The 72,089-nt window shown below is 35.1% G+C and overlaps 3 protein-coding genes, 2 long non-coding RNA genes and 1 other non-coding gene across 12 annotated transcripts in view; 4 read left to right on the forward strand and 2 right to left on the reverse strand.

The window, feature by feature from the left end:
* Nucleotides 1-3,833: 3,833 nt before the first annotated feature.
* Nucleotides 3,834-22,669, reverse strand: LOC132605295 (uncharacterized). The gene is made up of 3 exons (XR_009569133.1): nucleotides 22,363-22,669; nucleotides 22,127-22,275; nucleotides 3,834-4,090 (listed from the first exon to the last, which is right to left on the reverse strand). It is a non-coding gene; the product is annotated as an uncharacterized LOC132605295 (long non-coding RNA).
* A 5,672-nt stretch (nucleotides 22,670-28,341) lies between these two features.
* On the forward strand, nucleotides 28,342-33,163 carry LOC132605296 (probable protein phosphatase 2C 65). The gene is made up of 5 exons (XM_060318492.1): nucleotides 28,342-29,529; nucleotides 30,352-30,654; nucleotides 30,758-30,875; nucleotides 31,253-31,476; nucleotides 32,284-33,163. Exons 1-5 carry the CDS (start codon nucleotides 29,290-29,292, stop codon nucleotides 32,689-32,691), a joined length of 1,293 nt encoding a protein of 430 aa, XP_060174475.1. The 5' UTR covers nucleotides 28,342-29,289; the 3' UTR covers nucleotides 32,692-33,163.
* Nucleotides 33,164-33,849: 686 nt separating this feature from the next.
* Nucleotides 33,850-33,921, forward strand: TRNAD-GUC (transfer RNA aspartic acid (anticodon GUC)). The gene has a single exon. It is a non-coding gene; the product is annotated as a tRNA-Asp (tRNA).
* A 2,977-nt stretch (nucleotides 33,922-36,898) lies between these two features.
* LOC132605297 (uncharacterized) lies at nucleotides 36,899-38,332 on the forward strand. Its single transcript, XR_009569134.1, has 2 exons — nucleotides 36,899-37,081; nucleotides 38,026-38,332. It is a non-coding gene; the product is annotated as an uncharacterized LOC132605297 (long non-coding RNA).
* Nucleotides 38,333-38,684: 352 nt separating this feature from the next.
* LOC132608141 (uncharacterized) lies at nucleotides 38,685-40,171 on the reverse strand. Its single transcript, XM_060322221.1, has 2 exons — nucleotides 39,151-40,171; nucleotides 38,685-38,698 (listed from the first exon to the last, which is right to left on the reverse strand). Exons 1-2 carry the CDS (start codon nucleotides 40,169-40,171, stop codon nucleotides 38,685-38,687), a joined length of 1,035 nt encoding a protein of 344 aa, XP_060178204.1.
* Nucleotides 40,172-66,528: 26,357 nt separating this feature from the next.
* Nucleotides 66,529-72,089, forward strand: part of LOC132606762 (uncharacterized) — a 19,990-nt gene continuing 14,429 nt past the window's right edge. The window contains exon 1 of one of the 7 annotated variants that reach the window (XM_060320389.1): nucleotides 66,529-66,760. In XM_060320389.1, coding sequence (XP_060176372.1) covers nucleotides 66,750-66,760 — 11 coding nt within the window. In that variant the 5' untranslated portion in view covers nucleotides 66,529-66,749. Of the gene's footprint in view, nucleotides 66,761-67,000; nucleotides 67,263-67,342; nucleotides 67,762-72,089 lie in introns of those variants that run through there. The other 6 variants (XM_060320390.1, XM_060320394.1, XM_060320388.1 and 3 more) reach the window with 6 other exon arrangements.

Here is a 72,089-nt window from a genome sequence, read left to right on the forward strand (position 1 = left end):
TAGTACATCTGAACAGGAGCAAAGCCGTCACATATAGAGAGACCAGAAAGAGACATAATATATATATATATATATATATATATATATATATATATATATATATATATATATATATATATATATATATATAAAACACAGTCACAACACGGAACATTAGCTAAAAGGGCTACTAATTGGGTTGGATATTTTATTTTTGGGATTGAGATTTGGGCCTCTTTAGTTTATTATTTATGGGCAGAAGCCCAATATATATATATATATATATATATATATATATATATATATATATATATATATATATATATATATATATATAATATATGTTTCAAGAAAAAAGTGGCTTGTTAAAATTCGATTTTTCTGTTTAACCGAATTAAATTTTGCATAAATCGAAAACCGAACCAAATTGTTGAAATCTTATAAATTTAAACCGAATCGAATCGAATAAACCGAAAAATCGAAACCGAAATTAACTTCGGTTCGGTCGGTTTTTCGGTTTGAACCGAAATATGCCCAGCCCTACTTATCATCCTATGAAAAGTGAGCGTAATTTGGAAAGTTTGAAAATATTGACAATCATCATAATTGCAACACGAGTTTTTTAGAATTTGTTATTGTTTCGACAAATTAATGATTAATATATGTTATTGTGATATTTGAAACTTTCGAATTTGAGCTAATTTGAAGTATGTTTAGGTATTGAATTGGTGCAATCCGAATAATAAATTGTTATTTCTAGTAAAACTTTATTCACTTAAACATCAGGCATAAAGCCTAAACTTCTTCACTAATATGTGGCAAAGGTTCAAGTAAAAATGACTAAAATTCTGTCATGTGGCTCAGCTCAGACATTTTGTATGTCTGAAGTTATTTTGAAGTTGATAGACTAGCAAAACTTTATAAACTTTCTGCATTGTTTGAGCAATGACCTCAAAATAGGTTACTGGTGCCTCGTTCCTACGGGGTCTAGCAAATGGGGAGTCTGAGTTGTATTTGGGCGGGTTTAAGTAAATCAATAAAAGTGTCCATTACATAATCTTATCTAAAAGTTATTTGGGTTAAGATGAACTAAGTCACAATGGGTTAAATAATGGGTCATAGCCAAACCTGTTCAACTCTTACCAAATTTTAATTATTTATTTATTTTTCTTATAATTTATTTAATTACTAAATAAAGCTAATAAAAATATTATTTTTAATGTAACTATATATAACTATTTTAACAAGATTTCTTATTGGCCAATTTGGACTATGTACTTAGCTCAAATCAACCTAATTTTTAGATGGACTAAATTTAAGCAGGTTAAGATGGAGTGAGTTAATAACTGACCGGTTATTAACCACCCAAACTTCAGCAAAGTAGGCAAGTTATATTTATAAAATTAGGTATATGACCATATTTTGAGTTGACAATCAAAATTTATCGACAGTTTTGAAAGGTAGCCATTTCTTAATGCGAAAATAAAATATGGACAGAGAATACCTCTAACTCGAAACAACTTCAACACATGGTGCTAGAGTTTGAAAAGTTGTTGGAGTTTCAAACTCGGCAAATGATTGATGACATCAAACTTTTATTAAGTTCAAACTCCATGAACCAACTTTAAAGGTTCAAACTCTAAGAATTTCATGAAGTTTTAATATGAGTGAAATAATGATAAATATATCAATTTTAACAGATATCTTGTGTGAAATAGGTACGTGAACTAATGCGAAAATGATCAATTTACTCATGATAACTCTTTTCGACTCAATGACAATATCCTAGAGTTCGAACCAGCCTTGCTATAGATTAGTTCAAACTCAAGGAACGATTAATGAAGTTTTTTTTTTTTTTAAAACAAAAAAATAAATAAAACCCCAAGGGGTTGTTTTGTATTAATAAAAACTAAAGAGGTTCAAATAGCAAAGGTCCAAATAAACAAAAATAGAAAGCATAACATAAGAAATGGGAAAGTAAAGCTTGCTGAAATCCCTAGAATTTTTGTTAAGTCTCTGCAATGTCGATTCCCCTTCTTCTTCGATTCCTCCCATTGAGTTGGGTTCCGACTATCTCTAGTCTTTCTTAAGCTGCTTGATATCTCTGCTCATCTATTTCCCCACATTTGCAACTGTATGTGGTTGTATTTTCTTCTTCTTTTTAACTGGGCATTTCTCAGGTGACCCTCTCTTCTTCTCTCATGTTTTGTTTTTCTTTTCCTCGGCATATCACCTGATATTTGTTTTCTTCCATTTACATGAAACGATCGAGCTCGAACTAGCTCCGACTCTTCCAGATCTATGTTGTACCTTCGCATTTGACCAGTGTCTACTCTTCCCTCTAATGGGATTACTCCAAAAGAACTGAGCAAACATCTTGTGCATTTGTTTATGATAAATTCGGGAGGATTTACTGTAGATAACATGTGAATAGGCATACTCTGCAATACATGCTTCATCAAGGCAACCCTTCCTCCAAAAGATAGCATCTTATCCTTCCAAGATTGTAACCTGTTCATGATCTTCATAAGAACTGGATTATAAAAATACTTCTTTCTTCTGCTATAGAAAATTGGACACCCTAAATAGGTAAAGGGGAAATCCTTTCTGCCTATACCAGTTACAATTTCCACAATGATACTGATATCTCCTGGTATATTATGATGCATGAATACTGAACTCCTTTCCTTATTGATTTTTTGCCCTGAAGTCTTCTCATAATTCCTCCATTATCAACTATAGTGAAAATAAGTATGCTGAGGAAAAAATGATCATATCATCTGCATAAGCCAAGTGATTGATCTTTAGACTCCACTTAGACATCCCATATTCTTTGAATTATGGAATTTGATGTAAGCACTCAGATTTCTGGATAATACCTCAGCTGTTAAGATGCACAAAGTTGGGGATAGAAGGTCCCTTTTGCTTTAACCCCTTGATGATTTAAAGAAGCCTTGTTGCTGCCCATTGATTAGAATAGAATACTAGTTATTGCTGATAATTCTAAAAACCATATCAATTAATCTTTCTGAAAAGCTCAGTTGCCTCAACACCTTAGTCAAAAATAGCCAAGAAACCCTGTCATATACCTTTGTCATATCAAATTTCATCACCACATTAGCAGGCTTTGTTCTTAGTCTTATATCTTATATAATTTCCTGAGTCAATAAAACATTTTCAACAATACTTCTTCCCTTTACAAACCCAGCTTGATTTAAAGTGATGATATCAGACAAACTATTAACCAATATTTCATGAATCAACCCTGAAAAAATCTTATTCACAAAATTACTCAAACTTGTTGGTCTCTAATGAAGATCCAACCATCTCCATCTCAAGTTTGAAATGATGCCTCCATGGTTACGGATGAAACAATCAAACGAAGAAGAAGAATGGAAAAGAAAGTTTAAAAGGAAAGAGAATAGTTTTCAGACAAAAGTAGAAAACTTTTCAGACAAAAGCATAAAGTAGAAAAGTTTTCAAAAGTATGTTTCCCACTTAATATGTTCTGTGTTGACCAAGGCATTGGATGCCAAACACATGGAACATATCTCTATTTTCAAACACATGGAACAGATATCTATTTTCACAAATTCAATCCCAGCCGTTGTAAATCTGCCAGCTGGATAAAATAGGAATTTACTAGGAACCTTCCTTCACGTGCTAGTCATGTGAAGGAATATTTTTCTGTTCAAGTGTATAGTTTTTTTTTTAGTATTTTCTTAGCTTCTTTTATTTACAATAACGTGTATATATAGGAATGAACAGACTAATGAATACGAGGGGAAATCAGCAAAATCAGTGTCTTCTTTTATGGTATCAGAGCAGGTTTGAGCTCGATCCAAAACCTTCATCAAAATCACCTTCAATCTCTCAATAAACCAAAATGGCTGATGCAACACCAAATGTACAGCCAAGCAATGTAGACAAAACCATCACTTACGATAACAGTCATCCTTACCATCTGAATAACTCTGATTCACCCGGAATGACCTTAATTAACAATGTGTTTGATGGCAAAGGATATCCAGGTTGGAGGAGATCTATTCTCCTAGCCTTATCAGCCAAGAGAAAACTTGGATTCATCAATGGAGCTTGTAAGGCTCCAGATCTGAAATCAGAAGAATATGAACAATGGAGTTGTGTTAATGATATGATTATTTGTTGGATCTCAAATGCACTAACAAAGGAAATTGCAGATAGTGTAATGAGTTCTAAAACAGCAAAGGAACTTTGGGACAGCCTTGAGCAAAGGTTTGGCAAGTCAAATGGAGCCAAACTCTATCATTTGCAAAAGGAATTATCGGGACTTGTTCAAGGAAATAATGACATTGCTGGGTATTTTACCAAACTGAAAAGAATATGGGATGAGCTAGATGCACTTGATGTTGTCATATGTTGTTCATGTGTATGTGTGTGTCAAGGAAAAGCCAAACTAATGAAGTCTTTAGAGGACCAAAGATTGATACAATTTTTGATGGGGTTAAATGATATATACACACAGGCAAGAGGAAATATCCTCATGATGAACCCATTACCCAGTATGGATCTGGCATACTCTTTGCTTTTACAAGATGAAAAACAAAGAGAAGCATATGCAAATGATAACCACACTACTGAATCTGCATCATTCATGGTGACTTCACAAGGCAGAAATTATCAGAGAAATGGGAATCAGAATTTTAAAGCATCAAATCAACCACAGCAAAGGTTTGGCAACTACACACCAAGGAACAACAAAAAAAATTCAAAATATAAACCTAGGAAAAACAAATACAACCCAAATGTGAGCTGCACATACTGTGGGAGGACAGGTCATACAGAGGATGATTGTCACAGGCTTCATGGTTTTCCTGAGGATTTTGAATTCACAAAGGTTAAGCCCTATCAGGCAAAGGCCAATGGAATAGTTACTGAGGAGGACATGGTATTTGCTAAAGGGGAGGCATCCAACAACCATCACAATAATCCTATTCCACACATGAGTAAGGACAACAATCCTATTACATATATGAGCAGGGATCAATATGCAGATCTGGTTCAGCAAGTGATTAAAGAAGTAAAGATGGGACAAACAGGAAGTTCAAACAGTTCAAATGTTGGGTTCAATGCAGGAGCAATTGCTGGTACAATTCTAAAGTATTCAGGCACTTGCTTATCTGTTTTTAACACTTCCACCTGGATTATTGATTCAGGAGCATCAGAACACATGTGTTTTGATTCTAAATCCTTTATTTCTTTGTCTATCCTTCCTGTTCCCATTAGTATTGTTGACACCCAATTTTGTCCCACTTTTTTTTCTCTATTTCTTTGCGCTTCTTAGTTAATAATAATATAATATTTTACCTATTATTATATTTATTATTACTATTCTATTGATAGTACTATTATTATTGCTTATTAATATTAAAAAATTAGTGTTATTACCATAGATACACTACTCATAACTCTTACTGTATATAATTTCTATTTAGTGATGTTAGTACTATTATTGTCATTTTACTAGTTGCTGCAGTTATCCTTTATGTTAATATTATTATTACTCCACTAGTATTTTGTTTTATAGCTAGTAATATTTATATTTGGTACTCCATTAATATTTTATTTTATGGTTGATATTTTAATTTGTCTATATGATGTGAGATGATTATTATGTCATGCTTAAAGTATTGAAATAAAGAAGCCTCAAAGCAAATTAAATAGAAGAAGAAAATTCCCAACAAATGTGGCCCAATTTAATGTCACAGTAGCCCATTTCTTCCTCCCCACTGGCCCATTTAATACATCTGGAACACCCAATAAACTAGTCCAATTCAATACCTTAAACCTAATCTCATTCTAGCCAAAACAGCCACCCATTCTCTTTCCTACCCATTTGGAAAACATTTGACCTTCATTTCTCTATTGCAGAAAAGGGGTTTTTCACCATTTTTTTAATGCAAATTTTGTCCACTCTCTCTCATATTTTTTGAATTCTCTCACCCAAAAGCCAAAATTTTCGCCATTATATTGACCAAGTTCCCGCAATTTTGGGAAAAAAAGGACGATTTGGATAATCTTCTTTTCTGTCACATTTTGTATTAATCCAAATTGAGCCGTTTCGAATTCAAACTGGTGTTTCAAATCCCGCCCAAAATGTGAGAATTAAAACCCTAGTTCCTCAACTATAAATACCACCTTTAAGAACTGAGGAAGGGGGGGAGAATCGATCGAAGACTTTTACCTTTCTGTTTCATTTTGCTTGTAATTTTCTCAACTATACTACTATTTTTTTTTTCTCTCTTTGTTCGACAAACCTTAATAAAAAAGGGAAGTAGATCTGAAGCCTCGAGCTCCATATTCACTGCACCGTGGAAAGGTAATATCTTCACCTTTTCTTTTCCTTCTTATTTTTACCTTTTTTTTGTTGTTGTATAAAGACATGCAAAAATTATGAGTTTTAGGCGTTCTTGAAATCTAATGGTGTTATTTTAATGGCTGGAATCTATTGGGACACTTGAAGGTGATGTGTAAGCATGTTAAAATTTTGTCCGTAGGCCTCCTGTTGAAATATATAGCCTTCTTTTCTTCTGTGAGGGTTAAAGATCAAAGCTTAACCATTAGTTTGTGTACAACATGATATTATTAAATTTAGTTTTCAATATATGTTCTTCATCTTATACGTATGATCTTCACCTCATGGCTACTGGGTCAAAAAAAAAAAAAATGTCTGAAGTGGTGCTAAGTAAACCTATGTGTTTCAACTTTCCATTGCTTTTGTTATTAGATTCAAGACTAGTGACATCTAATAATTAGAAAAAGAATATATTTCTTTAATGTTGATTTTATAAAGGTAGTTATAATTTAATATTAAGACATTTGAATTCACTGATGGTTTTTTATTTATCAACCTTTATTACTACGTGCATCTCTTTTAATGGAGTAGTATTTATTTTCATTTTTTTTTTATTCCTTAAACTAAAATTATATATATAAAAAAAACATATTTTGGTGCTTGATGAAATATGTTTTGATAGAAAAACACACATATTAATTTCCAGATTTCTAATTCATGCGTATATGTGCCAAAAGATATTTTATTTGAGATTATAAAACGAATCCCGTTACGCCTTTTTGTTGTTCTATTTGGCTGCATACGTTGATATATTGTGATGATGAGTTTCTCCGCTAATTGTGTGCATTTCTTTCTTGTATATTCATATATATATATATATATATATATATATATATATATATATATTGTCAAATACTAACATTATGGCTCTTTAAAAGTAGTATGTGTTAAATGTTTAAATGCTTTAAGATTTGCTTTAACTCACATTTGTAGCTACCGTTATGTTAAAAGTATGTACGTGGTAATTGAAATTTTTCTAGTTCAGATTTGCCTTAAGTTTACAGTTTTCTCGCTGGTTAACAATTTAATTATTTTCCTAATCCTTATTTTCTTTTTTTATCTTTCTTTACATGTACACGTTTGGAGCAACATGGAGTCTTGATACAAGACTCCTCATACCAACATAGAGTCATCACATCTCATCTTCTTTAATCATATTCGACGGCAAGAAACGAGCGGATTAGCTTGGGAGCGCCTATGGCGTCTTTCTTCATTTTCTCTACCATTTATTTTGTTTAACCCTTCATGTCTAATTATCGAGGGATGTTATTTGGGGTTCATTCCAATTTTTGGGATTATTAGTTGAGACTCACACTTAACATAGAATTAGTATTTTTTTTTTTAAATCGTTTTGAGTCTTTCCTCTATCTTTACAGTAGGAGTATTTTTTTTAAATCGCGTCAAAGAGAGTACTTTCGGTGATTTAAGAAATCAGTTTCAGACTTAATTAAGTTTCACTAACTAAGAGCTTTCTTCCTTGAAATACCTTCCTTAAAATACCCTTTTTTTCTTTTTTTTTTAATCTAAATCGTTCTTTGGTCCGCGTACTGATCTTCTTACCACATCGGATGCGGTCCCAACTTGTTTCATAAACTTAGATCTATTTATTTTACTTTACAAAATTTGTTTTATCACTTGTAAGTTTTGAATTTAGCTAAGTGTCTAACTTTCTTTAAAACTAATCACAGCTGACCTTTTGATTAATTAACCTAAGTTTGGTTGGATAACCGTAAGTTAACGGATTCTAAAGGATGCCTAACCCCTTCCCTTTAGGATAATATAGAGCCCTTACTTAGAATCACACTGGTTAAGCAGACTATTAACGGAGGTTTAGTTTTAACTTTACCTTAGTTAACATTTAGGTGTCTTAATTCACTGTTAAATTAATTAGGTGGCGACTCCTTAAATAAAATAAACAGGAATCACCAATACGTCATACTCCTAAAACCCATCCGGTTAAAATGGAGTGTGACAGCTTGGCGACTCCGCTGGGGAATTTAGGCTCTAACCATAACAACTTAGGTTAATTAATAATTTGTGAGATATTTTGTTTGTTTTATTTTATTTTGCCTATATTGTAGTTTTATATGATTTCAAGTATTATTGTTCCATTCCTTATATGCATTTTTTTGTTCTATGTAATATGTATATTACTGCTTTCTTTAAATTGGCATTCCGTTCATATTTCCTCCACTCCTGGAAAATTCACACATATTCACACACTTAAAGCGGCTTCGCAGTTTGCGCCCGTGCACTACTAAATTACCCCTTTAGTTGGATTGGTCTTGTGGATTTAGTCGATCGGCGGTGCAGTCGACGGCCACAGACTTTCCACTTCCAAGTTGTCTGCTTGGGGGAGCCTTGTGTCATAGGAAAACCATTCTTAGTCTACCTAGGTAGAGCGAAAACCAAAACCTTGTAAGGACATGCATCATTTTAAACCTAGGAGGCTTAATACCCTTGGAGTATTAAGTTCATTAGTCAACCTTACCAAATGTCCAAATGAGTCTATGACTCTAAGTGACACTATTCACTATTTATGTGCATTATTTGAAGGACAAATATGTGGATTATGTGGACCTAATAATCCATAGATAAATATTTCAAGGAAACTAACCTTTTGTTGCAGGTTGTTGTGGAGCATCCAAAATTAATGCCGGAGGTTTGAAGACAGCCAAAGGAAATTAGTGGAGTTGAAGTATTAGATATCTTAGATTAACTTTGAATTGTATTATTGACTGGCATGTAATAAATTTTTATTATTCTTGTAAATTAGTTTAGAAAGAGTTATGGAATGACACATAAAAAACATGTTTGTCCTTCAAATGTTCGTTAGGCCTACCTCTGGCATAAAGAGGTCCCTTGCATTATAGAACGCGATGTATTATGTGCAATAATGTGTTTATATGCAATAATATGTCCTTTCCGTATACTGACTCATTTTCTTCTTCTTTCATTGTTTTATCTTTTTTCTTTTAAACTTATTTTCAAAATAAAAAAGGTTGACTTGTGCTAAAGGGGAACTGGCGGAGCATCCATATTTCACACGGTCTAGAGCCAAGAAATCAGACTCTGACTCATCACTAATCATCTGGTTAACTAAAAAGACTCGTTCTAAAATGGAGCAAAGTTTGATCAATGCAACCACTTCATCTGAGCCATCTCTTAATTTACCGATCACGAGTGATCCCACATCCTCCAAAGAATCAGAAACACATTTGGAGATCATTGCTCGTTTGGAGCGACGAGTTGCTGAATTAAGTCACATGGTACTTCACAACCGGTCATTTTCTCAAATGCCACCACATATGACTCCATCTCATGGGGTTCGTCAGACCTTGCCTATGCCACCTCCATTCCCAAATTTGGACGAATTTAACCAAGCAAATTATTTTACCACCTTTCAGCCGGTTCGTGCCGAACCCCTCACTCAAAATGCTCCCCTTTTATTTACAGCCACCTCTTCAAAAACTCAGTTCATACCGCCGGCACATGATGTTACCAATACACATCAAGTTCCGCCAGTATATACTTATACCACAGCTCCACCCATGACACAAATCCAGGGACAATGTCGCACAGATGTTGATCATTATGTCGAAGTTGAAAATGAGGCACAGTCAATTAATGATGAAATGATAAATAGAAAGCTCAAAAGTTTGGAGGATGCCATGAGAAGTTTGCGTGGACTTGGTAGTAACCAAAGCGTGAGATATGAAGAATTATGTGCATTTCCTGAGGTAGAATTGCCACCAGGTTACAAGATTCCAAAATTTGAGAAGTTTGATGGGTCGGGGAACCCTTTCTTCCATTTGAAGGTCTATTGTGAAAAGTTGATTGGTGTGGGGAAGAATGAAGGGATAAGAGTCAAACTATTCAATCAGAGTTTGAGTGGAAAAGCCTTGGAGTGGTATTCTAAGCAAGATACAACCAAATGGCGTACTTGGGATGATTTGGCAAATGCTTTTGTGGATCACTACAAGTTTCATGTTGAGATCGCTCCTGACAGAATCTCAATTACAAAGTTGAAGAAGAAGTTCACCGAATCATTTCGAGAATATGCTATACGGTGGAGGGAAGAAGCATCTAGAGTACACCCACCCATGGAGGAGACAGAAATGGTTACTTTCTTCATTCAAGCACTAGAATCGGAATACTATGAACGTTTGGTGACAATGGGCGGAAAAACTTTTGCAGAGGTGATCAAAGCCGGGGACATGATCGAAGATGGCATTAAGACAGGGAGAATAACAAGTCTTGCGGCTTTACAGTCTACTAGTAGGGCCATACAAACTGGTACTCTCGGAAACGGAAAGAAAAAAAAAAGCAGCATCGGTAATGGCTTTGGGAAACACATCATACCACCATCAACGACCCCCGCGATACCAGCCTAACGCTCACCACTCACAATATTTCCAATATTCTCCACATCCCTACGACCAAGCTTTGTCATCTTACCAACCTCAATCACCACAAATATCCTACCCTGTTTACAACACACAACCAGCATATCGAGCTCCACGACCACCAACATATCCAACTCCACCATCACAAACTCATCATCCAAACAATGCATCCGCACCTCGCCCAAATAAACCGTTTCGCAATTTCACACCATTAGGAGAGCCACTAAGCGTTGTTTTTGAAAGGCTGCAAGCTTCAGGCTTAGTATATCCTGTGGAAGGTAGAATTCCAGATCCATTACCCAGAAGCTTTGATCCCACTAAAACATGTGCATATCATTCGGGGGTAAAAGGCCATTCCACTGATCGTTGTTACGCATTGAAGCATAAGGTTGAGGATCTTATTGAAGCAAAACAGATCACGGTCAAACCACCAACACCAAATGTGGTTAACAATCCACTCCCGACCCATGATGGGGCCACGATAAATATGATTGGAATAGATGAAAATGTTGACGACCCAGCCGAATTTATAGTGCCTGTGGATCGTGTGGAGGATCATGATTTTGTAGCCGTTGCTTCTCCGGCTGTAGTGATAAGGGGTTGTGTGCCTGTCGAGATATTAGGAGCTTCATCAATACCTGTGGAAGTAGTTCAAGCACCAAATCAGTTGCCAGTGCTCGATACAAAAGCCGTACCATGGAATTATCAACAAACTGTGATGGAGTGTCGAGGAAAGGACACGATCACTGACAAGGTTAAGACGTCAGGAATGACAAGGTCTGGGAGGTGCTATTCTCCAGAAGAACTAGTTAGATTGGGGCAACTTAAGGAAACCAACGTACCTCCCAAAAGGGTCGTGACTGAATTCGAAGCAGAAGAATTTCTGAGGAAAATTAAAGCTAGTGAGTACTCAGTTGTGGATCAGTTGAAAAAGACCAATGCCCAAATTCCTATTCTCTCTTTGCTTTTGAGTTCGGATGTGCACAGAAATGCACTCTTGAAGATTTTGAATGAAGCATATGTTCCAAGTGAAACAACTAGTGAGGCGTTAGCTGGGATGATCGAGCGCGTGCTTGACAGTCATCGAATCAGTTTCGATAATGAAGAACTGCCGCCAGAAGGATGCATGCATAACAAAGCGCTCTATATAACTGTCAAGTGTCGTAACATGTTTGTGGCTAAAGTGTTGATTGATGGGGGTTCTGGACTTAACATCTGTCCATTAACAAGTCTGAAGAAGATCGGATATAATGTTAGTGAGCTCAAGACAAGTGATGTGAATATTCGAGCATTTGATGGGGCTCAAAGGCGCCCTATTGGAGAAATAGAGTTGAAAGTGTTGATTGGTCCTGTTGAATTCATTATGGATTTTCAAGTACTGGATATTTCCACGACATACAACATGCTGTTAGGAAGACCGTGGATACATCTGGCTGGGGCTGTACCATCTACTTTGCACCAAACTGTCAAATTCGAGTGGGATCAGCAACAAATATGTATACATGGAGAAGGGGATACGTCTTTCTATCGAGAGCAATCCATCCCATTCATTGAGGCAGAAGGAGGGTTCGACGGAGCAGCTTACCACGCTTGGGAGGTTGTGAATGTCACTAAAGTGGGTGAAGTCTGTCAAACTCAAGAGTTTAAAAGGTCATGCGCCGCGATTATGGTTGCAAAAGAAATGCTGAGAAATGGGTACCAACCTGGATTTGGGCTAGGGAAGACATTAAATGGGCGGGTTGAGCCAGTCGTTCTCCCTACGCAACAGTTTACATTCGGTTTGGGATATGAGCCAACTGAGGAAGAAGTGAAGAAAGCACGAAAGAATAAAAAGAAAGAGGTTCCATTGCCAAAACCTATTCCTACCATTGATCAAACTTTCTCAAAACCTTCAGATCTAATTATTGAGGTTGCCTATGATGATATCGTGGAGGGAATCAAGAACCTGTTCGTGGAAGATGAAGATGATCATGCTGTGATAATCAAAGACTTTGCTGAAATATTGACTTTATAGGCTGTTGAGCCACAACCTGAGTTGCAGAATTGAACTTCTATCTTAGCCCCAGCCCGCCGGGAGTTTCAGTAATTTAAGTTTAAATTTCCTTTGTAATAGGCCGGAGGCATCAACTAGAACATTTAGTTCCTTTTGTCATGCTGCCTCTATGTTTTGTTACGGCCTTTTTGAATTCAGAGTTTGTCATTTTTGTTTTGTAACGAACTACGTTTGGCCTGACTTCCTGTTGGATACGTAGGCAGCCCACATCGGGTTCGGCCACTCTTTTCAAATCATTTCAGTATCTTCGTTTGTGGTTGGAACTACGTTTGGCCTGACTTCCCGTTGGATACGTAGGCAGCCCACATCGGGTTCGGCCACTTTTTCAAAATATTTCAGTGTTTTGTTGTATGAGTCGAACTACGTGTGGCCTGATTTCCTTTTGGATACGTAGGCAACCCATATCGGGTTCGGCCCTCACTTTTATTAAAAACAAAAACTGAAAAGTTCTTATTTTGCTCACGAACTACATCTGGCCTGATTCCTTTGGGATACGTAGGCAACCCGAGGTGGGTTCGGCCCTTCTATTTTGAAATTTTTAATATTTTCGGTTTGTCCAACCATTTTGGTTCCTATAAAATACATAAGGATTTTTATATAAGATTTTGGCCTTCCTACTTTTTAAATTCATATGTCCTAGTATCTTGAAACTGGGACAAATTTTTGAAATCGGTCAAATCACTTTCAAAAAATTTCATTACAACTTTCTCACTTTTCGATTGTTTAGAACCAAGTGCCTCCAGGACTTGAAACTGGGACAAAATTTTGAAATCGGTCAAATCGCTTCCAAAAACTTTCATTATAAGTTCTCACTTTTCAATTGTTTAGAGCCAAGTGTCTTCAGGACTGAAAACTGGGACAAATTTTTAGAAGTAGCATAAAAGTGGTCTTAAATGTTTAACAATTTTAAATAAAAGTCCATCCATATATTTCTAAAATGCGGATAAATTCAAAAATAGAGTCTTCCTAATCATTTTACCTATTAGAGCCACTAAGTATTTCCCTTCGAAATCATCCAAATCTCGTTATTCTTATTTTTGCAAAATACACTTTTATGACTGAAACTCCCCAGGCAAGGCAAAATATGGAATGAGGTATCGAAGAACGTGAACGCGACCGAAACAAGGATCAATTCAAAGGCCAAGTTCCCCGACCTGCACAAGTCAACCAATTTTCTTTTAAACTCACAATTTTTCTTTGATGAGACAGGTTCAATTAACGTGAAGGTTGTGCATATTCGACTCATCTTAAAACTTTAATTATGGGCGTGATCGAAAAGTTAGCTTTCTTCAAAAGGGCAAACATTCTTCAACGTGGATGCAAAGGTAGCTTATGCCGAACGGCGGGCGTCGTTCCACTCATCACGAAATTTCGATTGCAACAGTGGACACAAATTCATCTTCTCAACCAAGGGCTGTAAGTATAATTCTTTCAGACCCAGCTATTTATTCTTATCACTAACAGTTGTTTTAGCTCGTGACATTCCTCGATGAATCGAATACATATAATCATGGACACTGACCTTGATCACCTGTTATTGGTTAGAATTCCTCAATTTCATCATCACTTCATACATGTTCAAATCATTATCAAATTCTTTTAGAATGAGGTATTTTAATAAGATGACAAGATCGAAATATTGCATCATATATCAAGTTGTGAGGTTAATTGTAGATGTAACTTCCGTCACAACGGGACATGGATTAAGATGTGGATATCTTTCCACAATACTATTTCAAAAGTGGACGTGGATTTACATTTACATTGTGGATGCGAGCATGGAAGTGGGAGTAGAATTATATTACAAAAAATATACATATAATTGTAGAAAGTGGATACAGATTTATATTTGCGAAAGTAAAAGTGGATTTATTTTTTGCGCCGTATAATACGGACGTGAAAGTAGATGTAGATTTATTTTATATCGTATAATACGGACATGAAAGTCAATGTGGATTTACATTTTTGTACCGTGAAATGCGAACGTGGATTTATATTTTGAACTGTGAAAGTGGACTTAAATTTATTTTTTCTGCACTCTGGAAATGGATATGGATTTACATTTTTGCATCGTGGGAAGTGGACGTGATTTAGGCACCCACCTTAGAATGCGGGTATTTCAATTTTTAATTTAGGCGCCCACCTTAGAATGCGGGTATTTCAATTTTTAATTTAGGCGCCCACCTTAGAATGCGGGTATTTCAATTTTTAATTTAGGCACCCACCTTAAAATGCGGGTATTTCAAAATTTAATTTAGGCACCCACCTCCGAATGCGGGTATTTTATATTCAAGTCCAGGCACCCACCTCCGAATGCGGGTATGTTATATTTTATCTCAGGCACCCACCTCCGAATGCGGGTATCTTATATTTCATTTCAGGCACCCACCTCCGAATGCGGGTATCTTATATTTTATTTCAGGCACCCACCTCCGAATGCGGGTATTTTATATTCAAGTCCAGGCACCCACCTCCGAATGCGGGTATCTTATGTTTTATTTCAGGCACCCACCTCCGAATGCGGGTATTTTATATTCAAGTCCAGGCACCCACCTCCGAATGCGGGTATCTTATATTTATTTCAGGCGCCCACCTCCGAATGCGGGTATTTTATATTCAAGTCCAGGCACCCACCTCCGAATGCGGGTATCTTATATTTATTTCAGGCACCCACCTCCGAATACGGGTATTTTATATTCAAGTCTAGGCACCCACCTCCGAATGCGGGTATCTTATATTTATTTCAGGCACCCACCTCCGAATGCGGGTATTTTTTATATTTCAGTTCAGGCACCCACCTCCGAATACGGGTATCTTATATTTCAGTTCAGGCACCCACCTCCGAATGCGGGTATTTTATATTTCAGTTCAGGCACCCACCTCCGAATGCGGGTATGTTGTGGATTCAACTTTCGAAACAGGGGTTACAAGTGTAAACTTCTCCAACCCTGTCCTATTTACACATATATTTCTTTGTTGCTAACAATTATTTTTAGCTAGTGGCTTTTGACAATATCGAAGTTGGCATCACACATCAACTCGTGGAACTATTTCTTCGGCAGTGAACTGGGGCAATTGTTGAAAGTTGAGTTAAGCTCGTCAGCAAGAGGTCAAAGATCTACTTCCTCACTACATTTCTACAAATCCGTGGATATGTCGGTATTTCAAATTCTCAAGTTCAGTCATGTCCTTTTCTCTGAAATCTTCATTGCCTAACCCAGTCTCTCCATATTCGACACTGGGACAATTTTTGAAATCGATATCGCCTTATCTGTCTGATTCTTGTAGAACCCGAAAATGTAGGCAACTTGAAAAGAAATTTTGACCGTAACTTTTTCGGCTTCCCTTTATACCCTGTAATCCTTTTCAAGACCTTTACCATAAATCCTTTCGAGACAACACATTTTGGTCGGGACAAAATTGGCTACTACGTCAACTTCTTTGCCCGAAAACTCTTTCATCATTTCCGGTCAAAGAGGGACAAGTTGTTGACACCCAATTTTGTCCCACTTTTTTTTCTCTATTTCTTTGCGCTTCTTAGTTAATAATAATATAATATTTTACCTATTATTATATTTATTATTACTATTCTATTGATAGTACTATTATTATTGCTTATTAATATTAAAAAATTAGTGTTATTACCATAGATACACTACTCATAACTCTTACTGTATATAATTTCTATTTAGTGATGTTAGTACTATTATTGTCATTTTACTAGTTGCTGCAGTTATCCTTTATGTTAATATTATTATTACTCCACTAGTATTTTGTTTTATAGCTAGTAATATTTATATTTGGTACTCCATTAATATTTTATTTTATGGTTGATATTTTAATTTGTCTATATGATGTGAGATGATTATTATGTCATGCTTAAAGTATTGAAATAAAGAAGCCTCAAAGCAAATTAAATAGAAGAAGAAAATTCCCAACAAATGTGGCCCAATTTAATGTCACAGTAGCCCATTTCTTCCTCCCCACTGGCCCATTTAATACATCTGGAACACCCAATAAACTAGTTCAATTCAATACCTTAAACCTAATCTCATTCTAGCCAAAACAGCCACCCATTCTCTTTCCTACCCATTTGGAAAACATTTGACCTTCATTTCTCTATTGCAGAAAAGGGGTTTTTCACCATTTTTTTAATGCAAATTTTGTCCACTCTCTCATATTTTTTGAATTCTCTCACCCAAAAGCCGAAATTTTCGCCATTATATTGACCAAGTTCCCGCAATTTTGGGAAAAAAAGGACGATTTGGATAATCTTCTTTTCTGTCACATTTTGTATTAATCCAAATTGAGCCGTTTCGAATTCAAACTGGTGTTTCAAATCCCGCCCAAAATGTGAGAATTAAAACCCTAGTTCCTCAACTATAAATACCACCTTTAAGAACTGAGGAAGGGGGGGAGAATCGATCGAAGACTTTTACCTTTCTGTTTCATTTTGCTTGTAATTTTCTCAACTATACTACTATTTTTTTTTTCTCTCTTTGTTCGACAAACCTTAATAAAAAAGGGAAGTAGATCTGAAGCCTCGAGCTCCATATTCACTGCACCGTGGAAAGGTAATATCTTCACCTTTTCTTTTCCTTCTTATTTTTACCTTTTTTTTGTTGTTGTATAAAGACATGCAAAAATTATGAGTTTTAGGCGTTCTTGAAATCTAATGGTGTTATTTTAATGGCTGGAATCTATTGGGACACTTGAAGGTGATGTGTAAGCATGTTAAAATTTTGTCCGTAGGCCTCCTGTTGAAATATATAGCCTTCTTTTCTTCTGTGAGGGTTAAAGATCAAAGCTTAACCATTAGTTTGTGTACAACATGATATTATTAAATTTAGTTTTCAATATATGTTCTTCATCTTATACGTATGATCTTCACCTCATGGCTACTGGGTCAAAAAAAAAAAATGTCTGAAGTGGTGCTAAGTAAACCTATGTGTTTCAACTTTCCATTGCTTTTGTTATTAGATTCAAGACTAGTGACATCTAATAATTAGAAAAAGAATATATTTCTTTAATGTTGATTTTATAAAGGTAGTTATAATTTAATATTAAGACATTTGAATTCACTGATGGTTTTTTATTTATCAACCTTTATTACTACGTGCATCTCTTTTAATGGAGTAGTATTTATTTTCATTTTTTTTTTATTCCTTAAACTAAAATTATATATATAAAAAAAACATATTTTGGTGCTTGATGAAATATGTTTTGATAGAAAAACACACATATTAATTTCCAGATTTCTAATTCATGCGTATATGTGCCAAAAGATATTTTATTTGAGATTATAAAACGAATCCCGTTACGCCTTTTTGTTGTTCTATTTGGCTGCATACGTTGATATATTGTGATGATGAGTTTCTCCGCTAATTGTGTGCATTTCTTTCTTGTATATTCATATATATATATATATATATATATATATATATATATATATATATATATATATATATATATATATATGTTGTCAAATACTAACATTATGGCTCTTTAAAAGTAGTATGTGTTAAATGTTTAAATGCTTTAAGATTTGCTTTAACTCACATTTGTAGCTACCGTTATGTTAAAAGTATGTACGTGGTAATTGAAATTTTTCTAGTTCAGATTTGCCTTAAGTTTACAGTTTTCTCGCTGGTTAACAATTTAATTATTTTCCTAATCCTTATTTTCTTTTTTTATCTTTCTTTACATGTACACGTTTGGAGCAACATGGAGTCTTGATACAAGACTCCTCATACCAACATAGAGTCATCACATCTCATCTTCTTTAATCATATTCGACGGCAAGAAACGAGCGGATTAGCTTGGGAGCGCCTATGGCGTCTTTCTTCATTTTCTCTACCATTTATTTTGTTTAACCCTTCATGTCTAATTATCGAGGGATGTTATTTGGGGTTCATTCCAATTTTTGGGATTATTAGTTGAGACTCACACTTAACATAGAATTAGTATTTTTTTTTTTAAATCGATTTGAGTCTTTCCTCTATCTTTACAGTAGGAGTATTTTTTTTAAATCGCGTCAAAGAGAGTACTTTCGGTGATTTAAGAAATCAGTTTCAGACTTAATTAAGTTTCACTAACTAAGAGCTTTCTTCCTTGAAATACCTTCCTTAAAATACCCTTTTTTTTCTTTTTTTTTTAATCTAAATCGTTCTTTGGTCCGCGTACTGATCTTCTTACCACATCGGATGCGGTCCCAACTTGTTTCATAAACTTAGATCTATTTATTTTACTTTACAAAATTTGTTTTATCACTTGTAAGTTTTGAATTTAGCTAAGTGTCTAACTTTCTTTAAAACTAATCACAGCTGACCTTTTGATTAATTAACCTAAGTTTGGTTGGATAACCGTAAGTTAACGGATTCTAAAGGATGCCTAACCCCTTCCCTTTAGGATAATATAGAGCCCTTACCTAGAATCACACTGGTTAAGCAGACTATTAACGGAGGTTTAGTTTTAACTTTACCTTAGTTAACATTTAGGTGTCCTAATTCACCGTTAAATTAATTAGGTGGCGACTCCTTAAATAAAATAAACAGGAATCACCAATACGTCATACTCCTAAAACCCATCCGGTTAAAATGGAGTGTGACAAGTATCACTTTACCTAATTCTTTTAGGATCATTGTGACTCATGCAGGAAGTGTCTCTATTCTTCCTAAAATTACCTTAAAAAATGTCCTCCATGTCCCAGATTTCAAATATAACTTAATATCAGTCCATAAGTTATGCAATCAGTTTAGATGTGATGTGTTATTTACTCTTAGTGGTTGCATATTACAGGACCCTTTAATGAGGAACACTCAAGCTTTTGGTGAGGCAAAAGAAGGACTCTACTTGTTGCAGCCTAGTCCTAAGTCTAAGTCTATTTCATGTGACAGTGTAGTCTCATATCAAGAAGGAAGCAATTCCATTCCTCAGTCTAAGTCATTTTCTCTTCCAGTTTCAGCAAATATAGTTCCTAGTGTAAGTCTATGGCATGTAAGATTGGGACATGTCCCTTATTCAGTAATGAGAAAGTTTTCTTTTATCAATTTTCCTTCAAATTTCCAACATATTTGTGATGTGTGTCCTAAAGCCAGGCAGACTAGGCTGCCCTTTCCCCTAAGTCAAATTCAGTCTAAAAGAAACTTTGATCTAATTCATATTGACACATGGGGACCATATAAAACATGTACTCACAATGGATACAAATACTTTCTTACTATAGTAGATGATTTCAGTAGGGGAACTTGGACTTTCTTATTGAGTTCTAAGTGTAATGCTTTTCCTATTTTAAAGGATTTTCTGATCATGGTTGAAAGGCAATTCAATGCTAAGGTAAAGGTTATAAGGTCTACTAATGCTCTAGAATTGGGTAAAGGAACACAGGAAGCCCTTTTTCTCAAATCTCAAGGGATAATACACCAAACGTCATGTGTAGGGACTCCACAGCAGAATCGAGTAGTTGAAAGAAAACATAGACACCTCCTGGAAATTGCCAGGGGTCTGATGTTTCAGTCTCACTTACCTAGTACCTTTTGGGAAGAGTGTATATTGACTGCAACACATCTTATCAATAGGTTTCCTTCTAGGGTGTTGAAAGGAAGGACACCATATGAGGTTTTGTTTGGAATTAGACCACAGTATGATAACTTGAGGTGTTTTGGTTGTTTGTGCTATGCCTCAACCTTAGCACAACACAGAACAAAGTTCGATCCTAGGGCAATAACTTGTGTTTTCTTGGGGTATCCACAAGGCCAAAAAGGGTACAAAGTAATGGATTTATCTACCAAGAGGGTCTTTGTCTCCAGAGATGTTAAATTCTTTGAGCATCAATTCCCTTTTGCTTCTAATTTGAATTCTCCAGCTACCATTTTTCCTATACCACAACCCACTCCATCAAATTCAGACTCACATCAACCTAGTTCATTCCCTTGTCCTACTTTACCTACTGGTGATCATTCCACTACTCTACCACACACTCCACCATCATGTTCTATTGATCAGCACTCCCATTCCACTAATGACACAGCTACCAATTCCATTCCACTTTCCAACACTCCTACTTCTATTCCTACTCCCACTGTGTCTAACAACCCACAACATGAAGTCATCACTAGAACATCAGGGAGAGTTAGTCAAAGACCAGCATATCTTGATGACTATGTTTGCAATCATGTCATTTTGACTGATCTAACTACTGCCTGTTTCATTCACCCCAATCCTCCTACTGCTTTTTTCTTTGGGTCTCTATCACTACATAACCAACAAGTTTTCCTTTCTATATCCACTATTACTGAACCAAACTCTTTTGCACAAGCCTCTCAACATGTAGGATGGAACAAAGCTATGCAAAAAGAGCTGGATGCTCTCAAGGTCAATCATACCTGGGAGATTGTTGAATTGCCCCCAGGCAAGAAACCACTACCCTGTAAGTGGGTTTACAAGGTCAAACATAGATCAGATGGAACACTTGAAAGGTTAAAGGCAAGGTTAGTAGTGAGGGGGGATATCAAGCAGGAAGGTGTGGATTATACTGAGACATTTTCCCCAGTAGTCAAAATGACCACAATCAGATGTCTCTTAACTGTTGCTGTGAAAAAAGGATGGCAAGTACACCAACTTGATGTAAGTAATGCTTTTCTACATGGGGACCTGCAGGAAGAGGTTTACATGAAGTTTCCTGCAGGTATGGACTGTCCTAATCCTAAATTGGTTTGTTTATTGAAGAAGTCATTGTATGGTTTAAAACAAGCATCCAGACAATGGTATGCTAAGCTGGCTGGTGATTTAGCTTTTAAAGGGTATTCTGGCTCTCTTAATGATTACTCACTATTTTTCAAGCAAAATGCCAATCTTACCTCCATCATAGCAGTCTATGTGGATGACATCTTGATTACAGGTAATGATCTTGTTGAAATACAGCACATCACTGATTTTTTACACACAGCTTTCAAGGTTAAACATTTGGGTGATATTCATTATTTCCTGGGTATGGAAATTTTAAGGGAAAAACAGGGGTTCATCATAAATCAGAGAAAGTTCACTCTGGACCTTTTACAAGAATTTGATTGTTCAGGTGCTACAGTTTCTTCTCCTCTTGACCCCTATTCCAAACTAAATGCACATGATGGTCCTTTGATATCCAATCCCACTTTATACAGACACCTAGTGGGAAAACTCAACTATCTGACCCATACTAGACTTGACCTAAGTTTTGCAGTTCTGAGTCTTAGTCAATACATGCAACAGCCACGAGAATCACATTTATTAACTGCTACTAGAGTTTTGAAGTACCTGAAAAATGATCCAGGTCAAGGGATCCTCCTCTCCTCTGATTCATCTTTCGAATTACTTGCTTTCTGCGATGCTGATTGGGCATCTTGTACTGACTCTCGACGGTCAGTCAGTGGTTTTTTCATCACCCTTGGTGGAGCACCCGTTTCCTGGAAATCAAAGAAACAAATCTCAGTATCATTGTCGTCTGCGGAAGCTGAATACCGTTCAATGCGTAGAGTGACAGCAGAAATTACCTGGTTAGTAAGGCTTCTATCAGATCTTGCCGCTCCTCTTAGCTTGCCGGTGACTCTTCACTCCGATAGCCAAGCGGCTATCCATATTGCAAAAAACCCGGTCTTCCACGAAAGGACGAAACATGTTGAACTGGATTGTCATTTTGTAAGACAACAGTTCGTCTCCGGTCTCATTACTTTGTCCTTCGTCCCTTCAAAGCAGTAGATTGCAGATCTATTCACAAAACCCCTATCTGGGGCATCTCACCGATTTTTGCTAGACAAATTGGGGGTTGTTTCACTACCCTCCAATTTGAGGGGGGATAATGAAGATCCAACCATCTCCATCTCAAGTTTGAAATGATGCCTCCATGGTTACGGATGAAACAATCAAACGAAGAAGAAGAAGAAGAATGGAAAAGAAAGTTTAAAAGGAAAGAGAATAGTTTTCAGACAAAAGTAGAAAACTTTTCAGACAAAAGCATAAAGTAGAAAAGTTTTCAAAAGTATGTTTCCCACTTAATATGTTCTGTGTTGACCAAGGCATTGGATGCCAAACACATGGAACAGATCTCTATTTTCAAACACATGGAACAGATATCTATTTTCACAAATTCAATCCCAGCCGTTGTAAATCTGCCAGCTGGATAAAATAGGAATTTACTAGGAACCTTCCTTCACGTGCTAGTCATGTGAAGGAATATTTTTCTGTTCAAGTGTATAGTTTTTTTTTTAGTATTTTCTTAGCCTCTTTTATTTACAATAACGTGTATATATAGGAATGAACAGATTAATGAATACGAGGGGAAATCAGCAAAATCAGTGTCTTCTTTTAGTCTCATATTAGAAAAGGTATTTATGAAATCTTTTTGGTAATAAGACCAAATTGGTATGAGTGATGAATTTTAAAAGTTCTGCTCCACAGAAAAAAGCCTTAACCATATTGGTGATGTCTTCCCCAATAGTTTTTCAACATGTTTGAAAAAATATCCCTGTAAATCGATCCAGTCCACTAGCGCTTTCACCATTAAGACTGAAAACTACATGCTTAACTGCTTCAGGAGTTGGTATCTCTGTAATGCTTGTATTTTGTTCATCTGAGATCAGTCTGGGAACATGATCCAATATTTCAAATTTGGTGGAGTCATTCTCCACAGTGAATTGTTGTTTGAAAAATCTAATTGTCCCTGCATCATAAGTTTGAAATAGGTATCACGAATGAAATATGTTTTATGAGTGAAATAATGATAAACTAATATATATATATATATCTTGTTGACACCCAATTTTGCCCCTCGTTTATTCCAATTTATTTCCTTGGGTTTCTGAATTTATTAACAATCTAAATATTTTATTTTCACTACTATTTTTATTTTACTACTATTAATATCATTACTTTCATTTTCACTATTCTACTATCAACATTACTAATATCACTTTATCACAAATTTTAAATGGTTCGTCATCGTTTCATTTTAGGATTTGTACTCATTAAATTAATTTTACTTTATTAAATCCTTTACTTTCTACATACTAATTATTATTTATCTTCACATAATATATATTGTACTAGTTGTTAAATTAGAAGCCCAAAAAATAATTTAAATAAAGAAAGAAAAACCCATATTTTCGGACCGATATTTTGAGCCCAACAATTAAATCACCATTCTTTATACCGTCAAGCCCAACTCCCTACCAGCCCATACCCGTTCCATACCCGACCCGCCGGCCCACTTATCTTATTCACCTAAAACCCAAAGAAAACTAACCTAGCCGCACAGTCTTCATCGCCCTTCTCTCTCCTCCTCTCTCATCTCCCTTATCTTTTTCCTCTTTGAGCAAGGATCAGCTTTCCTTTCACCGTGAACAGCCTTGTCCCGCCATTTCCATACAAAAAACCTCCCTTTCTGTTTCATCTGGGCCTCCTGTCGTAGCTTTGGCAGAGAAGTCCATTTTCCGTTCAAAAACACAACGAATCTTTACAAAGAACAGAAAACCGAACCATTTTCGGTAACCCCGAATCAATCACGTGAACATTGCTCATATTATCAACGGTCGAAAAGGTTTGGGTTTTGTTTTCTTTGACCGTCCTCTGTTCGAATCTGATTTTACTTTAATGGTTTTGTCCATTTATGAAGGAAAAAATCTTTCTTTATCAGACTCTTTGATTTTCTGGAGTACAAGTTTTAAATGGGTTTGTCCATTTCTCTGGTTCGGATGGAGTAAGTAAAAGGACACAAAAATCCGAACGTTGCACAAAAAACCCGGCCCAAAATCCGAACCATAGAAGAACCCTAGGGATTCTACTATAAATATTGGCTTCGGGTTATTTTTAAGGGGGAAGATGGAGAGGGGACACAAGTTTTCTGTCATCGAGCCCTGAGTTTCTTTTTATTCTGGTTTGATTTTCTTTTAAATCAGAAAACACTTCTGTTGAAAATATAGGATTTGGGATTGAAAATTATCATCGAAAAGATAGCCTCATTCTAAAAAAAAAAACAGCCACATATTACTCTATTTTCACTTTCCAATTTGAAACTTTAGCTACTTTAATCGTGTTCGGGTTCTTTCGAGTTCGAGTATAGATTTGAGACCCGACGCCCCATTTCACTGTACACAAAACAGGTCAATAACTCCCCTTCTCCTTTTGCTTCTGTTCTGTTCGTTGCGTTTGATTTGTTAGTTTGTTTTATGTAGATTCCAGAATGTTGGTTAAGGTTTAATTGTATAATTTCAATAGGAATATGAGTTAGTCGTAGTTTCGTTTCGATTTTATGTGAATGCATATATCTTGTATGCCTTTATTGAGTTTATTTCTCTTTTCATCGAACTTGCGAAGTATGAACCTTTACAGCTTTGTTACCCTTTATCTGTTAAAAAAAAATGAAACAGTTTAAAAGGACTAACTCAAAGTATAGACTAAGTTCTACGTTAACCATTTGCTTATAGTTAGTGAATTCAAATTCTGCTTAGTGAGCATATTGTTAAAATCTGCCTGCATACTTTGTTATAGGGATTTGTCTTCTTAAATAACTCTGATGTACCTGTTTAACTGAGGTTGTTTATGCTATGTATAACTGAACTCGCTCGGTATATCGCCCCTGTCCTAAACTGTTTGGTATTGTCTTTCCTTTCCTGCATGTGTTGCTGTCGTATTTAACTGCGAATTCTGAAATATGCATGATCTCCTGCGCTGTCGAGACTACAGAATACTTCTGTGAATCTCATTCTTTATAATTAATCAGAGGGACCCAAATTTGAAAGACAAATAAAGGTGGAAAGAGATATTAACTAGTTGGTCTTGCTAAATAGAATCCTGTTTGCTGTGCTATTTCTAATCACACTCACGCTAGCATTTTCTTATAAAAAAAATGAACCGAAGTAAGACCAGTGAAGAAAAGGCAGTGATAGCAACAACAGTGATAGCAATAACCGGTCCGTAACTTTAAATTTCTTCCCCTGTTTATTGTGTTTCGGTGTTAACAAATGTTCGTTTATTTGAATATGTGAGTTATAGTTTATTTGGTTTCCAGGTAGAAAACATGATTTAAAGTTTGTTGTATACAAAATCATGAAGGAATTGTGTATTCTGTTTTGTATGTGTTGGTCGAGCCAAAGATAGAGGTTGATTGTATTTCTTATGTGAATAGATTTTCTGATGATCATGACATTAGTTGTTATTTCTATGGTTTTCGGTTTTAGATACCATGATTTCAGTTCCCTATTGCCAGACATTCCACTTAGAATGTAGAACACTTCCTTTGAAATAATACAGTAGCATATTCTGAGAAATAAATTTCTTTCGCCGTTATCAAGCCCTTTTGAAGCGTTAATATATTTTCTTATGCTCGCCTCAACATATAGAGACACGCATAGAAAATGTCTCTGCATGTTTATCTAAGAAACATGTCTATTGGAGTTTATCAATTACACATGTTTGAATATGGGTTTAGCTAAGTATCTATAATTTTTTGTAAGCTCGAACTCTAGGAGGTAAATCTTTAAATAGAATTTTTCAAAGTTAATACTCTGGTGTTGATTAAGGGGCTTGCTCCAAACAAATATTGTCTGGTTTATGTTCATGTCTGAAAATCATACTTCTGGGAACACACTTGCCTATGCGAACTAATTAGAAATTTGATTAATTTGATGACTATGTGGTAGCATCTCTCTTTAGACGAGAACATTTATCTTAGTATGCTTTCTGTTAAGATTTGAAAGTTGCTTGCTAATTGTATCTTTATTTCTCCTTTTACATGTACACTTCGGGAGCGAAATGGAGTCTTCATAAAGACTCACCATCCTAACGATCTCATTTTAAGACTATGCGGCATTTGGACCTTGCATGCGCATTCCTATTCAAAGCTCTCCTTCTTCGACACTCCTCTGAATAGACAACAAAGAGAGTGGCTAGCCAAGCGGCGAATCACCGGAAACTTCGTCCTCTTATGGGAGCCAAATACGGCCCTAATCATCTCCTTTACGTTCTTTGATGTTTGTTTGTTTGTTGTGTGATTGATATTTTAGTTTAATAATTGGCTGCTACCAGCCTTGTCTTACGTGACTATTCAGATTCATTCCTTAGCCTTATAGCAAGAATCATTTATTTATTAGAGAGCATATTTTAGGATTTGGGAAATCAGTTTAGTCTAACCAGGAATTCCCACTAAAGCTAGCTAATTACATAGGTCTTTTGGTCACTGATTAACGATTGAAAAGGATAGTTAAAATTAGTAAAACAATTTGCCAACCAAACATCTCAACTCTAGAATGATTTATAGTGTGAGTCTAACTTTTAGCTCAAACTTGTTCTCCTAAATTTAAAAGATATTTCAAAAGTTCACACAATACTGTTTCAAAATTCCTACTCTTCTTAGTTTTAATCAATTACCTTATAGGTTAATACATAATTTTTATAACTCACACTTAGCCTAATTAATTTTAAGTATGGTCGGATTAACCATTATTAATGGAACTTAGAGGATGCCTAATACCTTCCCTCTAGGTTAGTTGAACCTTTACCTAGAATCTTTCGGTTTCGTAGACTTTAAAATAGAGTCAACTTTAGATAACTACTTTAATAAACTTTAGGTGCTCTAATTCACCGTAAATAATTAGGTGGCGACTCTTAACTTTAAATAACCCGGAATTATCGGAATGTTATAAACTATTTTGATCCCGATTAAAATGGGGTATAACATATCTGTGTGTGTGTGTGTGTGTATTCAGAAGAGGTATCATGAATGGAATATGTTCAAAAGAGGTATAATGAAGTTTGAAATAGGTATCTCGAATGAAATATATTTTATGAGTGAAATAATGATAAATTAATATATATTAACTAACATTGTTTCCACGATATTATCCTTATATTCAAAAGAGGTATCATGAATGGAATATGTTCAAAAGAGGTATAATAAAGTTTGAAATAGATATCACGACTGAAATATGTTTTATGAGTGATACCTATTTCGAACTTCATTATACCTCTTTTGAACATATTACATTCGTGATACCTCTTTTGAATACAAGGACAATATCGTGGAAACAATGTTAGTTCTTATTTTGAGAACATTTTCTAGAAGTCCCTATATTTCAAATTACGTCGAGGTTGTCGAATTTGTAAAGATTTCTTATTTTAGTCCACGAGTATGATCGTGCAAATAATGTTTTCTCATTACAAGTGGTTAAAGTTTAGTTAGTTCTAAAACACTGGTAATTTAATAAATGATTTAAAAAATAGATATTTACTCATTAGTCATTTCTTCTGTTATATTTTTATGGGCTAATTTTATCGCCCCTAATTCTTATTATGTAAGCTGAGAGAGTGACATCAGCTGCATAATAGATTTGGAAACGTGCTTCATGTACTTGATTCTAACGTGACAAAAAAAGGGAAGAGATTTTCCGTCATAGTCTAAAATTTTTTATTTATTTAGTTTCATAATTTAAAAGTGGAGGAAATAATCTTTCACGATCCGTTACAATTCTAATAGAAGAAAATGACACTATATACATCTCATGTGTTTTATTTACCAATTTCCTATTTTACTTTTTACGAATTCCATCCGAAATGGCTTATACTAACTAAAGTTATATTTGTGACCCACAAAATCCAATCTCCCTTTTAATTGAGGAGTCTTTGCGTTGTACAAACGTAACAAGAATCGTCTGATTATCAATTCCATTAGTTTTTATGTTATTTTATTTCTCAGCTTGCATTTTCTCAAACATTTGGAACTACAAATATGTAAAAAGGGCAAAAGTTGGTTGACTTGAATAATGTCAAGGTCTAATTTTTCTGGAATTACAAATATGTAACGAAGATAAATTAGGATACCAAGTCATAAAAATTAAGACAAGGAAACATCAGGCCGTAAAGACTAAGAGGAAATAATTAGTGAAATTGAGAACTAAATCAATGTCTTCAAAAGGACAGTCCAACGACCAAGAAATCAAATTGAAATCGTAGTAGTACAACCAAATTGGTTTTAACTATGTGGGGAAAAAAAGGACAAAAGATAATCAAGGGTTGAAATGGTATGGTGTGAATAAGAGTCAAATTGACTGGTCATATTGTGTAACAAAAAAAGAGTTATGACCTTAGCATGGGTTAAGATGAGGTCTATTTTCTCTAATAATTATATTCTCTCTATACTACATGTTCCATTTTTTCCCCACAAATCATGAATGTTATCTCATGAGACATCATTCATGATTTGCTCATCACCTTCTTCCTCTTCTTTTTTTTCTGATTTTCCTGTAAGGAATCAGACATACTCCATATCCAAATTCTGTCAGAATTATTAGAAGAGGAACATAATTAACTACTAATTAAACCAGGTTTTTTACATAATTAATCTTGATTAATTACATGTAATAATGGCTTTGATGTCCCAAGACAAGATCTAATTGCAAGGGGGCTGAATATATAATTAAGGCAGAGAGATGGGTGCATGTTGTACCTGTCAAAGGGGGCAAAAATTGGAAGGCAAGAATCATCATCACCATAGTTATTTTGAGGAGAATAACGGGGAGCAAAAAGAGGCTGAAGATGATTATCAAAGCATGGTAGGAAGAGGAGATTTTGGTGCCAATGTAAGGTTGTGTGGATTTTCTAAATTTGTATCAATGTATAGTCAACAAGGTAAAAAGGGGATCAATCAAGATGCCATGACTGTTTGGGAGGTATGCTTCTTTTCATTTTTCCAGATTATAATTAAGGTGAAAAGTTCATTTATTTTTCTCTATCATCATATATTCCATTAAAAAATAATACCTTAGGACAGCCCGGTGCAAGAAGCATCCCGTGTTCATGGAGGGTCCGGGGAAGGGCGGCGCCTAAGGGGTTAAAATCTCTTTTATTCCCTCTTTCTCCATCATCCTATATTCCATCCAATAATGTTATCCTAATAGATGCAAATTTTCTGAACTATCTTGGTTTTGCCCTTCTAAAACATTTTTATGATAAAAATTAGTCATATCCTACAATTCAAAGCATAGTATGATGCATACTGTCATTAATATTAGTATGTGCTGATCAATTAATAGTCAAGGTAGCTGCTAATGATCCCTAAATTTATTCAAATAGATATTCATTTTTTGGTACTAATGTTCGCGTAGATGTTCTTGCATAGTTGCATTTTAGTGGCGGAGATACGTTGGCCCAAGGGTGGTCGATTGAATCCCTTTATCAGAAAATTTCACTATGCATGTGTCATGAAATTATCTGTATACATTGATAGTTGATTGCAATTAATACAAGTCAAGTTTTTATTATAGTGGCAAAGGGGATTCAAAAACTACATTAGGTCATGGGCTCGTCTCTAAGCTCTGACATTTTAGTAGTTTTTGAATCCTCTTGCCCCCGGTCCAGCCTCCACCTAGTTGATTTCATCTTGAAATCCTCATTATGCTGAACTTCCATAGACGCAATGGTGTTTTGGAAAATGATATTTTCTATGTAGAGCAAAATTATGATAAAATTATAACACAATATATCTTGTACAGAATTTTGGTGGACAGAAAGGTATGTTCTTTTGTGGTGTCTTTGATGGACATGGACCATCCGGACACAAGGTGGCACGCTATGTTAGAGATTCGTTACCTTCCAAAATTTCATCGTCCAATGTTATCAATACAAACAATATTAGATGGGATGTCGAAAAAGATGATGAAACGGACAACCCAATCTTTGCTGCATGGAAAGATAAATTTCTTGAGTCCTTTAAAGAAATGGATGAAGAACTTGAAGGTGATGGTTCTATTGAAAGCTATTGCAGTGGTACAACTGCAGTGACTTTAGTTAAACAGGTAAAAAACATACATGAAATAGCATAAATATGTTAAACGTGATGATGGTTTCTTTTATCTTCTTCTTTATATTCTAAGGTGACGATAATTGTGGAAATTTCAGGGAGAACATTTGATAGTTGGGAATTTAGGAGATTCTCGTGCTATTATTTGCACCAGGGATGAAAAAAATGAGCTTGTTGCTCAACAACTCACGGTCGACTTGAAGCCGAACCTACCAGGTAGGTGCTTTTTTACGCTATCAGTTTATTGTAATCGGTTATAGCAGGTTGCTTACCAAATTATGCTATAACTGGTTAGCTATAGAGGCAGATCCAGGATTCGGACTTTATAGGTTCTGGATTTGGACAACAACCTTAAGTGTTAGTAATTGAGTTCTTAATTTAATTTTTGTACATATTTAGGAAATTTCTTAATACATATATAGGATTTGAACCAAAACTACTGAGTTGTAGTGAGCCTAAGCTATTATTACTAGTCATCTTAACTTGATGGTGTAAAAAATCTTTACGTTGTCAAAATGTTTACATAAGTTGCTTTAATTAGATTGGCTTCATTTTTATTTTTTTTGATATATTGTGCAATCATTTTCATTCAGCTGAATATGAAAGAATCAAAAGTTGTGAAGGAAGAGTTATGGCAATGGAAGAAGAACCAAATATATACAGAGTGTGGATGCCTGACCAAGATTGTCCAGGCCTTGCCATGGCTAGAGCTTTCGGAGATTTTTGCTTGAAAGACTTTGGTCTCATCTCAGTTCCTGAAGTATATTACAGAAAGCTCTCTGAAAAAGATGAATTCATTGTCTTAGCAACAGATGGGGTAAGCTATATCAGAATTCAAACTTCTTAAATATTCCCCTAATCCTAGTTTTTTTGGCTAAATCTTGCAGAAAAAACACTGCAACTCTTGCATTGTGTCTATATTTGTGAGGATGAGTACATGTCTTTGTGTAGTGTTGTTAATCAAATCATTACAACATTGTTTGTCTAAGATGAGCTTAAATGGACTGTCATTATCAGTGAGAGAATTTATATAGCTGTTCTCAATTTGTTTGGAATTGAGACATAGTTGTTGTTGTACATACTACATTGTTCATGTGTAGCATACCTGAATCTAACTGGGGTTCGCATTGGTGGAGGAACTGGATCGGAAAAGAGATCTTCTAGTTGTAAGATATCTAATGAAACCATCTTTGGTGAGATCCTAGAAAGATCTCTATATCTAGAATTTCTTTTTTGTGTATTATATGAATGATCCGATCTGCAAGGACCATGATTGAGAATTGTTTGATTGTCTCTCTCTAAGGAAGAATCAAAATAGAATCAACTTGAATTCAAGACCGCTATTCGAAATCCCAGTGAAATACAGCATCCAAAATTGGAATTTGACTTCAAATTCTCGCGAGGAAGCTCCTCATAACACATTTTGGCCAGCAGTACAGTAGGAATAGAGGCGGATTCATAATTTAAAGTCAGCGATTCACAATAACATTTCAAACCATTTTTGCACAATATATACATAATTTGAGTGAAAAATAGTTGATTGAGCTCGCCACTATATAAGACCTTAAGCGACTATAGACTAAATAAGGCAGCTAATGCACTTTTTTTTTTTTTTGGTGTACAGTTGTGGGATGTTTTGAGCAACGATGAAGTGATTCGGATAGTAGCTACAGCGAGGAAGCGATCTATTGCAGCAAGACTGGTGGTGCATCATGCAGTTAGAGCCTGGAAATACAAGTACCCGTGTGCCAAGATCGATGATTGTGCTGTAGTATGCTTGTTCTTGAAACGACAGAAGCCTCTGCTAACGAAATCATTGTCAGAAGTGACCGAACTGAGCTTAAATTACACAGAAATAGCAAGCTACACCCCCAACTCTAAGATAGATGATGGTCTTGATACACTGCTAAATTATCAACTCAAGGAAGAAAAAGATCCACATGTTGCAACTGGACTCAATGATGACCATAAAAAGAGTTCTTCGAGGCACGCTCGTTACCTTAGCAGAAGAAAATCTGCAATGAATTTTTGAGTCCATTATAATCAGCAGTAATGTGTGAAACTAAAAAAAAATGTAAGCTATAAAATTAAATGAAATACTTGTATGTATTTTGATTTGTATAGTAGTCAAATAGCCTAAGGCAAAAGAGAATGGTTGGGTAGATGATGGTATATATATCTGGCAAAAGAATGATGACAAAATCAGGATTGACACTTCGGAGATTTGAAAATGTTGTTGGTAGATAACCTAGCTGCCATTATCATGAATCATGATACAACTCGGGTCGAGGACCGGGGAAGTTTAAAAGAGGATGAAACCTAGCAGCTTCCGGTCGGGGTGCACTACACCAAAAAAGGCTTTTAGTGGCAATATATTTTTCTTTTAGCAGCAATAGTTATTGCCACAAAAACATTACCAGCAATTAGTTAATGTCATTAGATCTAAGGTCGCTAAAGCCTTTAGAGACATTTATTGTTAGGGCGAAAGTTTGGTATTGCAGGTAATTATTGATTTTAAAATATAATTAGCGGCAATTAAATTATTGCCGCAAATTAATTGCCGCTAAAAGCATATTTTGTTGTAGTGGTGGGGATAAGTTTTTGCTTCTTCACAAACTTATAATCCCTACAAATCCGACCTTGAGAGGCTAGTGCTCAGCGTTCGTTTTATTCCATGTTCCATTCCAGACAAGCCGCAAATATTAAAATAATATAAGTGAAATAGTTATTGTCAGACCACATATTTGCCTTCTCCCCCCATTTTGTCTCGTCCTAAATAAAATTAGTGCCTTTGTTAGGCTGCGTCCAGGCCTTCATCTGCTTTTCTTCGCATTCGCAACCAATAAGCTTACATGTGTTGGAGTTACACGTGTAAGAATTTCAAACTTTAACTTACTGTACTGGAATTTCTCCGTATTTTAATTAGGAGAAAGTTATCCAATTTCTCAGATCTGGTTCCGGCTTCCTCAAAATCTTATCTAGCCTGTGGCAGACTCAAAATTAATTTAGATAATGTATTGATGTGAGTTTTAGATTTAAAAATTTGTTAATTTCTGCTATGTATGTTGATATACAAAAAAAATCGAGTAGGAAATCTCGGGTTCTTTAGAATCCGCAGCCATACAGCTATTTAGTTAACATCTTGTGCTATTTAGATAAGTTTACAGTTCGGTGAAGTCTCCAATACCAAGTCGTTGTAGTATAGTGGTAAGTATTCCCGCCTGTCACGCGGGTGACCCGGGTTCGATCCCCGGCAACGGCGTTATTCTTTTTTCAAATCTTTTGGGAGTCAGTTCTAAATTTTATTTCTGCATTAAAAAGCGTCTAAATGATCAAATGATTTCGAAACGATGGTTATAAAGGTTAATCAGCGATTCCAAAAGTGGCTAATTGCCGATTTCTTCTTTTCATCCTTCTAAAAGAAGCTCGCCCATTCAGCTATACCAAAGTTTTGTTTTTATATATTGGGGTGTGCTCCCTACGAAGAAAATTATTTTTCATGAAAAATGTTTTTCTAGAAAATAAGTGAGTTTCTTATTTTTTTTTTTGCGCTCGGTACGTACACAAAAAATATTATCTAAATGCATTTGAATATAATCTAGATAAAATACTATGGGAGGTGGGGCTAGAGGGTAGGGGTGTGGCGTGGTGGGGATGGGGGCTATGGGGATGAGGGTGAAGATGAGTTGTGTTGAAGGGTGTGGATTGTGGATGATACAATCAATGTGGAATTTGTTTTCTCTACTTCCACTAGGATAATCATTTTCCTTGTTTTTAAGAAACTTGTTTTCTTAGAGAAAATATTTTTTAAAATTTTTAACCAACCGAACATGAGAAAATTGAAAAATATTTTCCTCCGTACCGACACACCCTTAGTTCTCTCTCATTTTTTGATGGTATCTGAAAGCACAATAAATTTAAACTGTCAATTTTGACATATTAACAATAAAGAAAGAAAATATTGATGTAATAGTTGAAAACTTAATTTTTTTGAATAAGAAAATTACATTATATTATATTCAATAAAGTTCTAAACTCGATTTAATTCGTTCTGTAGAAATAGTTTATTGGCCTGAGATTCTCTTTTGAGTGGTTCATACTGTTCTATTATTTCTTTCCGTCATATTTTTATTAGCAAATTGGTTGCAAACCTACAATTGAAATTGAAAAAGAACATCTGGTTGGAAATGCTTGAAAAATAATGAATCTTGTCTGAATTAGGATCTAAAGGGCCTTTGGCATAGATTCTTGGCTTGGATCGAGCATTTAGAAAATTGTATATGTTCCCATTTTTGCAAAATAAGAGAATAGAAACAAAAAAAAATCAATTTTTGAAGAAAACGTTGAATGAAATATTATAAACGAATTTGAACTTTTGACAGTTGTTAAAGGGTGTTAAATAATTTACGATGTTTAAATGTTACACCCCGTAAGAGTCTGTGCTATTTTAATTAAGACAAGAAAGAATGAGTTAAGAAAGTTCAAGGAAAGTTAATCGAGTTAGTAAGAATATCGTTATATATATGCCTTAAGTATCCCGAGGTGACATCGTAACCTAAAGGATTTGAAATCGCGTTATGAGCGTATATGAGGTAATGTGAGTGCCCTTTTAAAGTATTTGAGATTATTAGTAATGATATAGAAGATGGATAAAAGATATGAATATATTTTTGCGATTGGAGTTTCGTCGAAGCTTCGTAAGTTCTCCAGTTACGTTTAAGGTTATTGTGATTCTCCGGACCCTTCGAGATGTGTATGGATTGTTATGTATGTATATGAGTATGTATATGTATGTATAAGAGGTTACACGAGGGTCGGAAGAGGATTAGAAGTTAAACGAATCTGAACGAAATGAATCCGAACAACTTCAGAAAAATCTCGGACCAGATTTTTAGCCCATATTGTTGGAGGCATATCTCCTAGTATATGAGGAGTTTTAAGGTGTTTCAAAATCCTAAAATTAAGTTCATCGAGTCTAGTTTCCAACGCAACAAACCTCTAGTCAAAATGATATTTGGATAAGGAAATATGGCCGATGCAATTTGGGTTGGCAGGGCAGCAAGTTTGGACCCGACCCAAACACTAATGTTTCGGCCCATGAGGCCCATTAACGTTAATATATATAGCAAATTCACTTGAGGGCTGATCATTTTCAGCTAAGATCCTCCAAAAACATTAGAGAGAGAGAGAGAGAGAGCTCCTAGGCTAAGGAAGCCATTTTGATCAAAATCCGAGCTCCGAATCCCGAAGCTCATGAAGAGAAAAACGTTGTACGTTGCGTTGCCTTCAATTTGAGATAAATATTGGTCTTGGGGGATGAAATTTTCGTGGTGGAGCTTCTGATAAGGTATTTATAAAATTCCTTTTATGTTATTAAAGTGTTTATTTAGAGTTTTAACGAATTAGAACGGAGAAAACAGCATTATAAACTCGTTTGTTGTTTTGTTGAAATTTATGGGCGAGGGGCTGTTTTAATTGAAATTGATGGACTGATTTGAATTAATATTTTGGTTGTTGTAATCATGGATATGTGAGGAGAGTGAAGGAATTTAATGGTTAGAGTTGGAGTTAAATTGTTGTGGGTTGTTGTAAGGATTATAGAGATAATAATGTGGTTTTATTGCACATGAGTAGATGATGTGGTGTCGAGTGGCTGCTGTTGTATTTTCCTGAAATTTTCTGAAAATATTGCATGAAATAAGGTATAAGAAGTGCATATGGGCTGCTTGGTATATTGTAAGTGTTCGTTAGAATTTCGGGCATCGTTATGTTATAGTTGGGGGCTGTTTTGATATGTTGTTGTTCTTGTTGAAATTGTGTGGGCTGATTTGAGACTTATTGTGCGTTTGATGTAATTCGTATATTTGTGAAAATGATATCGTTATATGGTGGATTATTGATACGAATCATGAATTGAAATTGCGAAATGTGGATGGGGGCTGCTCTCGGTTTCTAAGGGTTGTTTTCGGCCACATTGGAGCCAATTATTGGATTGTTGGAAAAATTATGTAAACTGTTTAGAATGTTCTTGAATGTTGTTAGTATGGGTTTAGGTTAGTATTTGAATGTATAAGCGTTGATGTTGGCTTGAAGGTAAGCCATTGATTTGGATATTTGGAAAGTTGTGAATGATGAAAAAGAGAGTTACTATTGCTATATTGTCTTTCGAATTGGTTATCGATGTTGCTAGGTTGGTTATTGTTGTTGTTGTTGTTGATTTTTGACGAGTTAAATTCTCGGGTTGGCCTATTTACAGGGGAAATGCTGCCGAATTTTCTGTAGAATTTAATGTTAGTTTGGAATGAATGGCTTAAGTGTCTATGTTTAATATTGAATATTCGTTGGCATATTTGTAGACCTTGGGGAGCCCGAGGCGTAGATTGGGATTTACTTTAGATTGGCTATCTTGGAGTGCGTACGAGGTATGTAAAGCGCAACCCTTCTTTCTTTTGGCATGCCTTAGTTTTCAATAGGCTACATTACGAGCCTCGAGGAAATTCTAAATTCGAAATCCGAGTATGTTATGATCCTTATATATATTCCTTGGCACTCTTATGTATGATTTGATGAAATATGAACCATTATGTCTTTGAAATAATCGCTTTCCGAACTTTGCATAAAAAAAAGTTTCACTTTAAAGAATTTCGTAATTTGTGAACGCCATATCTTTCACCGAAAGGCTCAGATTGCTTCAATATTTTTGTAGAAGTTTATATGGCATATAATGAGTATATTTTCCATAGGCGGGCCCGATTCGGGTCAATACCCGTCCGTGGGTCCCGCGACTTTCCTTTATGTAATTCGGACGACTTTTGAAAGAATTTGGTATGATTATCATTTCGAATTTCAAGTATGGTCATTTACTTATATTTGAGTCTATGATAATGATTTTATGCATATGGTTACTCATGACTCTGCTCGTGCGTTCTGTTATATCTTTCGCCGGTTCCCGGGCCGGTTTTGTTATCGTGCGCACTTTGATATACTCCGGTGTTATGCTGTGTTTATGGTTCTCCGAGCTACTCGCTAATGAGGGTCGGGTTCCACTTATATTTGGTGTTATGATGTGTATGGCGTTATGCTATGTTGTGATATGTGACGGGGATACGGAGATTTGAAACTTTCTGGTGTTATGCTGTGTTATGGCGCCATCGACGGGTGGGCGACCATATTCTTCTGTACCCTATGCATTACTTACATATTTTTGAAAGTAAGCAAATTTTGATTATGTTGGATTTGCACTTATGTTTGGTACTTCCATTTCGTTTATGTCTCAGATTTGCTTTCTGTATATTCTGCTTTGCATACTCAGTACATATTTCGTACTGACCCCCTTTCTTCGGGGGGCTGCGTTTCATGCCCGCAGGTACAGACGCACAGTTTGGTGATCTACCCATTTAGGACACCCTCTTCTGCTGTTTGGAGTGCTCTTCTCATTTCAGAGCACACATTTTGGTATATATTCGTTCGCTATGTATATATGTATTTGTTCAGGGGCACGGCGGGGCCCTGTCCCGCCATATGATTCGGTTTGTCTGTTTAGAGGTCTGTAGACGTATTTGTGGGTGTGTGTGCCTACTTCTGTATGGATGTGTTTGCATGACTCTATTCGTTATGGCAGCCTCGTCGGCGTGCATTTTGTATATGTTTGTGGCAGCCTTGTCGGCGTGCAATTGTATATGCGTTTTGGGCCGTTGTGCCATTTGACAGCCTTGTCGGCTTTTGACATATTTGATAGCCTTGCCGGCTTTTCGTTATATATATATATATATGTCCGCACACCGTTGCGTTGAAATGTGTTTCAAACAGTTTGATATAGTTTGAGACGGCATATAGTATTTGTGGCTGTATATGCTATCTGTATGTATTCGATTTGGATAAGTGTGTTACGATTTGGTATGTTTGTCTGTCTGGGTGTCCAAGTAGGGCACCAGTCGCGGCCCACGGGGCTGGGTCGTGACAAAATAAAAAGAGTGTCATATAAATAAGAGGGTATTTGCATATAGAGAGAAACTTTATCCCATGCTAATGTGCATTCCCTGTGATTTCCAAATCAATTAATCAAAAAGAATATTTCTCATTCTATGTGCATTAGTTCTCTCTCTCCTATAGTTTACAATAATATAGCTAACAAACTTACCGTTCTTTTGTTAAAAAGAATATTTCTCATTCTATGTGCATTAGTTCTGTCTCTCCTATAGTTTACAATAATATAGCTAACAAACTTACCGTTCTTTTCTTGGTTTTCAAGATTATTTTTTTTAGTTGCCAACAACAAAAGCTAGAAACAAGAGAAGCATGCCTGAACATGCCACCAAAAAAAAAAAAAGAGACTTCAAAAGGAAAAATAAACTTAAAAGACTTAATTTTTCATCCGGTGGAGCGATAGAAAATGTATGCATTGCCGCCTCAATATCCGTCGGAGTGTAGCCAGTATGGGGCTGAGCTACAGAGGTTGCGTAGGCCTGTTGAGGTTTGGGCCCAAGAATACCGGGCTGCATTGCTGGATGTTGTTGTTGCATTGGAGCAGTCGGATAGGGGCATGGTGGGGCAGCCCATTGTTGCGGCCACTGTCCATACGGGGTATGGGACGAGGACGTGACGCCGCTGCCACTGGCTGTTACCGCCAGTCTGCCACTGGTTGGTGCCGCGGCCACTGTTCTGGCCACCCCCACCGCGGCCAGTGTTGCGGTTTTGCCCATTGTTCTTCCTATAATTATTTTCTTCTTATTCTTGGTGTTATTATTTCTGCCATGATTAGAATTTGAAGAATAATTATGCTGATGATTGGAGTTAACATGGTCCATGTTACCTGGTTGGGCACCACCAGTAGAGGCAATAAAAGTAGCGGTCCCGCCGGCTTCTTTGGAGAGGCGGTTTTTGAGAGTACGTTCCGCCAATTTTATTCGGGATTGAACGTTTTCAAATGGTGGTAATGGGTCTTGATTTTGGACAAAATCCACCGTACCAGAATAGGCCTGTGGAAGACCACCAATAAGCCACAAGACAAGGCGACTATTTGCCACCGGAGCATCTACATCCGCCAGCTTGTCCGCCAAGGTTTTCACGTGGTTGCAATACGCATCCGCACTTGAAATTTTTTCGAGAGAGACAGCAGCAAGTTCCTCCTCGAGATGGGTTGCCCTAGAACCCTTGTTATCTTTAAAGATGGTCTCCAACCTCTGCCAAGATTTCGCCACGGTGTCATCCTTCACCAATATGGCTTGAAGTAATTCAGGAGAGATCGTACCATATATCCACTGTAGGACTGCCGCATCAAGAAGATCATAGAGTTCTGGATCAGCTACCCGTAAGGCATCAATTTTGGCCTTAGCCGCGACTTCCGTAGGAGGGATAATGTGATGCATTAGGTTGTGCACCCGGGCTTGCACCTTAAACAACGCCACCCATGAATGATATGGACCATTTTCAATGTCCAATGTGAAGGGAACGAGAGATTTGACATTGGTTATTGAGAGGGCAGAGTGAAACTTTGCGCCTGTGTCAGACATGGTGGCTTCGAAGAAGAAGAGAGGAAGAATAAGGGAGGTAGAAGGTGAACGAAGGGAAGAGAAGAGAGGCGGCGGCTAAGTTGGGTTGGAGAATTAAACCCTAGTCTGATACCATGTAGGAAATCAATTCCTTGATTATACTGTGATCAATATATACAAAAGAATTACCTTATTCTAGGAGACATTCTAGATTCTAGGAGATATTCTAACTGTACATAATATTCTAGGAGATATTCTAGCTGTACATAATAATGGCTAATTACAACGATTATCATTTTCATTGTTAAGAGATTGCAATTTTCATCAGCCAACTTGGGTAACTTTGGGTGGATACTTGAATGTTCAAAAGTACTTTGTTATGGTAGTAACGTTGTTTTTTTTTTTTTTTTTTTTTTTTTTTACCATATGGACAAAAATATAAGGTCAAATAGTTTTCCATTTTACACATGAAAAAAGAAGATAAATTTCACATAAAATACATGCCTCTCACATTAGGGTTAATGACATTTTTGGTCCCTGGATTATTAGTAAAACTTGATTTTAGTCCCTATAATGTTTGACTAATTAAACCTTCAAATAATTGAGTTGTGCACTTTTGATCTCTTTGTTTGTGAATATTCACAAATGTACTATAATTACTAATTATTCGATCCACCACTTAATTACCTCATGTGGTATGTTAAGTTTGTATTATTACACCACATTCAACGATAATATAATCATATATGTACATAGTCAAATATACCATATTCTCTACATCGAGGGACCAAAAAAAGCCCATATTTTAATTAATCTATATCATATTATATATAGTAAAAGTGGAAGCTCCTACCTTCAAAATTGGATTACCGTTTTTCTCAACTGTAAATTAAAATGTAATAAAATATAAAGCATCTAATATGATTAATATTATATAGTAATATTATCTTGACATAAAGGCTCAATCACGTTCAGTAACATTAAGTTATTTCTGCATTGAATGAAATCCTAATTAAAAAATATGAGTGAATGAGAAGTTCATAAGTCACATTTTAATGCTCCACAATCACTCCTATAAACATGTGCAACTAATAAGTAATTCAATATTTAAGTGTGAGTGAAAAGAAGTTGAGCAGTCCTACTTTAAGGCTCCAGAGTCACTTCTCCCTAACGTTTGCACCCCAAACATTTGTAGCTTAATTATTCACTCAATTAGAAATTATCTTTTCCCCACAACCTTTTTAGATTCTTTTTTAATCTATATAAATGTCCACAATAAAATGTGTTTGTTCATTATCCTATTTCTCTTCTTTCTGCCTCAAATACACCTTTTCCAGGTATGTATGTCACTGCTATTATTTTGTTACCTTTTTTTTTTTTTCCCGCCGCTTTTGTTTTCTACTCTTTATCATGCTGCTACAGGGTAGTGGGAATTTACTTCTCTTAAGAAGCTAATCAAACGTTAGGAACAAGTTGTTAGTATGTCAGTATTGTTGTTGCATCAGTTTGGAACTGATTAAGGTAATAAGTAGATAGCTAGGTAAGTAAAACGACTTTGAACCCATAATACTGTGTTGGGAAGAAACAAGCTAACCAAATTGCACGACGAGGTAACAGCGGAAGAAATACCTAAGTCGAAACTTCCCACACTATTTGAACCAAGAGAAGACAATAAACACTAGCACAAATGGAAATCCAAGCAGCAGCTATACCAACAATAAAATAGCAAAGCAAGCAAATATAAATCAATTGCAAGAGACACCAAATTTACGCGGTAAAACCCCTTCAAGGTGAAGAGGAAACATCCACGGAACCTCCGGTCCACAAAAGCTCCACTATAATCAACAAGAGTTACAACAATGTTCTCCAAATGGCTACAACAATAAATCCAAGCACGGATCAACAATACATAAAAGATTGCACCAAAACTAGTGAAGAAATGAGAGAAATCACCCCAAAAAATGAGCTACTGTTCGTACTCGAAAACTGGAGTTACAGACATAAAATCCGATCTCCACCGTTGAAATCGAAGAACCATATGTTGAGAACCCCCAGTTTAAATTTCAGCACGATCCAACGGTTAATGAATCGGGAAACGCAATTTAAAGCGGACTTCTGTAGCAGAAAATTTCTGGATGAAAATTTGCTTTCTCTCTCACGTTTTTCTCTCTATATGGTTGCTATGAATTCACTCTTGTGTTCTGAAAATAAGACCTAAATTGATCTTATATATAGAGGAAATTTTGGGCAAAATTTACCTGGTCCAAATTGGATTGGGTTTTACTAATCCAATTCCACATAGGAAAGGAAAACCCAAAAACCTAACAATTCTCCCCCTCCCGACTATGTGGAGGAAACCGCCATCCCGGCGATCAAGAAACACTCTAAATCTAGACTTTCAGCCAAGCCCAAAACAACTTGAATGGATGACATCTTCACGATTAGATAAAAGATTTCATCAAAATCAACTCCCTTCTTCTAATTAAAGCCCTTGACAACCAATCTAGTCTTGTACCGTGGAACTGGGTTACCATCATCATGTTTCACCCTAAAAATCCACCTAGTTTTCAAAGCTTTTCTATCTCTAGGAAGCTTAACCAGATCAAATGTATGATTATCATGCAAGGATTTAATCTCATCTTGCATAGCATCAAACCACATTTCGTTTTCTTCACTATCCATGGCCTCATTAAAACTTTCAGGTTCTCCCCCATCAGTCAAGAGTACAAACTCATTGGGAGAATAACGAGATAAAGGTACTTTCTCTCTAATAGATCTTCTGAGAGAACTCTCTGGAACATCGTTAACAACTGGTTTCTGGCCAACCACATCATCTTCCACTGGAGCATTAACAACATCATGTTGGTCATTCTGAACATGATCACTATCTTCATTATCAACTCGATCTTCATTATTTTGAAGATTTTCTTCAGGTGCAATAGTCACAAGAACTGGATCAACATCAACTAGGCTCTCATTGCTATGAGAATCAACCTTCTCAGCTTTGTCAAAATCTTCAATTGTCTGGTCTTCAAAGAACATAACATCGCGGCTTCTAACAAGTTTCTTCTCATCTGGATCATAGAAACGATAGCCAAATTCGTCTTGACCATAACCAATGAAGATACACTGCCTAGTTTTAACTTCCAGCTTTGACCTCTCATCCTTAGGAACATGCACAAAGGCCTTACACCCGAAGACTCTCAGATGAGCATAAGAGACATCCTTACCAAACTAAACCCTGTCAGGGACATCGCCATCCAAAGCAACAGTATGAGATAAATTGATAACACAAGCAGCAGTATTAAGTGCTTCTGCCCAAAATGAATATGGCAACTTAGCATCTGAAAGCAAACATCTAACCCTCTCAACTAGAGTTCTGTTCATTCTCTCTGCTAAACCATACTGAGGAGTCTTTGGAGGAGTTTTCTGATACCGAATACCCTGCTGTCTACAATAATTATCAAAGGGACCAATGTATTCACCACCATTGTCTGAGCGGATGCATTTTAGTTTCTTCTCTGTCTGTCTCTCAACCAAGGCCTGAAAAGTCTTGAACACATTAAGTACTTGATCCTTGGACTTCAAAGGAATTACCCAGAGTTTGCGAGAATGATCATCAATAAAAGTCACAAAGTAAAGTGCACCACCACGAGAGCTTACTTTAAAAGGACCACACAAATCAGAATGTACCAACTCCAGAAAATCTAGCTTTCTTGAAGGTGAATGACTCTGAAAAGAAACTCTTTTCTGTTTCCCGGCTAAGCAATGAACACATCTCTTTAACTTTGCTTGTTTCACTCCAGAAAGCAAATTCTTCGTAGCCAAATTATCAATCCCCTTCTAGCTCATATAACTCAGCCTTCTATGCTATAACTCTGGTGAAGTATCATTCTCCACCAAATTTACTGAGTCACTACAAATGGAGCCCTGAAATAAGTACAAGTCAGACATCCTGTAACCTCGAGCCACAACTATTGAACCTCTAATTAGCTTCCATTGGCCACCACCAACGGTTTGATCATAACCCTCATCATCAAGTTTTCCTACAGAAATTAAATTCAGCCGAACATCTGGAGCATGCTTGACATTGTTAAGAACCAACCTCAAACCATTATTACTTTTCAAGCAGACTGTGCCAATACCAAGTACCTCAACCTCACTATCATTGCCCATTCGTAAATTTTCAAAATTACCTAGAGTATAAGAAGAAAATAATTCCTTCTTTGGCGTGACATGAGAAGTGGCACCTGAATCCACAAACTAGGTCGACTCATCACAAACAAGATTGATATCATTTTTACCACAAGCAACAAGAAGATCATTTTCAGCAACAACAGCAACACAATTTTTATTATCGCCTTCTTTCTTTTGCCATTTCTGGTCTCTCTTAAACTTATAGCAATGTTTCTTGATGTGCCCTTTCAAGTGACAATAGTCACATGTAAGATTCTTGTACCTGGAGGATCTTGACTTGCTTTTACTTTTTCCTCTGTCACTCAGACCTCTGAAGTTACTTCTCCCCCTGTTTTCAGTAACTAAAACATCAGAGTGTGAAGTTGAAAAAGACGAAGCTTGAGATCTTCTTCTCATCTCTTTATTCAAAACACCACTCTTAGTATATTCCACAGTTACACCATCACTGGGAGCAGAATTAGTCAAAGAAACTCGAAGAGTTTCCCAAGAGTCTGGCAGAGTATTAAGAAGCCAAAGTCCCTATATTTCTTCATCAAACTTGACACCCATTCCAGACAACTGATCAAGGACACCCTGAAAATCATTGATATGATTAGAAATAGGGCTGCCCTCTTTGTATCTAATATTCATCAATTGTTTCAATAAGAACAACTTATTATTGCTAGTCTTTGAAGCATAAAGTGTCTCGAGCTTTTCCCACAACCTTTTAGCATTTGTCTTATTCACAATATGATTTCAAACATTATCTTCAACCCATTGCCTAATATAACCACAAACCTGTAAGTGCTCAAATTCCCAATCCTCATCTTCAATAGAATCGGGTTTCTTAGAAGCAAACACAGGTAAATACAATTTCTTGAGAAATAGAAGATCTTTCATCTTGCTTTTCCAAATATGGTAATTACTGCCATTTAAACAAACCATCTTGCTCATATTTGCCTCAATCATTCAAATAGACAATTGACACAACCAAATACAACCACAAGCTCTGATACCACTTTGTTGGGAAGAAACAAGCAATAACCAAATTGCACGACAAGGTAACAGCAGAAGAAATACCAAAGTCGAAACTTCCCACACTATTTGAACCAAGAGAAGACAATAAACACTAGCATAAATGAAAACCTAGGCAGCAGCTATACCAACAATAAAATAGCAAAGCAAGCAAAAATAAATCAATTGTAAGAGACACCAAATTTACGTGGTAAAACCCCTTCAAGGTGAAGAAGAAACATCCTCGGGACCTCCGGCCCACAAAAGCTCCACTATAATCAACAAGAGTTACAACAATATTCTCCAAATGGCTACAACAACAAAGCCAAGCACGGAGCAACAATACGTAAAACATAGCACCAAAACTAGTGAAGAAATGAGAGAAATCACCCCCAAAAACGAGCTACTGTTCGTACTCAAAAACTGGAGCTACAGACTTAAAATCCGATCTCCACTGTTGAAATCGAAGAACCAGATGTTAAGAACCCCCAGTTCAAATTTCAGCACGATCCAACGGTTAACGAATCGGGAAACGCAATTTAAAGCGGACTGCTGTAGCAGAAAATTTCTGGGAGAAAATCTGCTTTCTCTCTATATGGATGCTATGAATTCACTCTTGTGTTCTGAAAATAAGACCTAAATTTTCCTATATATAGAGGAAATTTTAGGTAAAATTAGTCTGGTTCAAATTGGATTGGGTTTTATTAATCCAATTCCACATAAGAAGGGAAAAAACAAAATCCTAACAATACTAAATTTGCTACTCATAGCGCCACACGGGCAAAAAAAGGATAGAGAGGAATGGCGTTTCTCTCGCTTTTGGCATAGCGGGCCCCCGGTGGGAGGCTCGCACGACGGGCTATTAGCTCAGTGGTAAAGCGTGTCATACTCCATTTTAACCAGGTTGAAACGAGTACAACATATTGGAGATTCCTATTTTTGCTTGTTTTAAAGAGTCGCCACCTAATTGATTTTTACGGTGAATTAGGACACCTAATTATTAACTAAGGTAAAGTTAAAACTAAACCTCTGTTAATAGTCTGCTTAACCAGTGTGATACTAGGTAAGGGTTCTATATTATCCTAAAGGGAAGGGGTTAGGCATCCTTTAGGATCCGTTAACTCACGGTTATCCGACTAAACTTAGATTAATTAATCAATGTTGGATATAGTATTTAAATTTTAAGAAAATAGCTTGTACAAATAATATTTGTAACAATTTATGCGAAAGAGGGTTTTAAAATGTCATAAAAAAAAAAGACTTCAAATAATAATGTTGTAAAAAAATGGATCTAGGAATTCGCATAAGAGGGATTTTAGAATGCTATTTGAAATAGAAGTTTACAAACGTTGCTAAGATTCTTAAAATAAAATGCTAATAAAAACTATAGAAAAGGATATAATAATTTGTATAAAAAAAGTGTTGTTTAGAATGAAATTTGTAGAAAATATAATAATTCGCGTAAAAAAAGAAACTACAAATGCCATATAAAAAATAACTTATAAATGTCGCAGAGATAATGATGCTAATTAAAATAAAAAAAAAACTCGCATGAAATATATAAGCGGAAGGAAAACGCGGGTTTGCGTAATGCTTTAAACAAATATTTGAAACAAACTAAACGATGATGTATTGATTGACTTTGCGTTTTGGAAGTTCAAAATGTTCTTTAATTCCTATTTGCATGTTAATGACGTTTCGAAATTCCCAAGATAACAAAACGTGAATCCTTTGACTCAAAAATATGAAATTATGCCATTTGCGAATCAGTTATTCTAAATAAGATAAATATTAGATGCTTATAAATAGTTTTGACATAAAGAGAAAAAACAGACTTATGGGATTGATCGTTAGTCTTTTTATCTAACTACCCCTTACTAAACTATCTCTACTAATCCTCAATAGTCCAACTAAACTAAGGAAGAGCAGAAAATATGAAAGCGTTAGTCAAATAATACATACAAGTTAAAGGCATAAAATAAAGCGAAGGTATAAATAAAATTAAGTGGGCTCGGCCCATTTTGAGATTGTTGTTTGCTGTTGGGCTTTGGCCCAACAGTCTCTTTGGATCTGGGCCACTGTTGGGCTTCGGCCCAGCAAAATTTTTTATCACTGGACTGCTGCTGCTGCTGTCTGGGCTTCGGCCCAGAATCATTTATATATCTGATGGGGGTTGACTCGATAAGAGGATTTTGTTGGGCTTTTAGCCCAACATCGAACGCGGAAGGAGACGAGTCCCTCGGACTCGTAGGCGGTGGTCATGCATAAAAAGGAAAAAAAAATAGAGAGATTAGAGCATAATCTGATGAATATGATCAACACATAAAGCATGCATTCAAACAGATCACATGTATACAGTATGCGATTGAGTATAACTTATGTATACATATTATCAAATACAATATACTTGCAATATGAAGACACCAAGATCAAACAGGCAGGAACCTAACAGGCTTCACAGAGAAGACAAGGAGGAATAGAAGAAGTTGCGAAGAAGTTACACAAGCACTAGAGAAGTTAACGAAGCTGCCAAACCAAACAAAACAAATTTCATATTCAACGTTTCTGCCATAAGGATATCTATAAAATTTACCTTATAAGAAAGGAATAAGGACTGCCACAAACAACTTAAGGAAATATAATTGGCATATTATAACGATTCAGTACAAAACTCAGCAAAATACAAAAGGTCCAGGAGATAATCAAAGGGTAGAAAATGAGTCTCATAAATGATAAGAGTAATTTTCCTCTACAACAGTAAAACAACTCCCAAAAAAAGGTGTAAACAGCCAAGATTTTGAAGTGATCACAACAACCAAGTAACAGCTAAAACATGCAGCAAACATCCTTAGCTAGGTGACCAGATTGCAGTAGTTTTTAACCGAGAAAAACCAGCAGCAATTAGGCTAAAAAAATAAATATAGATAGCAGTATTTAACCTTAAGAAATCAAAAAATACTGCAACAGTTGCTACTACATGCAACAAGAAACATTAGTAAAGTAAAGTCCAGTGTAGCAAGAAACTTCTCATGGCAATATCCAGTGCAGTATATATTTTTTGGTTTTAAAACAGCAGCTAATTTCATTGGGACTTTAGTTTTCTAAACTGATGAAAATATAGGCCTCATGTATTCTGCCAGTCTTTGTCGTATATACGATATACCTAGTATATACACAACACGATGTGTATATCAGATGTATATCAAGTGTATACCCTCTTCTTATCTTCATAACCCATTCCATGTATATATATATATATATATATATATATATATATATATATATATATATATATATATATATATATATATATATATATATATATGAATATCAACACAGTGCCAGATTAAGGGTGACAAGCAACTTTGAAGTAGTATAGGTTAGGCCAGCATTAGGTTGTAGATTAACTCATATTTGGGATATTATGATTCCTATTTGAGGCCTATACATGCTATATCGACATTCAATACATCGAGTGTGCAGATTCTCGATTCTAAGTTAAGCAAAACATGGGACAAAATCTTTCAGCTACCACCAGGATGACTTCTTATATTAACCTCTCTAGTAGGAAAAAATAGTAAAAGCATGGATAGATGGAAGAGACCAAGAAAAGAGACTGTTAACACACTCAATGCCACATTGAGACAAATACCAAAGGAAAGGATTCATGCCAGAGCTATGAACATGTATTCCAACCCACATTTTCAGTTGTTTACCAAGAAAACACATAGGCAGTGTACTCACATAAGTGGAGAAGAGGAAGGGATTGTATGAGTCCAAAATTCCAATTTTTGTACTTAAAATCCAGAGGGGAGGATTTCTTTTAACTGAACACTATAGTTAAACAGGATGGACCAAACTAAACCCAGAAAACAAGAGTTTAAGCAACTATAGACTAAGCATGATAGAGTTGATCTCAATGAGGTAAAGAAACCAAAATTCACATTAGGCATACTGAACAGAGGCAGTAAATCAAACACATTTTTTTTCACTGAATAGGACAAAGCTGATCAAACAAGGAACATAAGATCAGATGTTATAAATACAGGATAGAATTAAATTAAACCAGGAAAGGAAAACAAAACATGATAGTAGCCAAGCTTAAACATGAAACAAGAAGTTAAATACCATAACTAACATATTGAACTAAACAAGCATCACATACCACAACTAATAGGGTAAGACTAGCTAAACAAGGAAAGGAAATCAAACACTATGTTGATAGTATTAACTAAACAGGAAACAAGAATTTGAGTGCTATAACTAACAGTATACGACTATCTAGACAAGGAACAACACTTAAATACCATAACAAAACAATAAGAAAGCCAAACAATGCAGAAACAAAAAAAGCTACAAAAAATATACAGAAAAATAATAAAAGAGGACAGGGTATTACATACTAATATTGATACTATTTCAAAACAACTCAGAATACAACAAAGAGAGGAATCAACCTATTCCCAAATTTGAGACTAATTTTAAGCCATATTCAGTTACATTAAACAGGAAACCAAACCAGAAACAGACAATTAAACAACTAACATAAAACTCTAGGCTAACACTAACTAGCTACATTAAACATGGAACTAAATCACAAACAGGAATTGGAACACACACAAAAAAAAATAAAACAAGAAAAATAAATAAAAGGGAATGAAGATTACCTTTTTTTGGAGGCAGCGAACAAAGTGCGAAGCCTCAGATCTACGCTCGGACACCGCCAAAATAGAACTCGCATGCACTCGGATCAAACAAAACCAAGAGAAGAGAACAAAAAAAAAAAAATTATTTTTTGGAGGGATTAAGAGAGATTAAACACTGCTAAATGGAACTCATTTTTTTTTAGGGATTTTTCGACTGAAAAGCTTCGATTTTTTTTTTCAAGTGAAAGGGGTTTCTGAATCGACTGGAAATCAAACAAATCGATTTCGTTCTTCTTTTTTCAGAGGATTTTTGGTCCGTTTCTGTTTGTTTTCTCCTCCTGTCGTCCCCCTTTTTTTCAACTCTGATTCTCCTCCTTTTATAGGTTTTTGTTTGCTTTTGTTTTTTTCATTTTGTGCTTGAAAAAGGGAAGGAGGAGCGGGAGAGAGAGAAGAGTGGGGGACAATGGTGAATGGGGAGGCGGAGAAGAAGGAGGAAAAGGGGGAAGTGGGAGCGCGGCGGAGGAGATGAGGGGAAAAGAGAGGGAAAGGGATGGAGGCGGCGATGTGGAGTGAAAGGAATGAAGGGGCTTATTTGGCTGAAAATGGATCAGTGGACCGGGTCAAATTTTAGACTGGGTATTAAAAGGATGGACTAGTGAATTAAAACATGGACTGATCTAAAAATTGAGATAAAAAATATGGGCCAGCCCAAAAAATATTTAGGAGTCAATTGGACTTTGATTTGGGGTCCGGTAAGTGGAAATACGGACTGAGTGCAAGAAATAGTTTGACTTCTAAATTTGAATAAGAGACCCATTTTGATTAGCGATGCACTAAAGGTGCCAGAATATCACCTAATACGGAAATATGTAACTATAAAAGATCCGGATAATAAAATTATATGATGTTGCAATGACCGTGCAATAATATTTAATAACAAACAAACGCTATCATTTAAATGTGCGAAATAAATGCGATGTGCATGCGGAAGTTGATAGAACGTTGAGAAATGCAAATTCCGATAATACTAAATAATAGCAGCAAGTAAATAGTGGTAGTAATACTGCTAATAATAATAACAATAATGACAATGGTAATAATGATAATGCTGATGATAATGGTGATGAAAAAATAATAATAGTACATAACAAATATTGATAATTAATAACAAAAATAATAATAAGAACAATGATAATAATTGATAGTAATAAAGATGATAATAATAATAATAATAATAATAATAATAATAATAATAATAATAATAATAATAATAGTAATGATGATAATAATAGTTGTAACAGAATAATAAAACGCCGTTATTGATAAGAGACTAATAACTATAGTAAACATAATATATATTATTATTATTATTATTTTTATTTTTGAAATATTAGAAGCGCAAATATGTATTTCGGAGGAGAGGCGGGACAAAATTGGGTGTCAACAAAGCGCGCCCCTGATAATTGCGTCGTTGTGCCTAGGATGTGAGGGGAACCACTTCTAATGGGATAATTTAACTTTTAAAGTGACTTTTGATCGCAAAATTATCTTTTTCTTGAAATAATATAAAAGAGTTTGTAATTTCGAGTTATGTTTTCTATACTCATAGCACGAGTGTCTTCAGATAATGTATATATATCGTTCAAATGAATCTATACAAATCAAGAAAGGACATGCCCAACACTAATATAATTAAAAGCACGAAGCACCTTAACTTAATGTTGCTTGACTTTTCTATCCTTTAAATATATATAGATTTCACAATAGACTAAGTTGTCATTTAACCATCTTCCTAATATATAGGAATTTAATATCTATAATATATTTGTTACATTATTTCTTTATACTTAGGACATCTTTTCTTAAATTAAATGTCAGGCTTTAAAAGGCCATTTTATATATAAATTAAAAACAAAATCCAAAACGACTTGAGAATCCGAAAAATAAAACGGAAAAGAAAAGTGTAAAAAGTAAAAAAGCTCTCATTTGACCTATTCCTTTCTCGAACTCTCCAGAGCATCGCAAGCTCCACCCCTTCAATCTCTGATCTCTGTACAGGTAAGTTGCATGTGATTTGCTCCTTCTTCTTGTCTCTTTGTCTGATCTTGTGCTGAGCTTAATGATATTGAGTATTCCATGATTTTTCAGATACATCTCCGAGCCTCTAATAGGTTATTTGGTGTTCATGTCCTTCATTTCATCATAAATATCTGGGAGTATATTCAGGACATTGAAATCTACAAAAAATCTAAAATTTACTTATAAATCTTTCAAGAAATTGTGTTCTAATATTTAGGACTTAAAATCAATTAAGACTCTTCTACAAACAACCTATTTTACTTGCGCGAAGACTCAAATTTTTTTTTTCTTTCGTAAAAGCTCTTGAGCATGTCCTCCCTCTCCAACAACTTAAAATCTTTTCCTCTTGAACTGATTAGTTTTAAGAAATATACCAGCATATAAAGTATTATTTTGTTGGATTCATACCACTATTCTTGATTTTATGGCTTGCTTATCACGAATTCATAAGATTTTGTTACATCATATAATAATTGATTGATTCAATGTAAGCGCAAAGAAACTTCATAAACATATTTTGTTGAATTAGGTGGTAACAGTGCAGTGAAGCCGCCAACAGTGTTTGTAAATCCCAATATTATTACTCAATTCATCATCTATTGAGTAACGTATGTGCAATGCGCGTGCCGAAAATTATAATTTAGGGCAAATAATTTCTACAAAATAAATTTACTCTGTGATCAATTCCACAGATCGATGATGTAGATCAAAGTGACACTACTTTAAGGAGGCATTTCACATGGAGAAAGGCTAAGGACCTTCACACATTGCAAGTTTTATGGATGAAGATGGAACCTTTGCAAGGCTCCACTATGGGCAACTTAAAGATATTTAATAAATTAAGCGTTCTACCATTTTGATTTGCTTGTAACTTTAATGAAGGGCAGTTAGGTCTTTCTTTACTACTTTTAACCCTTAGTATAAATAGTAGAATATTAGGGTTTCATAACTAGTTTTTGACATATGATGAATTGTGCCTCTTGTGAGATCTTAAAAACTCTTTTCTTTTTTTCTTTTTTTTAATTTCAACATTTTGTCCTAGGATTTACAAGTAAGGTTACAACCTTCTTGAGGATTCGAATAGATTAGGTGCTCTTAATTCCCAATTAAGTGGTGTTTTTGTTAGTTCACCATTACATCTTTTAATTGTTTGAATCAAAACATTACTTATTGGAAGATTAATTCACAGTTACAGAAGACTAAAATTCTTTAGGAATATAAAATCAAATACTAGATGATTTGACGTACACGTGCTGAGAATCTAGTGAAAGGTTACGTATGTTGAGTCATATATCACAATGACCAAAAGGAGAATTTATCAATAACTAAGGAACCAACATTGTTGTTATGCCCTCACATTATGCTGGTTTGGATGGTTTTCAAAAATAAAATATTTATCCACATTTTGTCATGGACCTGGACCTAAATTTTATCTTTCATCTGCCAATGAATTAGGTTAGGAAATCTTGATATAAGCACCTTGGCAATTTCCCCTTTCATTGAAATTATAGAAAAACAATTGAGACTTCCGTCAAGACTGTTCGCTGAAAAGCTAGTCGTGGGCCGCCAACATCTTTCCATTGATAGATCGGGGGTCTCCTTGGACAAATTCTTAAAGGTTAGGTCACTACCTGCTTCTACGAAAAATTACATCAATTTATCATGCTTAAATCTAAGGTAAACTGTTCTAGAGTAGATACAAAATGCAATTTTTTTTCCTTAGATAGTCAATTTGTGGTAGTGCTGCTAGTTAATAAACTTACATGTCAGAGGTTACAAAAAGAATAAGATCATTCGCTTTATTTAAAACCAGGCCACTAGGGCTATTTATTATTTATTGAAAGGAAAGTCTGTTTAAGCAAAATAAAGAAACAATGACCTATTCTAGAAAGCAAAAGAAAATGCCTAAAATAAAAAACCCTAATTAGGAAAGTAAAAAGTGTGAGTTGGAGCTCGAAGATGGCCCTCAATCTTGTTGCTGCTGAGAATTGTGAACAAAATTGAGCTTGATGCAGCTTAAGATTGAGTTTGAATGTGAGTTCTCCCGTTGTCGTTCTTGCAAAATAAGCTGAAAGATCGCAAAGCTCGAATTGCAAATTGAAGTGTTGTTCGTCCGGTACTTTCATCTGTTTCACTGACTTTTTTATTTTTTTACCTGTTCTTTCTTTCAAACTTGTATCATAACTCTTCTGCCAGTTGTAATGTTGAGATGGTAGTTGTTGTTGTGCATTTGTTGTTGTGTCCTGTAGTATTTGTCAGATTTGCTTTTTCGCATCTTGACTTTGTTGCGTATGTTGTTAAATCTTTTTTTTTTTTTAAACCATTAAGTTTAACTTAGTGGAGGATATTAAATAAAGGGATACAACACTTTACCCCCCTGAACTTTGGCCAAAGTTGTTACACACTTTACCTTTTCAGGGGTCCTATTAACCCTCCCCCCTCCCAAAACTTTTTAAAAACAGCATAATGACCACCCTAAGCGCTGACGTGGCAAGGAGAGTGCATTTCACTCTCTTTGGGAGAGTGAGAAGCACACATGTCATTTTTTAATACTTTAAATTTAATTACACCTAATCAATTATCATTAAAGTTTAGAGTTTTTTTCTAAACTGATTATTTTTTTCTATATATGAAAAAATCTAGTTTCAGATTTAGTTTTAAAAAAATGGGTTTTTCCACATTTTAAAAAAATTATTAGTTTTTCCAAATTTTTATAAAAATTCAGTTTTATCACATTTTAACAAGAAAAAACACTTTTTCCATATTTTTTTAAAAATAATCCATATTTTATTTGAAAAATAAAGTTTCCTAAAAAAATGAAATAATGAAAATCTAGATTTTTAAAATTTTTTTTAAAAAAAATCCAGTTTTCCATGTTTAAAAAAAAATCCATTTTTTCCATTTTTTTTAATTTTAAAATCCATTTTTTTATTTTTATTTTTATTTTTAAAAAAAGGGGTTTTCAAAAAATAAAATTTTCAGATTTTATTTTTAAATATCCATTTTCATTTTTATTAAAGAAAAATAAGTTTTTCAATTTTTTTAAAAATTGCCACGTAAGCGAAAAGAATTTTAAAAAATAGAAAACAAATAAATATACACTAGCAAGGAGAGTGTACGTCATTCTCCCATAAGAGAGTAGATATCCAGTTTTAGGGTTGTAACTATTCCGTTTTCAAAAAAGTTCAAGGGGGTAATAGGACCTTACAAAGGGAAGGTGTGTCGTAGCAACTGCGGCCAACGTTCAGGAGGGTAATAGTGTTTTATCCCTTTTATTAATAATAATAAAGCAAAATAATAAACAAAAGAAAATAGCAAAAGCAAAAATGCATAAACAAATTCAAATAGACACATACCCGACATATTCTCAACCCTGGACCTCAAATAGGAAAGTAATCTCCGGCGACGGTGGCATCACTGCACGCCATGACTTTACCTCAAATACAGGTCTGGATCTCCGACATGAACACACTTATTATCGCACCATAATCTCTCAACGGTGTAGTGTATCCATGGCCAAGGAGTAAAACTCAAAAAATCCAGATCGTCTTTCAGCTAAAAGTTTTGTGCCAGAAGCTTTATTTCATCTAATTGAGTTAATAGCTGAAGAAGTATGCCAGGAAATCACTGTAGAGCTTCCCAATTTGATAGTTCTGTTTGTAGATTGGGGGTATCCACATAACTTGTCATTTGTTGAGCTGAGACCCTCTATTGTCCTTTCTTCCATGCATCTGATTTATAAGCATGATATACTGCTTAATCTAGTACATCTTAAACAATAGCTCAAATCCTACTTCAATCTTTACTTCCTTTTTGTTGGCAAATATTCAATGGAATGAACACCACCATTAGAAAATCTTATACTAATTGAGTTATAAAATTAAGCAACTATTCTTCTTTGCATTGCTGAATGAAGCATCTCTGTTGGTTGTGATTTGTGTTGCTGATATTTCCTGTTATCTTAATTTCTACATGTTGAAATCATCATCTACAACTCAAATTTGTCACATGATACTCTCATCAACCTTACCTTAGAGTTACTAGTGAGTCCAGTAACCCTCGGGCTAGAAAGAAGATTATAGCATCATAAGAGCTGATGCAGTATTGTCCTGATACTACTTACTACTTTACTTCCCTTTTAATGACAAAATTTCAATGGAATGAGCCATAAGGCTAATACCACCATTAGAAATTCCGTTAATAATTGGGTTGTAAAGTAAAGTAAGTATATCCATTCCTGATGTGTTTTTGCATTTCTAATCCTAATGTTGGGAATTTTCTGCTTGTCCATATTAGAATCCTTCTCCCTGCACTAGATAGATCAACAAATGAAATAAACCTTGAAGTACCTGCAAAATCAAAAGCTAGGTTAGTTAAAAAAATCAGTCAATGAGTTTCCTTCTCTGTAAACCTGGAGTATTATCACATTAAACCAACCTTTAACTTGTATATTTTGTCCACCTCAGTAATAATACTCCATGAACATTCCCATACCCCTTCACAACATTCTTCATCATTAAAGAGTTTGTTTCCATAATAATGGGGTAAAGGTCATTCTCAACACAGTACATTAACCCCCTCCATTAAAGCCCTTGCCTCAGCATGTCCTCTCTCTCTGGGGACCTAAAATCTTGTCCTCTTGAGTGGTTAGTTTTAAACCATTTTACCAGAATATAAAGTATTATTTTGTTGCATTCATACCACTATTCTTGATTTTATGGCTTGCTTATCAAGAATTCACAAGATTTTGTTACCGAACATCATGCTTCATTCAATCTAAGTACAAAGAAATTTCATAAACATGTTTTGTTGAATTAGGTGGTAACAATGCGGGGAAGCCGCCAAAGAATGTTTGTAAATCCCAATATTAATACTCAATTCATCATCTCTTGAGTAACACACGTGCCAAAAATTATAGTTTGAGAAAATATTTTTTTATAAAATCAATTTACTAGCTATACCAATTTCACAAACCCCTACAGTTACTCCACATCAAACGTAGGATAGTGTCCCAACAATCTAATCCGGTGTTGCATGCTAACACAAAATACATTGATGTTGATTAATTATCGTGTTATATTTAATGCTCCCTCTGTTTCAATTTATATGAACCCATTTGACTGAGCACGACATTTAAAAAAGAGGGAAGACTTTTGAAACTTGTGGTTCAAAATAAGCCTTGAAAATTTGTATGGTTGTAAATCATTCATAAAGTGAATTTGTTTTCAAATTAGGAAAGAGGTCATTCATTTTGGCACGGACTAAAAAGGAAATAGGTTCAAACAAATTCAAACAGAGGGAGTATATGTTTTTATATATAATTCATCTAATATTATATGTTAAATTCATAGATGAAAGGACTCATATGTTTGAATAGAACAAAGGGTCCTATACATACAATATAATTATGATTTATATACCTAAGAATAATTTTCTTGTGCCAACAATTATTAAGTATCTCTATAAAAATAACTACTATGCTTTTGTTTGTGTACACGATGAATTTGACAATGATCTACTAGTTATTCTAATGAAGACATATGTTAATCAAACTTTTGTACAACTTCTACATAATACTACATTCATTCGACAACAGGTTGTTGCTATGTATGCAGCTGTTAAAAGGTAGCGGCTACAATTTTTTAAAGTCAAGGAACAAATTTTAAGACGTGAAATATTTGTAATCATAGACGATATTGCTTATATTCACATTTAAACTATGTGTTGTTGAAATATCATAAACAAGAAAACTATTACACTAAATATTTGATATATTAAAAGAACTGCATAAGAAAAGGTTATACAATTTCTTGACTATGTACAACTACAAAACTATAGTAGTGACCGAAGTAATGAAAAACAAAATTGCTATTGAAACATTTCTATTTTTTAAGCAACCAAGCAGCGGAGCTCAGTGTCTTTTATTTTATTTGTAATTAAATCGGTTCTTTACAACCAATCACCTTTTGGAACCAAATAAAAAATATCAACAAACAACCCACTAGATAAATCAAGCTAGATCTAAAGGGATTCCGGATTTTGCCTGCTTCACTACTGTCGATTCAGTTGCTGGAGCTTTAATCCAGCTGATTAGGTAATCAGCTAGGATCCAAAATTCTAGTGACCAAAGAGCTAAGACCTTTAAAAATGCAGTGAATGCTACTTCTCAATTACTGCTAACATTGAGTAAGTGGAGAGGGAATAAGGGAAAAGTCTAGTGGGTAAAATTGACAAAAGTGATTCTCCTAGGGGTTTGGCCTTATTGTATGCTTTTTTCCAGCCGAATGAGCCGAAGCTAATACCACACATTGAAGAATAGTCAATAGTTAAGTTACAACATGACACTTGTACTCCATTGGGTCTGCTAGTCTTTTCGAATATGACCCTAAGATTAGGAATTTGTTGTTTATTTAAGTTGAGTATCTTCCTAGCTACTTGCACTAGGCAGTTAAGAAAATTTGTTAAATTCAGATGTACCTGCAACTCTATCTGATAGCAATTTTTGATAAGATTGTGTTTTGAAATAATTATAAATATCTAGCAATTGTATAAGCTCGTCATTCATTACCCTTTTGAATTTTGTGCAACTCATCACACACTTATTGTAATATTATTGATAATATCTTAAGAAGCATATATACTAATAAGCATGTATAACACGTGCAACACACGTGTTCGAGAACTAGTATATTTAAAAGCACGTAGCACCTTAAATTAATGTCGTTCAACTATTTTACTCTTTAAAAATAGATTTCACAATAGACTAAATTGTCATTTAATCATTTTCCTAATATAATATACCTTAAAAATCTACAATATATTTATTACATTATTTTTTTATATATCGAAATCTACTAAAATATCTAAGATTTTACTTATAAAATCTTTCCTGATATTGTGTCATAATATTTAGGACTTTAAATCAATTAAGACTCTGTATAAACTACCTATTTTACTTGTGCGAAGACTCAATTTTTTTCTTCATAAAAGCTCTTCAGCATGTCGTCCCTCTCCCACGACCTAAAGTCTATTCCTCTTGAATTGGTTAGCTTTAAAAAAATTCCATGTATATAAAGTATTATTTTATTGGATTCATACCACTATTCTTGGTTTTAAGGCTTGCTTATCAAGAATTCATAAGATTTTATTATCGCACATAATGATTGATTCAATGTAAGTGCAAAGAAATTTCATAAATATGTTTTGTTGAATTAGGTGGTAACAGTGCGGTGAAGCCGCCAAAGAATGTTTGTAAATCCCAATATTATTACTCAATTCATCATCTATTGAGCCAAAAATATTACTTTAGAGCAAATAATTTCTAAAAATCAATTTACTCTGATCAATTCAATAGGTGGTGTAGATCAAAGTGACACTACTTCAAGGTCGCATTTCACAAGGAGTCAAGCTAAGGACCTTCACACATTGCAAGCTTTATGAATGAAGATGGAACCTTTGGAAAGCTCCAATATGGACGACTTAAAGATATTTAATAAATTAAGCCTCCTACCATTTTTATTTGTTTGTAACTTTAATGAAAGGCAATTGGCTTTTTCTTTACTATTTTTAGCCCTTAGTATAAATAGTAGAATATTAGGGTTTCATAACTAGTTTTTGACATATGATTAATTGTGCCTCTTGTGAGAGCTTGAAAACTCTTTTTTGAATTTCAACATTTTGTCAGAGGATTTACAAGTAAGGTTACGACCTTCTTGATGATTCTAATCGATTAGGTGCTCTCAATTCCCAATTAAGTGGTGTTTTGTTAGTTCACGATTACATCTTTAAATCTCTTGAATCAAAACATTACTTGTTGGAAGACTAATTCACAGTTACAGAAGACTAAAATTCTTTAGGAATACAAAATCATATACTAGATGACTTGACATACACGTGCAACACACGTGCTGAGAATCTAGTGGATGGTTAAATATGTTGAGTCGTATATCACAATGACCAAAAAGAGAATTTATCAATAACTAAGGAACCAACAATGTTGTTATACCCTCACATTATGCTGGTTTGGATGGTTTTAAGAAAGAAAAATATTTATCCACATTTTGCCATGGATCGGGACCTGAATTTTATCATTCATCCACCAATGAATTAGATTAGGAAATCTCAATATAAATGCCTTGACATTTTCCTCTTTCATTCAAATTATAGAAAAACAATTAAGACTTCCGTCAAGAATGTTCCGCTGAAAAGCTTGTCATGGGCCGCCAACATCTATCCACTGATAGATCGGGGTCTCCTTGGAAAAATTCTTAAAGGTTAGGTTATTACCTGCTTCTGCAAAAAATTACATGAATTTATCATGGTTAAATCCAAGGTAAACTGTTATAATGTAGACACAAAATGTAATTTTTTTTCTTAGATAGTCAATTTGCGGTAGTGTTGCCAGTTAATAAACTTACATTTAACAGGTTATAGAAAGAATAAGATCATTCGTTTTATTTAAAACCCAGTCACTAGGGTTGTTTATTATTTATTGAAAGGAAAGTCTGTACAAGCAAAATAAAGAAACAATGACCTATTCTAGCAAGCAAAAGAAAATGCCTAAAAAAAAACCCTAATTAGGAAAGCAAAGAGTGTGAGTCGGAGCTCCTTGGTTAAGCACCTCCACCTACGACTGATAGGTCCTGGGTTCGAGTCACACTGGAGGGGAAGTGTGGAAACACTATAAATCCTCCTAAATGGGTGGGGAAAAAAAAAAAAAAAAGAGTGTGAGTCGGAGCTCGAAGATGGCCCTCAATCTTGTCGCTGCTGAGAATTGTGAACAGAATTAAGCTTGATGCAGCTTAAGTTTGAGTTAAAATGTGAGTTCTTGAAAAATCAACTGAAAGATAGAGAGGCCGATCTACAAATTGAAGCGATGTTCGTCCAATACTTTCGTCAATTTCTCCGATGGTTTTATTATTTTGCCTATGTTTTCTTTCAAATCTAAGGTAATCTTTTCTAGTGTAGGCACAACATGTAAATGAAATTTTCTTAAATTGTCAATATGTGGTAGATGGTAGTTAATAAACTTATATTTCAGAAGTTACAGAAAGAAGAATATCTTTCAATTTTTTTTAATACCCGGCCACTAGGGATATTTGTTTATTTATTAAGAGGAAAGTTTGTATAAGAAAAATAAATTAACAACGACCCATTCTAGAAAGGAAAAGAAAACGCCTAAAAATAAAAAATCCTAATTAGGAAAGTTAAAAGTATGAACTGAAGTTCAAAGATGGCCTTCAATCTTGTCGCTGCTGAGAATTGTGAACAAAATTGAGCTTGACGCAACTTAAGATCGAGTTTGAATGTGAGTTCCCCCATTGTCGTTCTTACGAAATCAGCTGAAAGATCGCGAGGCCAGATTTGCAAATTGAAGTGATGCCCATCCGGAACTTTTGTCGATTTTATGGATGTTTTTTTAATTTTAACTGTTCTTTCTTTCAAACTTGTATCATAACTCTTGTGGCGGTTGTAATGTTGAGATTGTAGTTGTTGTGCATTTGCTGTTGTGTCCTGTAGTATTTGGCAGATTTGCTTTTTCCCATCTTGACTTCGTTGTCTATGTTGTTAAATCTTTTTTTTTTTTTTGTGGAAACCACCAAGTTAAACTTAGTGGAGGATATTTCATTAACAATAATAAAGCAAAATAATAACCAAAGAAAATAAAAAATAAAAAGGCAAAATAAAATTCAAATAGACATAGACCAGACATATTCTCAACACTAGACCTCAAATAGGAAAGTAAGCTCTGGCGACGACGACATTGCTACATGCCGTGACTTCACCTTAGATACAGGTCTGGATCTCCAATATGAACACACTTATTATCGCACCGCAATCTCTCACCGGTATAGTGTATCCATTGCCAAGGGGTAAAACTCAAAAAATCCAGATCGTTCTCTTTCAGGTAAAAGTTTTATGCCAGAAGCTTTATGTCATCTAATTAAGTTTATAGTTGAAGAAATATGCCAGGAAATCACTGTAGAGCTCCCCGATTTGATAGTTTTGTTTGTGGATTGAGGGTATCTGCATAACTTGCCATTTGTTGAGCTGAGACCCTCTGTTGTCCTTTCTTCCATGTTGAAATTACCATCTGATTTATAAGCTTGATATACTGCTTAATCTAGTACATCTTAAACAATAGCTCAAATCTTACTTCAATCTTTACTTCCTTTTTATCGGCAAATTTTCAATGGAATGATCCCAAAGGACTAATACCGCCATTAGAAAATATGCTACTAATTGAGTTATAAAATTAAGCAACTATTCTTCTTTGCACTGCAGAATGAAGCATCTCTGTTGATTGTGATTTGTGTAGCTGATATTTCCTATTATTTTGATTTCTTACCTGTTGAAATCATCATCTACAACTCAAATTTGTCTTTCATTTCTTACATGTTGAAATCATCATCTACAACTCAAATTTGTCAAATCATACTTTCATCAACCTTACCTTGGAGTTACTAGTGAGTCCAGTAACCCTCAGGCTAGAAAGAAGATTATAGTATCACAAAAGCTGATGGTCCTGATACTACTTACCACTTTACTTCTCTTTTATTGACAAAATTTCAATGGAATGAGACATAAGGCTAATACCACCATTAGAAATTCTGTTAATAATTGGGTTGTAATCAAGTAAGTATATCCATTCCGGATGTGTTCTTTGCATTTCTAATCCTAATGTTGGGAATTTGCAGGTTGTCCATATCCTTCTCCCTGCACTAGGTAGATCAACAAATGAAATAAACCTTAAAGTACCTGCAAAATAAAAAATTAGTTAAGAGATCAGCCAATGAGTTTCCTTCTCTGTAAACATGGAGTATTATCACATTGAGACCAGCCTTTAACTTCTTTATTTTGTCCACCTCTGTAATAATACACCGTGAACATTCCCATACCCCTACCACCACATTCTTCATCATTAAAGAGTCTATCTCCATAATTTTTTTTTAGGTGGGGGCGTAAAAGATTCTCAACACAGTACATTAACCCCTCCATTAAAGCCCATGCCTCAGCATGTCCTCCCTCTCCAGCGACCTAAAATCTTGTCCTCTTGAACCTGTTAGTTTTAAAAAAAAATTACCAGAATATAAAGTATTATTAGCAACCTAAAATCTTGTCCTCTTGAACCTGTTAGTTTTTTAAAAAAATTACCTGAATATAAAGTATTATTTTTTGCATTCATATCACTATTCTTGATTTTATGGCTTGCTTATCAAGAATTCATAAGAATTTATTACCGAACATCATGCTTTATTCAATGCAAGTACAAGAAAATTCATAAACATGTTTTGTTGAATTAGATGGTAACAGTGAGGGGATGATGCCAAAATTTTTTTTTTAAATCCCAATATTAATACTCAATTCATCATCTCTTGAGTAACGCACGTGCAACGCACGTGCCGAAAATTATAATTTGAGCAAATAATGTTTTATAAAATTAATTTACTATCTATACCAATCAAACTTTTGTATAACTTTTACAAGATACTACATTCATTCGACAACAAGTCTTTGTTATGTATATATGCAGCTGTTAAAAGGTAGCGGCTACAATTTTTTAAAGTTAAGGAACAAACTTTAAGACGTGAAGTATTTGTAACCATACACGATATTGCTTATATTCACATTTAAACTATGTGTTGTTGAAATATCATAAACAAAAGAACTACTACACTAAATATTTGATATAGTAAAAAAAACTGCATAAGAAAAGGTTCTACAATTTCTTGACTATGTACAACTACAAAACTATAGTAGTGATCGAAGTAATGAAAAACAAAATTGCTACAGAAACGTTTCTATTTTTTAAGAAACCAATAAGCGGAGCTTAGTGGTTTTTATTTTATTAGTAATTAAATCCGTTCTTTACAGCCAAACACCTTCAGGAACCAAATAGGAAATATCGACAAACAACCCACTGGATAAATCTAGGGGATTCAGGATTCTGCCTTCTTCACTACTGTCGATTCGGCTGCTGGAGCTTTAATCGCGCTGATTAGGTAGTCAGCTAGGACCCCAAATCCTAGTGACCAAAAATCTAAGACCTTTAAAAATGCAGTAAATGCTGCTTATCAATTATTACTAACAGTTAGTGAGTGGAGAGGGAATAAGAGAAAAGTCTAGTGGGTAAAATTGACAAAAGTGATTCTCCTAGGGGTTTGGGCTTATTGTCTGCCTTTCCTTCAACAGAATGAGCTGAAGCTAATGCCACACATTGAAGAATAGTCAATAGTTAAGTTACAACATGACACTTGTACTCCATTGAGTCTGCTAGTCTTTGGAATTATGACCCTAAGATAATTTGCTGTTTATTCAAGTTTAGTATCTTCCAACCTGCGCTAGCTAGTTTAGAAAATGTGTTAAAACTCTGATGAACCTACAAATCCATCCGATAGCAATTTTTGATAAGATTGTATTTTGCAATAACTATAGATATCTAGTGATTGTATAAGCTCATCATTCATTACCCTTTTGAATTTATTGCAACTCATCACACACTTATTGTAATATTATTGCAAATATCATATGAAGCATATATTATGTACTAATAAGCATGGATAACACGTGCAACACACGTGTTCGAGAACTAGTATATTTAAAAGCACAAAGCACCTTAACTAAATGTCATTCAACTATTTTACCCTTTAAAAGTAGATTTCACAATAGATTAAATTGTCATTTAATCATTTTCCTGATATAATAGGACTTAAAAATCTACAATATATTTATTACATTATTTTTTAATATATCAAAATCAACTAAAATAGCTAGAATTTTACTGATAAAATCTTTCCCGATATTGTATCATAATATTTAGGACTTTAAATCAATTAAGACTCTATATAAACTACCTATTTTACTTGCGTGAAGACTCAAATTTTTTCTTAATAAAATCTCTTTAGCATGTCCTACCTCTCCCACGACCTAAAATCTATTCCTCTTGAACTGGTTAGTTTTAAATATTTTACATGTATATAAAGTATCATTTTATTGGATTCATACCACTATTCTTGGTTTTAAGGCTTGCGTATCAAGAATTCATAAGATTTTACTATCGCACATCATAATTGAATCTATGTAAGGGCAAAGAAATTTCATAAACATGTTTTGTTGAATTAGGTGGTAACAGTGCGGTGAAGCCACCAAAGAATGTTTGGAAATCCCAATATGATTATTCAACTCATCATCTATTGAGCCGAACATTATAATTTAGAGCAAATAATTTCTAAAAATCAATTTGCTCTGATCAATTCAATATATGGTGTAGATCAAAGTGACACTACTTCAAGGAGGCATTTCACAAGGAGGCATTTCACAAGGAGTCAAGCTAAGGACCTTCACACATTGCAAGCTTTATGAATGAAGATGGAACATTTGGAAGGCTCCAATATGGACGACTTGAATATATTTAATACATTAAGCGTTCTACCATTTGAATTTGCTTGTAACATTAATGAAGGGCAATTGGGTCTTTCTTTACTACTTTTAGCCCTTAGTATAAATAGTAGAATATTAGGGTTTCATAACTAGTTTTTGACATATGATGAATTCTGCCTCTTGTGAGTGCTTGAAAACTCTTTGTTGAATTTCAACACTTGGTCCTAGGATTTATAAGTAAGGTTACAACCCTCTTGAGGATTCTAATAGATTAGGTGTTCTTGATTCCCAATTAAGTGGTGTTTTTTTTTAGTTCACCATTACATCTTTTAATTGTTTGAACCAAAACATTACTTGTTGGAAGACAAATTCACAGTTACAGAAGACTAAAACTCTTTAGGGATACCTAAAACATCTACTAGATGACTTGACAAACACGTGCAATGCACGTGCCGTGAATCTAGTTGAAAGTTAAATATGTTGAGTCGTATATCACAATGACTAAAACAAGAATTTATCAATAACTAAGGAACCAAAAATGTTTTTATGCCCTCACATTATGCTGGTTTGGATGGTTTTAAAAAAGGAAAATATTTATCCACATTTTATCATGGGCCGGGACTCGAATTTTATCATTCATCCGCCAATGAATTAGGTTAGGAAATCCCGATATAAATGTCATGACATTTTCCTCTTTCATTCAAATTATAGAAAAAAGGTTGAGACTTCAGTCAAGAATGTTCCGCTGAAAAGCTTGTCGTGGGTCGCCAACATCTTTCCATTGATAGATCGGGGGTCTCTTTGAACAAATTCTTAAAGGTCAGATTTCTACCTGCTTCTACAAAAAATTATATCAATTTATCATGGTTAAATCTAAGGTAAACTATTCTAGTGTAGACACAAAATGTTATTTTTTTACTTAGATTTTCAATTTGTGGTAGTGTTGCTAGTTAATAAACTTACATTCCAGAGGTTATAGAAAGAATAATATCACTCATTTTATTTAAAACCCGGCCACTAGGGCTATTTATTATTTATTGAAAGTAAAGTTTGTCAAGCAAAATAAAGAAACAACGACCAATTCTAGAAAGCAAAAGAAAATGCCTAAAATAAAAAACCCTAATTAGGAAAGTAAAAAGTGTGAGTTGGAGCTCGAAGATGGCCCTCAATCTTGTCGCTGTTGAGAATTGTAAACAAAATTGGGTTTGATGCAGTTTAAGATTGAGTCTGAATATGACTTCTCCCGTTGTTGTTCTTGCGAAATCAGCTGAAAGATCGAGAGGCCCGGTCTGCCAATTGAAGCAATGTCCGTCCGGTACTTTCGTCGATTTCTCTGATGTTTTTATTATTTTGCCTGTGCTTTCTTTTAAATCTAAGGTAATATGTTATTTTGTAGGCACAAAATGTAAATGAAAGTTTCTTAGATTGTCTATTTGTGGTAGCCGCTAGTTAATAAACTAACATTTCAGAAGTTACAGAAAGAAGAATATCATTTGTTTTTTTTTTAAACCTGACCTCTTGGGATATTTGTTTATTTATTAAAAGGAAAATCTGTATTAGCAAAATAAAGAAGCAACGACCTATTGTAGAAAGGAAAAGAAAATGCCTAAATTAAAAAACCCTAATTGGGAAAGTAAAAAGTATGAACTGGAGTTCGAAGACGGCCCTCAATCATGTCGCTGCTGAGAATTGTGAACAAAATTGAGCTTAAAGCACCATAAGATCGAGTTTGAATGTGAGTTCTCCCATTGTCGTTCCTGAGAAATCAGCTGAAAGATCGCAAGGCCCGGTTTGCAAATTGAAGTGATGCCCGTCCGGTACTTTTGTCAATTTTACTGATGTTTTTGTTATTTCACCTGTTCTTTCTTTCAAATTTGTATCATAACTCTTGTGGCAGTTAAAATGTTGAGATTGTAGTTGTTGCTGTGCATTTGCTGTTGTTTCTAGTAATATTTGTCAAATTTGTTTTTTCCCATCTTGACTGCATTGTGTATATTGGTGAATCTTTTTTTTTTTTTTAATTTGAAACCACTAAGTTAAACTTAGTGGAGGATACTTTATCAATAATAATAAACAAAAGCAAAAAGGCAAAAACAAATACAAATAGACACAGGTCCTACATATTCTCAACCCTAGACCTCAAATAGGAAAGTAAGCTCCGGTGACGGCGACATCGCTGCGCACCGTGACTTCACCTTAGATACAGGTCTGGATCTCCGATATGAAATCCCTTATTATCGCACCATAATCTCTCACCAGTGCAGTGTATCCATGGCCAAGGAGTAAAACTCAAAAATCCAGATCGTTCTCTTTCAGGTAAAAATTTTGTGCCGGAAGCTTTATTTCATCTAATTGAGTTTATAGTTGAAGAAATATGCTAGGAAATCACTGTTAAAGTTGTCGCTGCGGGTTGCCCTCCATGACTTGCTCATGTACACTGCATTATTGTAGCAGTGAAATCACAACAGTTCGCTGCGCCCTGCAGAGCTTCGAACCCGTGACCTCAGGCCTTTTGTTCTCCCAAAGGAGACGACTCTCACCAATTGAGCTGCAGCTCAACTGGTAAGAGGCGCTTCCTTCGGGAGGACAAAGGGCCTGAGGTCACGGGTTCGAAGCTCTGCAGGGCGCAGCGAACTGGTGTGATTTCACTGCCACAATAATGCAGTGTACATGAGCAAGTCATGGAGGGCAACCCGCAGCATGCATGGGTTACACCTGCAGATCCTCAAACACAAGTCGCCTTTTTTGTGAGGACCCACAGCTGGGCCTTGGCCATACTGTGAACCCTTGTGCCAGCCCCTTACAACTGGACACCATGACTTGTCATGACATACTCAGGTATTGTAGCAGTGAAATCACAACAGTTCGCTGCGCCCTGCAGAGCTTCGAACCCGTGACCTCAGGCCCTTTGTCCTCCCGAAGGAAGCGCCTCTTACCAGTTGAGCTACAGCTCAATTGGTGAGAGTCGTCTCCTTTGGGAGAACAAAAGGCCTGAGGTCACGGGTTCGAAGCTCTGCAGGGCGCAGCGAACTGTTGTGATTTCACTGCTACAATACCTGAGTATGTCATGACAAGTCATGGTGTCCAGTTGTAAGGGGCTGGCACAAGGGTTCACAGTATGGCCAAGGCCCAGCTGTGGGTCCTCACAGTCATTCTCAACACATTATATTAACCCCTCCATTAAAGCCCTTGCCTCAGCCACCATATTAGCATTATGTCCCAACTAGTAACACTCAGCATAAACTAGATCCCCATGACAATTTCGCACACAAAATCATAAGAACTAGATCTAGGATTGCCTCCAGAAGCCCCATCAGAATTGAACTTGGACCAGCCATCAAAAGGGAGATTCCAATACATTATCTTAGTGAAAAGTATTGGTTTATACCCTTCTAGAAATGTAATCAAATCCCATACAAAGGGTATACATTTAAGCCAACGATATCTCACCTTTGATAAGTAATACAGATTACAGTTAACCTCATGTATTACTCTTTTAAAACTTACACTTCCTCCATGCTTAGTGGTGTTCCTTCTTTTCCACAATTGTCATGTAATCATTGCTGGAACAACCTGTAGGATAGGCTTAAATTTCTGCACAATCTATTTTCCACCAAGTCTTGATTACCATTTGGATCTGCACCAAGTTCATTTGAATGCCAACTGCATTTTTGAACACCTACCAAACACCATTAGCAAACTTTCCTGTTAAAAATAGATGCTGAATAGTTTCCTATTGAGGAATAGAGTAGCAATAACATCTTGACACTATAGGAATCTTCATCTTCCTTAGGATATCATCAGTAGATATTCTACCCTTCCAAAGTCTTTATAGCAAAAAAGAGATCTTAAATGGTACTCCTTTTATCCATAAATGGCTGAAATCAGAGTTTTCTTGATCCATGTATCTCTGAATGTTCCAAGCACGGTTAACAATGAATTTCCCTATAATTGTGGGCACCTACCTTGATCTATCCCAAATTCATTATGGTATGTCTATCTGGATCTCTGATTTAATGTGTTCAACAATGTCTGTTGGAAAAGATTGGCAGTATTTGTTCCATATAAAGTTTTCCCACAAAGTTGAAGAAGTTCTGAATCTCCACCACGGCTTAGCAAATAAAGCATTAGAAACATCAAAAAGTGATTTGAAACCCAAACCCCCTTCCATAGTAGGCAGACACACATCAATCCAAGCTGCCCGGTGCCTACTTATACCTTCTTCCTTATTACTCGAAAAAAATTGCAAAAATTTTATGAAGTTCATTAATCACACATTTTGGTGGTGCTGAGAGAAGATGAATCGGCATGCTTTGAAGCACAATTCTGATTAAAACAACCTTTCCTCCAAAAGATAATAACTTTCCTTTTCATGAACGCGATCACCTTTCACCTTCTTGATAAGGTCTGAGTAGTAGACCTTCTTCTTTCTAGAGTGAAAAATAGGACACCATAAAGATATGAAAGGAAATTGTCCTTTTGAAAAACCAGTAATCTCCTCTGCTCTCTGCATTAAATATGTACCCACCTTTGAATACATGTAAAAGGAGTTTTTATCCTTATTGATAAGCTACCCAAAAACCTGTTCATACTTTCTTAGAATTGCATGATGCACCTTAATGAATATGTATCAGTAGAAGTAAAAATAATATTAATCATTAGCATACGCAAGGTGGTTCATAGGATAAGACCACTTTGGCATATCCAACAAATCTGTTATCATCAAATAAAGAATTCAAGGCCCTTGAAAGTACCTCATCTGATAATAAGAATAAAGTTGGTGACAATGGGTCTCTTTGTTTCGCCGCTTCTGATGACTGGAAGAATCTTGTAGGTTGCCCATTTAATACCACAGAGTACTAATTATTAGCAATCAACCCCCTTATCAGATTAATAAAATGTTATGCAAATTCCATCTTCCTTAGAACATGTATTAGATATTTTCAAGACACTTTGTCATAAGCTTTGTCCATGTCCAATTTAATCACAACATTGGTTGGCTTCCCTCTTAATTTGATATCTGAAACAATCTCTTATGTGAGAAGTATGTTACCAAATATACTCTTACCTTTCAAAAATCCTGACTAATTAGAAGAAATCAAAGTAGCTTAGAAGAAATCAGAGTAGGAATAACGCTTTCCATTCTGTCATGAATAACTCTAGAAATCACCTTATTAATGAAGTGTGATGGATCTTAGATCAGAAAAGGTCTGTACTAGATTAGAACAGGATTGGTATGTGTGATAGATTTAGATAGTTCAGTCCCATCAAAGAAAGATAGTGCAATAGCATGAATATCATTACCAACTATCTCCCAGCAACGTTGATAAAAACTACCTGTAAAACCATCTAGTCGACTAGCAGTCTCTCCACCTAATGCAAATACTGCCCTTTTTGCCTCTTCTTTATCTGGATATGAGCATAAAGACATATTTTGCTCATGAGTCACCATCTTGGGAATGTGATTTAGTAGCTCAAATCCCACATTATCACCCAGTTGAGTGAACTGTTTTTTGTAGAAATTAACAGCTTCCTCTGATATATGATCTCTAGGTTCTATCCACACTCCATTATTGTCATGTATTCAATTCAATTGCAATTTTTTCCTCTTTCCGTTGACATGATTATGAAAAAAATGAAGTATTTTTTTCCCCTTCAGTGTACCAAGTAAAGCCTGCTTTCTATTTCCAATATTGTTCTTCAATACTCAAATATTTCTTCAATTCTGCTTGAGCTTTTTGAAGAAAAATTATATTGATGATACTTGGTTCTTCTTCAAACAACTTCTCTTTCACCGTAATCACCTCTCCCTCATAATAAATTGTTTAAAAATATCTCCATAAGTATCCCTGCTTCAGCTGATAAGGCCTTTTTGAGATTCTTCAGCTTCTGTTTAAAAGCCAAATATGGAGTTGCTACAAATTATGTATGCCAGCTCGGTCTCACCACCTCTTTAAATGACTCATGTTGAGTCCAAAAATTCAAAAATCTAAATGTTTTCACAAATTTGAGTGCCTCTTCCCCACATGACATCAATAGAGGTGCATGATCAGATCCTGTCCTTGCAAGATGTTCAACATCTATCTGTGGAAATAATTCTTGGAAATTATTGTTGACCTAGATTATGTCCAACCTTTTAAAAATATAGTCCTCAGCAGCCCCCCTATTCCACCAAGTATATGGACTTCCGTTGTAACCCATATCAAACAACTCACAAGAATTAACACAAAAAGCCAAGTCTTCACATTCATCCAAAGTAACATGTAATCCACCCAATTTCTCCTCCTCTGAAAGTATGACATTAAAATTACCCCCAACTAACAAAGGAGTATTGAGCAAACTAGCTAGTTGATACATATTGTCCAATAGTTATTGTCTCCCTCCCTCAACACATTTGGCATAGACAAAAATTGTAATGATCTCTTTATCTATGTCTTGGTGATGCATCTTCAAAGTGATCTGCTAATCAGAATCCATCATGATATCATATTGAACTGCAACATCTAAAAATACTCAAATCTTCCCATTTATGTTAGCCAAAGTTGTCTCTATCTCAAGTCTTCTTTTATATTTCTACAAATGCCTACAATTCTGAAATGGTTCCATGAGAGTAATTATGCCAAGCTTGTGTTGTCTTTGTAGAT

This window comes from Lycium barbarum, chromosome 8, assembly GCF_019175385.1.
Source record: "Lycium barbarum isolate Lr01 chromosome 8, ASM1917538v2, whole genome shotgun sequence".
NCBI lineage: Eukaryota > Viridiplantae > Streptophyta > Magnoliopsida > Solanales > Solanaceae > Lycium > Lycium barbarum.

Excerpts from the sequence above, each read along its gene's own strand:
- LOC132605296 (XM_060318492.1), top strand. The coding sequence starts at position 29,290 with ATGGGTGCATGTTGTACCTGTCAAAGGGGGCAAAAATTGGAAGGCAAG. Across the intron at positions 29,530-30,351 it reads ATGCCATGACTGTTTGGGAG|AATTTTGGTGGACAGAAAGG; the intron begins GTATGCTTCTTT and ends TATCTTGTACAG. Across the intron at positions 30,655-30,757 it reads CAGTGACTTTAGTTAAACAG|GGAGAACATTTGATAGTTGG; the intron begins GTAAAAAACATA and ends TGGAAATTTCAG.
- LOC132608141 (XM_060322221.1), bottom strand. The coding sequence starts at position 40,171 with ATGTCTGACACAGGCGCAAAGTTTCACTCTGCCCTCTCAATAACCAAT.